Source organism: Tetrao urogallus (assembly GCF_951394365.1).
Source record: "Tetrao urogallus genome assembly, chromosome: 16".
Lineage (NCBI taxonomy): Eukaryota > Metazoa > Chordata > Aves > Galliformes > Phasianidae > Tetrao > Tetrao urogallus.
In genome coordinates this window covers 9,683,759-9,754,647 of record NC_136829.1, presented here as the reverse complement: position 1 = coordinate 9,754,647, position 70,889 = coordinate 9,683,759, and the positions used below count along the sequence as shown (strand labels likewise).

At 48.3% G+C, this 70,889-nt stretch overlaps 1 protein-coding gene across 1 annotated transcript; it reads left to right on the top strand.

Moving 5' to 3' along the window:
• Positions 1 to 35,200: 35,200 nt before the first annotated feature.
• MYT1 (myelin transcription factor 1) lies at positions 35,201 to 70,682 on the top strand (the record flags this gene model as incomplete). The annotated part of the gene is made up of 22 exons (XM_079543436.1): positions 35,201 to 35,296; positions 41,659 to 41,713; positions 43,501 to 43,531; positions 46,352 to 46,414; positions 46,958 to 47,205; positions 47,967 to 48,839; positions 49,433 to 49,567; positions 50,982 to 51,072; positions 51,896 to 52,009; positions 53,388 to 53,602; positions 56,127 to 56,332; positions 56,990 to 57,259; positions 57,666 to 57,820; positions 59,445 to 59,507; positions 59,732 to 59,800; positions 62,836 to 62,898; positions 63,479 to 63,562; positions 66,736 to 66,957; positions 67,727 to 67,818; positions 68,604 to 68,707; positions 68,788 to 68,931; positions 70,542 to 70,682. Exons 2-22 carry the CDS (start codon positions 41,659 to 41,661, stop codon positions 70,680 to 70,682), a joined length of 3,438 nt encoding a protein of 1,145 aa, XP_079399562.1. The 5' UTR covers positions 35,201 to 35,296.
• Between the last annotated feature and the right edge of the window lie 207 nt (positions 70,683 to 70,889).

Genomic DNA, 70,889 nt, shown 5'->3' with positions numbered 1-70,889 from the left:
CGCAGAGCCGCGCAGTCACCATCTGCGTGTGGCTTTTTGGGGAACGGGGCTGCTCGGAAAGGTGGGATCGCATCGACCCTCGATTCCTGAGCACCCTCACATTTAGTGCCGCAAACCTTGCCAGCTTTTTTTCTCCCTTCCCCACCAAACCTACAGCCAATTTTGGGGCTCCTTCATTCCCTCCCTCCCCCCCAAATCAGACCGGCGGGTCCGTTTGCTTTTGTCTCCCGTTAATTGCTCGCTACTTTTCCCTGCCTGCTCCTCCCCCTTTTAAGGATAAATTTTAAAGCCGGAGCGGGGTGGAGAATGGCTGGGCCCGCTGTTAGTTTTGACATTCGCCCGGTGACAGCTGGATCTTGCAAGGCTGGGGCCGTTCGCACACAAAGCCTATTAGCTGCGCCCACTCACTTAATGAGCCCTGAAGTCTGGAAGGAAAATTTCCTCCCCGAAGTGTGGCAGAGCCCTTTGTCATTGTAAACAGGCGCTGCTCGCCGGGCGCTGCCGTGCCTTTCTCCTTCCTGCCACCGCGGCTCTTCTATTTACTCAGCAAACAAAAGCGAGGCCGTGTCAGCATGCGGGGATGGAAATGCATCCAGCGCCTGGGGCTGCATGCATGCACGCACACGCGTGCCGCCAGCAGAAGCGGCCCCTCGGGCACTCAGGCTGCAAGGCCGGGCGTATCCATGGGAGCTGCGCCCTATAGGAACCGTATCCTATAGAAAGTGCTCCCTATAGGGACTGTGCTCTGTATCTCACTGGTGACAGGTGACAGGACGAGGGGAAATGGCCTCAAGTTGAGCCGGGGGAGGTTTATTTGGATATCAGGAAGAAGTTCTTTACAGAAGGGGTTGTTAAAGCACTGGAAAAGGCTCCCCAGGGAGGTGGTTGAGTCACCATCCCTGCATGTGTTTAAAAACTGTTTGGATGTGGTGCTCAGGGATTTAGAGGAGGGTGGTTAGGGTAGCATGGTTAGGTTGTGGTTGGACTTGATGACCTTTAACGTCCTTTCCAACCTGAGCGATTCTATGATTCTACAGAAAACATGCTCCTATAGGAACTGCACCCTGTAGGAGCTGTGCTTTATAGGAAATATGCCCTATAGGAACTACTTCATATAGGAACCATGCCCTATAGAAACTGTGCCCTGTAGGAACCATATGCCCTATAGTAACTGCTTGCTGTAGGATCTGCTGATGATAAAGGGCCTGGAGCATCTCCGCTATGAGGAAAGGCTGAGTAACCTGGGTCTGTTCAGCCTTGAGAAAAGAAGACTTATAGGTGATCTTATTAATGTTTATAAATATCTTAAGTGTGGGAGTCAAAGGGGCATGGCCAACTCCTTTTCAGCCTTCCGTAGGGATGAGACAAGGGGAAACACAGCAACAGCATCTCCTCCTGCCTCTGCCAGGCTTGCAGCCTGCCTGGGTTGCTCTGTAAGCCTCAACATGCCTCATTTACACTTGGAATCCCTTACAGAACAACACCAGAAGTGCCCACCAACCATTTCACAAACGTTGCAAGCTTTCAAGCACCCCTTCCTCATCCTCTTTGCTTGTTCTCCAGGGATTTGCTCTCTGCTTTATGTATTACGTATTTCAGTGCTTGCTTGCTGTCGGTAACCAAGGCTGTTTGGTAAAAACTGAGACATTTTCTAAATGTAAGTCAGGCAAAAAATTACCTTTTTTTTGTGTGTGCGCTTTGCAATTATCACAGCAAAGTGATTCCTTTCTTCCCTCCATAGTGTAATTTCTTCTTTTTTTTTAAACAGAGAAACTAAAGTGCTACTTCAAGAACACCGGGTTAATGCTGTTCTTGTTTCCCCTGTGAAGTTAAGCTGGCATCGTGACTGAAGTGTTTGTCTTCAGTTCATCCTATTGCTGGTGGGTACGTCCCACTTTGGGAAGACACAGGGAGCATTCACAAGCAAGAAGGTCACATGGTCCAAAATGGACTGGTTAGTAACAAACAGAAGGAAAAGACCTATCTTTCTCTTGTGTTTTCAACTTCCTTTTGCCAGTGCATCTAAAGAGCCTTTCCTTTCTTGCTTCATAAAAGTGATTGTCTCAGGAAATACGTGGTGGCTTTTGTCACCAACCTGAGCACCCCCTGCTTGCTCCTCTGGATCCTGCTGCTGACAGTACAGACCAAGGTGGGGAACAAGAGCCTTTCTCCATCACTGCGGCCTCTTCGTCTCAGTGTCCTTCTAATATCCATTAATCCACTGTTCTCATTTGTAGGCTCTGTTTTAATTCACCACTGTGCACACGCCTGACATTAAGTTGGCAAGCTCGTGCCTGTGTAAAAGCTGTATGTTCCAACCAGGCAAAGTGCTGCAGGAGTGCCTGTGAGGGCAGAGCGTGAGAGGGGATTTGCATGCTGCAGATGGAGCTAATCCCTTTTCTATGGCCAGGCTTGCAGGCAGCTGCCCCAGGAGCAGGCTGTGCATCCTCTCTCTTTTTAGGGGCTCTGGAACAGAGTGTGTGGTGGGTCAGGCTGGGGGCAACAACCTGGTGTGCGCAGCGCTCTGGCACTTTGCTGTCACACAGCCCCACCTGGGTAGGGTCACAGGTGACATCCACATGGGCTCAGAGCTGCTTCTGCAGCCCCTCTACCTTCGCTTGCCTCCAGTTCAGTCAGGGTTGCTGCTGGGGCACGTGGCCGGGCATAAGCAAACCATAAGCACCTCCCTGTGGTACCCAACCAGCTTCTGAAAATTGCAGTTGCTGCTGCTGGTGCTGTATGATGAGAGTGCTGTGAGAACCTGAGCACGTGTTTCTGCTCCTCTGCCCTGCAGAGCCCTCAAATAGCTGATGTAGACTGAGGGTTAGGTTTCATTGCAGCTCAGCTAATGCTGAGCAAGCTGCAGAAGTTGCTGTGTGTCCAAGCAGCTGACGGGAGATGTTTGGAGCCCCTGGATGAAGCTGTGGTTTTCAAAGCCAACTGCAGGACATAGATTCTCAGCACTTACCAAAATGAATTGGAGTGTTAAATAAAAGATCCAGTTGGCTTGGCCATGTGAACGAAATTCTGGTGAACATCCCTTTGCCATTAGATGCATTAATTTTATCATCTGGCCTGAATTTGGGAAACTCAACTGCCAAAGCATTTGGTTGTAAGTTTAATGATTCGTTTGCAGGGGCAAGGATGGGTTTCCCATGCTCCTGTGATTATTTTGTCAGCCCCGTGCAATGAAAAACTTCTAGGCAGTTGTGATGAGTGACTTGGAAGGTGATGAGGAGGTTTTAGGTCATTTCTAGCTCTAGTGTGTTTCTGCATTTACCTGCCCAGATGCTTATGGGTTCAAAGGAGCCAGGGGTCCAGTTTCTCTCCCATGGAGGAGGGAACATCTGGGTCACGTATTTCTGGTCCACAAATGCTTCCCTTAATAATTACAAAGTAATTAAATTCCTTTAGGAGATGTCCCACCAACTTTACAGCCATGGCCCATCTGCATGTCTGCTTTCTCCTGGTGGGCTCGTGGGGGCCATGCAGAAACGAAGGCTCCCACCAAGCCAGGGAGAAAATAGAGTTGGGTTGCATTTGAAATAAGGCTCATGCAAAAAACATTTGCATAATAGCATGTAAAAAAATGTGACACGGAACTAAATATAGTGCGGTGCTGTTTTGCCAACCTCTGGTTAATCAAAGTCAACTGCATTATAATGTAGCGTGTGTTGTCTCACTGCCTATCAAATTTCCATTCTTCCAAACCATTTCTGTGTTTGTGAAACGTGGCTCCGCAAACGTCAGACAACAAAATCCCAGTGGTGCAACCCCTTGAATCCCTTGCTTTGCTCCCGATTAAAAAAGAATAGTAGGAAAAAGTTTTAATTCTTCAAGTGTCACCATGCCTTTGGAGCAAACCGTGCTGAAAGGGCTGGGAAACACCCATTGCCAACACACTGGAGAAGGATGGATTTGTTTGCCTTGTCTGGAGCAGATATAGATGTAGAAATATTTACTTTCATCAAAAACCCAATTTCTGTAGAAAGAAAGGAAGTGTTCAAGTGCAGCTTGTCATCCTGCTCTATTTCATCAGAAATACTTTGAGTCTATAAGTGGAGTGTTAGAGTCTGAGCATCAGCTGGTCCTACAGGAAAACCAGAAAAGAAAGATACTCCAATATTTTCCTTGATTGTTTTTTTTCAGATATTTGTCCTCTAAATCTCAGATCTTCCCATTTTCTCCTCCTTGCTACTGAGAGACACGACCTCTGCCTGCCACGTTCTCCCCATGGCCCCAGCACAATATCACACGTATTTCTACATAATCTTGATGCCAAACACAGAGGTGACGCTGCCAGTGGGACACGGGACTCTCACCCCCACAAACCTCATTGTCCTCCATGAGCCCCAAACTCTTCTCAGTGCCCACAGTAGGGCTCTGTGATGTCAGGTCCAATACAAACACATTGGTGCATCGACCTCACGGGGCTGCAGGGCAGGAGCCCCCATGGGATGCACTCCTGCACGGCTCTGTTAATAGGTTAATGAGCCCATCGTCTGGCTGAGCTGGAGTGCCTGGCTTTCCAAGATAAAACTATCCAGCCACGTTGGGAGGTTGGGCCTCTTTATGACTGAACGCCATTCATCCTGAGTACACAAGAGCTCGCAAATTTAATAAGCAGAATCCATTTCAGCCCCGTGGCCTGCCATGGCAACAGGAGAGAGGGGCTCCAGCCTCCGCTGCTCAGGCATCATTATCTCCAGGGCCATCTGCTCCAGAGAAGCACAATCCCAAACTCATTTAAATAGAGCCAGCCTGAAATATGTGACGATTTTTCCCAGTCCCCCCCCCTCTTCCTGCACGGCTACACCTCCATGCACAAGCAGGAGATGTAATATTCAAAGGGTGAGGAGAGGGTATGGGAGATAAGATGATAGTGATAATGAACTGAGGGAAGGCAGCCGGGGAGGGAGGAACTTTCCTCCTTTGGCTGCTGTTCCCAAAGAAAGCAAAAGGTTGCAATAAATTATAAATGTATTTTTCAAATCATCTTCTTGGATGAAGTATTTGATAAACAATGATTCATCGCCCTCCCCAGAACACGGCCTCGCTGGAACAATTAAGTGGTGAAGAAGACTTGCCCAGCTCATTCATTTATTTCCCTGCTTTCTGAGTGATGATGCACGGTCCTCGTCATAAATGATACCATAAATTACCATGTCCCTAAATGTGCTTGCTCCCTGCACATGGGAACATCTTGGAAAGGAGATGGGAGGAGTTAGGAAGAGGATTGGGTTTGATCCCACGCACCTGGGATGGGAAGATGTGAGATATGTGGCCTCAAGTGCATCCCCAAAAGGGACAGGGGAGGATGTGGGTTTTGACAGAAGGATGTATACAAGAGCATGCAAAGCTGTACTGTTGTGCTTCTTCTGGACAAAGTCATTTTCAATGCATTTGTTTTATTTCAGACGTGTCCATGCTTGCAGGGAGCTGTTAGGAGCTGCCCAAGGCAGGGGCAATGGGGATGCTGATAAGTGGCTGGATGAGCCGTTGTCCTGCAGTGTAAATCCTGAGAACTCTTAGGCTGTAGGTGGGAAGAGATGGAGCTCCCAGGGAGTTGTTTCAGCAGCACCCAGGCTGTGAGGGCATTCCTGTGTTCGGCCCCTCCGCAGCTGATGGAGAGGACATTGCTGCAGGAATTTCTGAAGGATGCCCTTTTGCATTGCTTTCCTGTCTGGGTATTCTGACCTCTGCTTGCTGGGTCACAGGAGCAAATCCATCATGGGGTGAATGATGAGTTTTCTTTCCTGAAGTGGAGCCATTGCCTAAGCATGTACTAAGCATCCCTGTCCCTCCTGAGTATCTCTGTCGCTCCTGAGCATCCCTGACCCTTCTGAGAGTCAGAAATACTTCTGCAAAAAGCTTTTATGTCAGCATCCATGCAGTGTGTATCAACCACCCCGTGTGACCGTGAGCGTGTGTGCACAGGGGTGTCAAGGCTGCGGATGCAAATGGGTGAGATGGGATTGGATGAGATGGAATGGGATGGGATGAGATGCAATGGGAAGCCACGGCCCCTTTAGCTGCTGGGGCTGGCGTGCAGTGTGGTGTACGCAGTTGCCAGCTCCCCACTCATGCATATGCAGTGTTGGGGTCTCTTTTGCCTGCAGCTCGTACCTGCCAAGATCCCTGGCTCCAATCTGTGACATGGGGTGTGCACATACATCACAGGCAGCGAGGCTGCGGAGCGTTGACGAGATCAAATGAAAGTGTAGAAATGCGGCTGGGAGGCAAAATGAAATCATATATATTCATTACATTCATTTAGTGATGTTAAGCCTTCCGGTGCCCGTAACACTCTGGACGTGCTGTCACCATTCACCTAGAGAGAAAGCAGCCACCTCTGCAGACAGCGTGGAAGATGGCCAGAGCCTGGGCGCAGCTTAGGAGGGGATGTGGTGGATGCTGGCACTGAACACTCATCTCTGCTGTAGCCCCAGAATGGAGTTATACACCCTGGAAAGTGGGCAGGATTCCCTTGTTGATTGAATCCTGAGGTATGTCAGCGGCGATTGCTTGGATGAGGAATTCAGGGTTGCTGCTGGTGCATGCCTCTGGGCAAGGCAATTGCAAATACACAAGAAGTTCTGGTGACCAAGGCATGCAGTGTCCCCACCTGGAGGCTGAAGCTGTGCAGGTCACTTGCTTGCATGGATATCATACTGAAGTGTCCACTAGCCCAAGCTGTCAACTCTTTGATCAGGAATGCAAACTCAGCAAACCTCAGGTGATAATCGTAGAATCATTGAATCATTAAGGTTGGGAAAGACCTGTAAGGTCACCAAGTCCAACCATGGAACCATCAAATCATATGACATTAACTTACAGAAAAAGCCTCTGGAGCTCTGGAACGTTTTTTGGTTGATGAATTGTGAGATTTACCACACAATCTATAATAACGTGGGGTTGTTTTTTCTGTAGCTCCATTAGAGATGATAAAATGCCAAGTTTTATGAATAAGTTTCAGGGTATTTGTGGAAGTGCTTAAATATATTAAATCTGCAGAACAGCTGAACATTTCCTAAGGACTGCTTTGATGCAACTTTCTCAGCCTTTTATCTTTCTGTTATCACATGAAGAGCTGAACCTGAGGAGGCCTTGTATTTCATGATCCTGTTGGAGATTTGGCCTGTACACGGACTCAATAAAAACCTTCAGAAGACACAAGTTCAGCTCCTGTTTCCTCATCTGGAGGAAAAAATAAAGGATTTCCTCTGAAGAAATTTCAGCTTCTTTTATCTCCTTATGTCGATCCTTGTCAGAAATGCCTCCAAATGGAGATGCATATTAATGTCAGGTGCCCACTCCAGAGGAAAGGACAACCAGATGTCCTCGCCACGTGGACTGATGCTGCACACTAAATCTGATCCTCTATGAGTTCTCAGCCCACAGTATCAGGGACTCCTGTCCACCAGCTAGCTGTGACTCTTGCCTTAAGCACAAGCATTCAATTATTTAGCAAGGAAAATGGGCTCTTGTAACTAATAAAATATCTGATTCAGCCCCTTAATCCCATTCTAACATCTTTAAACCAGTGCCAACATAGGTGAGACTGCTGGGATAGGAAAGCTAAATATTGCTTTCTGCCTCGTGGCTTGCTTTCAAAAGTACATTTCATTCCATCTCTGTTGTTCAGAATTAATGTTGCAGAGAGCTTTTCTAGGAAAGCATGGCAGATGCCCAGCTCCAGCAGGAACGAGCCTACCACTGTGCGGATATGTTGGAACATGGCATCCATCCTGGGTGGAGATGGCTGGGCTTGTTTTTGAAATGCTTGGCTGTGAGCAACATGAGAAAACCAACTCATGGGTCAAAGCTCTCGCAGCAAACTGCGCTGCTGCCTTATTTTTCAGGTTTTAAAAGAGAAAGCCCAGCAGGTGGGAAGGAAGAGATTGAACAGGGCACTTTATCATTCTTCCAGAAGCAAATTCTTGGCCACAATCTTTCCAGCTCCTGGTGCGGTGGCCTAACGTAACTAGACAGCACAGACTGAAATCTTTCCTGCATAATTGTGTGCTTCACTGGCCTGACACCGGGAATGAATTTAGCTCACCCGAGGCTCAGCTGGAGATGGGGTGGCTTTCGAGCAGCTTACGCTCCGTCCCAGCGCATCACCCGGCATTGATTGATCGCCTTTTCTGCAGTCTCTGACAAGAGAGGTATGAAATTATCATTTAAGAAGCCCCTCGGAAATGCTTTAAGTCATTTTCTGGTCAGATTTACACCATATTGAGAGGAGTGGGGCAACAAGCATCTCCTCTCTTGTTCCCTTGTCAAATTCTGCAGCTGATGGAGCTGGCTGGGCTGAACGGAGGGCAGGGAGGGGAGTGCTGATGGGGAAGGCAAGGTCACACCTGGGACACTGGTGGGCACCAGGAATCCAGCTTGGTTCTGAGGCCCATCAGCTCACAGTTTTGATGAAGAGTCAAAAAGAAGCAGGGCGTTTGACATTTTCAGACAGGATATGATAATGTAGTGCTTGTGCTAGGGGAGAGTCGGTTGTAAAGTGCAGGGAAATTTGGGAGAGACTACAGTTATAAACTTATACATGGTGCCTATTTCACACACAGCTTCACTTCCTCGCAAATTTCCTATTTTAATTTTCTTTAGTGGGTTTCTGCAGGGATATTTTTGTGCCCACTTCTCCTCAAATGCTCCATGTGTAGCAGCTGCCGTGGCCACATTGCCAGCCCAGCTCTCATGGGATGTGCACAGGGCTCATGCCAGGACTCTGTTGGCCAACAAGGGGTTGTCATCACGGCGGGGCATCACCAGGTAACGTGCTGCTGAGTCCAAGGGACTCCAACACACAGCCTGGAGTCTTTAATCATAGAATCTTAGCATCATAGATTCACAGAATCATAGAATTGTGGAATCATACAGTCATAGAGTGGTTGGGTTGGAAGGGATTTTAAAGATCATCCAGTTCCAACCTCCTGCCGTGGACAGGGCTGTCACCCACCAGATCATGCTGCCCGGTGCCCCTTCCAACCTGGTGATCATTTACCACCCAACCAGCTGAACTCTCTCCAAATCACACAGAAAAACAAGCACTATGGTTTTTAACCTAGTGCTAATGGCAGCTCGCTTGTGCTAATCAAAAGGGAGCCATCAGTTTGGAAATGTCCCTAATTTAATTCAGGGACTTCAAAATAAATTCCTTCAGATGCAGGTGCCTTGAGAACAGCCGTTTTTAACTCATTTGAAGTAGTGAATTCCTCTCACTGGACTTAATTAGGGACAGGTATTAAAACAAATCGAGGGAGATCTTAGAAGAAAAGTGGATTTATTAGGAAAGAACTGTAGGGCTTTTTAATTAACACCAGAACAGGCGTCCTTAAACTGTTTCTCTCTTCTGAGCAGATTACCTCAGTGAAGGCTCAGAGGCCATGTGCAGCATGGAACAAGTTCTGCTCAGTGCTCCCTCAGATTGCAGCATCCTTCTGTTTTCCTACAATGTAGACTCATCCTGGTTGTTTCTGAGCGAATTGCTTTTTTGTTCGTGTTGCATATTCCCTAAACAGTCATATTAGTGGTGACAGCATGTCATCTTGATGGTGTTATGACAGTATGACGCCAAACTGGTATTAACATAACATTTCCTTCTGAATCTTGTCTGAAAACATATTGTTCTCCCTTGCCAGCACTTCTCTGTTTCTCTCACCCTTTACCATGGGTGCTGGTTTGTTGCCTTTTTTGTTTCATCTCCCTTGTTGGATGGGGTTGATAAGCAGCCTCTGCAGAAGCATTTTGCTGATTGTTGAGGGGATGAGACTGAGGCACAGAAGCACAAACCCATTCCCCCAACATCATCCAAAGCTTTGTGGAGAGGAAGCCCCACACTCACATTTCCTTGGCTGTCGTCCTCCTTTCCTCTTCTGATTTGCCTTGCTCAGATTTATGAAGTTCATATTTATGGAGCTTAGGTTGAAAGATGCACATTGCTACCCTTGGAGTTATTTGTGTTTCTCCCTGCATTTTCTTTTACAGCTTCAGTTTAAGGTGGATGCTGATATCCCCCAAATCACAGAACCATAGAATGATTAAGGTTGGAAAAGACCTCTAATTGCAACCATCAACCCATCACCACTGCATCCACTAAACCATGTCCCCCCAGATGGTGAAGCCAGTCCTGAATTCAGAAAGCTGTGAAGTGGGAAGAGCTGTAACTGGGGGTGAGAGGTTTCTGTGCAGGAGGGAGATGAGCACACACTCCAGCTTGTTTGACTGCACTGTCTGCCTGATGTCATGCAGAGATTGAGCAGGTTTGACATGCACGTCAGAATTGTTTGCTAAATAAGGGACTTTTTTTTTTTTTAATGAAAGTAAAATGGATCTGGTTTGCCTAGGAAGGGATTTTCAAGTTAAAAGTGAGCAACAGAAGCGAAGGAATCACACAGCAAGATGTGCACTCTTGGGAAAAGCCTTTCACCTCCCCAGTGGGACAAACACACTCCTGCCCAGGTTGGCTTAGGTGGTGCCTGGCTGCAGCATTTTCCTGCCAAATTCTTGCTCAGGTTTAAATTTTGCCTGTTTGTTTTCCCTTCTCTTCCTCCGCTCCTGACTTGACAAGCGCATCTTTTAGCAGAGTATTAATTACCATCGCAGTGCTGGGACTTGTAATTATCCCTCCCTGGTGCTTTACAGACTTCCCAGCACAGCTCGCAATGAGGGCAGGGTGAAATGACTCAGCTGGCAAAGGGCTCGTGGTGGTAGTCCAGGGCTGTGGTAATGTGCCAGGGAGTGTGGAGAGGGGGGAAGAGGAAGGAGGAGCCTGTCTCTTTGGAGTAGATGAGGACTTGGAGGATATGGCTTGTGGCCTTTAACCAAGGTGTTTTCTTCCCAGAGTTTATAAGGAAAATAGAAGTAACCTTGGGACATCGCCAGGAGATGGGGAAGTTCAGGAGGCCTCTGAGGATGATGATGATGTTTGCTAGTTTTAGGAAACTCCTCTGTATCATCTCTGTAGATGAGAAGAATCCCAACAGAGGCCCACAGAGGGAGATTCGAGGCTGTGGCTGCACTGTATGTTCCCTTGTGCTGTATGGGGCAACACAGTGGGTTTGCTGCTGTAAGGGGGTCACCAACGTTTCCTATCAGGGATTGACCAGCTGTGGTCGAAGCAGCTTTCCTTTACTTATCTCACAGTGATTTGCTGCCTTATTTGGTCCTGAGTTCCAGGGTCTGTAAAAGTGATTCATACTCATTTAAAGCACTGTGTCTCGCCAAGCATTTTAAATGCAATACTCTGCATTTAGCCCTGCAGCCTCACTACCAGCAGGCACCTCCTGGTGTTGTAGCAAAACCTTGCTCTGCTTCTATGCCAGAAATGCAATGTGACTGCGCAGACAGGGCTGCTTCTTTGGGACCCTCATCCCACCTGTGCTGCCCATCTGATGTCACCTGGAGATCCAGCAATTCCCAGGGCCAACCCAGGGCAGAGGAACCGCAGGATACAGAGCCAAAGTGCAGCACTGCCACCACTGCCAGAAACCCACAGCTTTTGGCCATGCTAGGAGAAAAGAAAAAAAAAAAAAAGCACAAAATACTCTGGTTAAAATGGTGAATTTTTCTCCAGCAAAGTGACAAACATTGCTAGTGAAAACTGCCTTTCATTAGAGCAAAGAGGGGCAAGGGAGATAAAAATGAAATAGGCCGTGCTTTTCTTCCATTTATGTCCTCTTTGCAAACCTTGATGTTTTTTTTTTTCGTTGTTTGCTTGCTTTATTTTTTCCCTTTAGATCCCTCCAGCAATGAGAAATCTTATTACAATTTATTGTGCATTTGACTAGGAATTTAGGGATCTCAAATCACAGCCCAGTCTGGCAAGAAATGCTGATAGGTGTAATAAGAGGCAGGGAATGCTCTGAGCAGATTTTACCTCTAAATAGAACAGCCAAGTGACAGAGGGAAAGTGGGTGAGGAGATTTTCCCATGGTCACCCTCAGAAATCAGTGGCAAAAGTGGGAATCGAATCCAGATCTCTGCCTCCTAAGCCGCTGGACAACTGTCCTCCTGGGGAGGACAAGGAGTAAATGTAGCAATGTGGCTGTGATACTGAATTCCCAAACTGGAAGCCAGCACCGTGCCCTTCCTGCTGCTCTGCCTTGTGCCTGGAGCTCTGACAAACTGCATGTGGAATTAGGCAGAGCTCATTTGCCCAGCACTAATGGGAGCAGTTCATAATATGCCCACCACGTTGGCCATCATCCCTGCCCTGAGAAACCTCATCCTCACATACAGCAATGCATCTCTGCCTCTGCAACAAGGGAACTCAAGCATCCTCTTTGCTACAGTGGAGCCACCCGGGTTTTTGGGACTCTGCACTAAGGAACAGGATGACAGCTGTCAGCTCTGCCAGCTGCTGTGTGCAACATTGGCCAAATCATTTGGCACTTTGAGGAGGGTAGAAGAAGACCCAGTTTGGTAGTTTCCAAATGTGAGTAACTCCAGCTCGCTCTGCTTGCAGCTGTACAACAGCCACAGCACCAAAGCAACATGCTGGGAGCACCAGCTTTGGGGGCAACCCTGGCTAACAGGCACTCTGCACTACACGATGCAGATACAGCCCCAAACCACCACGTGCCTCAGTTTCCCCATCTGTTCAATGAGGCTTATTGTCCCATTTGTTCTGTGTGGTTGGCGTTGCACTGCCATGCAGAACCTGACAGAAAGGAGCTCAGCAGTTGGGTGAGCATCGTTCCGGAGGTCAGGCAGTTCAATCCCAGTGGCTCTGCTTCTTTCAGGCACACACCTGCCCACCTCTGCACGCTGCAGCTGGGTTACAAACTGGCTCACCCACCCACCCACCATCTCATCCACAGGCAGATTGCTCAGGGCGCAGGAAATCTCCTGGAAAGAGTGAACCTTGTCAGCAAAAATGCAAATATTTGGAGACAAAGTGTTCATTACGGCAGAACTTGATTTCAGGGTCAACCCTTTTTGCAGCAAATTGTTAGCCAGCTAAAACGTTTATTGTCACCACACTCTGGCAGTTTTGACAGTAGCTATCAAGTTGAGCTTGACAATATCTGCATACCACAGCCATCAGTGAGGCGGTGGAGGCAGTGACTGCAGGCAGAAGGAAACAGTCACCAAACAACTGGAGCAGTCCCCGTCTTTGTGACACTTTGGGGTTTTGTGGACTAGGGGAACAGTGCCCAGTGATGGAGATATGCAGTGCAGGCTGTTGGTAATACGGGGATGGGGTGAATTGGCAATTTTTATTTTTATTTTTTTTCAGATGCAAAACTACATACACCGAGCAATTGAATCCCCCCCAGTCTGGCAGTGCATCAGCAGGAATCAGTCCACAAAAGGACAGAATTTCTTTTGGTCTTTTTCCATGGGAGACACATGGCTTCCCTGGACGCACAGCAGGGAAACATTCAGGCGTTGGTAGAGTTTCTGTGATTTCTCCCTATTCCCATTTGTACTCTTTATCTCCAGCGTTTAATTCTCCTCCTATTGAGGAGCACAACGCTGGCAAGCCCAGAGGCAAATGGCTGAGGTCCCATTGCTTGGTGCTGGCTCAGAGGCCAGGGGATGGAGGGAGCTGGGGCCAGACCTGCCTTGCTGGGAAGGGGAAGCAGAAAGGAGGCAGCAGATGGAGTTTGGGGGAATATAAGGATGAGGATGAAGTGTCTGGAAAAAAACAAACAACCAACAACTAAAACAACTAAAACAACACCAAAAGGGAGTCAAAAAGGCAGCTACAGTCACAAGACCTGTGTATAATATTGTAGGGTTCCTCTGCTAGACAGAAGAGAGCATCTTCCAGCTCAGGGATGAACTAACTAAACTAAAAGCTGCTGTGCTTTTCTGTCCTCTGAATCTTTGCCTTTTCCCCCAGCTAATGCATGGGGAAGGTGGGCTATTCTGGATTCACTGTGAATTGGTTTCATTTCCCTGCTTGCTGGAGCTGGGTAAGGGCTATTTCATCTCAACAGGCTTCTCCCAGCACACCTTAATTTGAGATCTCCTGCATGCAGGAAGCAATGGAGTTAAGTGATCTTGCTGAATCCCGACCGCTGCAGCTGCAGGAGAACAAGGAAGGAAAAGAAGAGAGGGGAGGAGGAAGAGGCACTTTGCAGTCTCCCATTAAAGCCCCAAGAGGCTGAAGATGAGAGAGTGAAAGTTTCAAATTGCCAGAATGTAATTCTGAAAGTCATTTTCCAAGCGCGGTGCTCTCCGCAATGTCACCTCTCATCTTCCAAGGGGGGATAGAAGAAACAAAAAAGCACAGAATATTCTGCACAAAGACAGAGCTGCTAATACAAAGACAGAAGAGGTGTCAGTCCCCAAACAGGCTTTCTGGCACCGCCTTCTTCTGGGAGATCTGTGCAGCTCGGGTGCACCTGTACTGGGGAACCATCAGCTCCTTTCCCAGGCCGTATCCAACCTGGGTGAGTGCTCTGGCTGAGCTGACGATGGCTTTTTCCAGCTCTTCTAAGAGCAAGAATATCAAAGAAGTCTGCATATTCAACAGTTACAGTTTACATTTGAATGGAACTCCTGACCTTCAATTCAATACAGTGATTATGTTAATGATTAATACTATTATTAATTTCTTAGCCTTCTCTAGCGAAAGACCGTGATGGATGTGCAGGAGAAAAGGTGCACTTAGATATTCACCCCCCTCTGCCCAACCCAACAAAGCCATCCCTCCCCGCTCCCCCTTCCAGCTCTTTGCCTTCAAAGAAATCTGAATTAAGGAGTTAGATGCATTCAACAAATTGTTCAGCCCAGGATTTCGTACCAAAGAGCGAATTAGCCTCTTGTTCTACATTCTTTGCTGACCTTTATTCCAGCTGCACCCCCTCTTATGTTTATAAAATAAAAAATTACCCAAATATACAGGCATGCCCCGCTGAGATAGATTGCATTCAACACTCCTTCAGCTAATATCAGCTTTGTCCAGGGCTCCTCATTACTGGTGCCACCTGTCTCTCCATGCGCAGGCTTTGCCTCTTTCCCTTCCCCAAATTACTCGAGCTGAGGCTTGGGTGGGCTTGCCCTCTCCCTGCAAATGCACTTATTTACCCACACATGTCAGAGTGCTGAGTTTTCTTCCTGATAATCAGGCTTTTTGCCAGGCAATCCCTCCCCTCTCCCACTTTCAGAAATGGCACTTTCTCCTCTTAGCACGCCAGGGCTGGCCCACAGAAGGAGCTGCCCATGTTTTTATTGAGGGTGATGAGCAGAGTGCAGCAGGCCACTCCACCTACAGAAGGCACTTTGCACTCTGAGGCAGCAGAGTAACAAAGTTCATTGCTGTCATCCATTGTGATCACAATCCTGGTTAATTTTCCTTTTATTATATTATTATTATTGGATAATTATATTTATGGGTGTTTGTTTTGTTTTTTGGTTTTTTGGTTTTTTTTTTTTTTTTTTTCCATCAGGGATGTCAGTAAATGTTCCTGGCTGGCCTGTAGCCAATTTTCTCCAGCTGGGATCAGTTCAGTCCAATGTTGCCATCTGTCCTTGGAGGCAGAGGGGTGTCCTTTTCCATTTCGGATCTCTCCCAGAAGCGATTCCATCCTCCCTCCCCCCCCCCCCCCCAGCTTTGACCAGAGCATCCAGAAAGCTGTGTGTAGCCATCATGGGACTCATGCACTCCCAAACAGACTCAGGCATACAAGAGGTTCAACTGCCTGGGACATGGCTGTGGTCATGGTCAATCTGCTACCTTCAGGGTGACCTGGAGGAGATTTCACTTTCCAAACACAGATGAGATCTCTTGGGATCTCTATGTCATAAACACAGAGAACTGGATGGGATCCTTTGGGAACGGCCTGAAGGGGTGCAGGCGATTACACCCCCTCGCTGAGTTACTACGCATATCATCACATCTCCTTCTCCTAATTAAAAGCACAAACAACGAACGGCTCCCCTTCCCCAGCTTCTCCCCCTTTACCCTTTGCACAGCCGGGAGGGGTGGGCGGGGATGGGGTGGAGGAGGTGGGGGGGAGGGATGGAGGGGTAGGGGGGACGAGGGGGGAGAGGCAGATCCATTGTACGGGGCCCCGCGGCGCCCGCCCCGCGGATTGGCCACCGAGTGCGCTGCAGTGATTTTGCGGCGAGGTCCCATTGGCCGCCGGCACGGATAAGTTTTTGCTCCGGACGGCAACTTTTCTCAGGGATGGAGTAAATTCGGACCCCGCCGCTTCCCTTTCTCGCTTTCCCGGCGAAGTCAGACATCGCTCCACGGCAACGATGAAGCTCTGCGGGACTTTCCTCGGTTCGTAACCGTCCGCCGGTGGATGCAGGGCGGGGGGAGGGTTGGGAGGAGTGAGCCTGGGGGGGGGGGGGGGGGGGGGGGGGGTTCTGGGTTTCTCCTGTTTCCCCTCCGAAACACTCGAACAGCCTCATTCTGCCCAAGCCACGCCTCGGCAAAGGGGTTCGGTGAGCTGGGAGGGTGGCGGCCTCAAAAACTACCCTGCTGCCCTTGTTCTAGGAGGGCTCTCTCCCCCCTCTCCCCCCCCCCCCCCCCCCCCCCCCCGATGGCACAGCGGAAAGCCTGTTTCAGAGCGCGGCTTTCCTGTCCTTGAGTTTAGCGGACGAAGCCTTGGGCTCCTTCCCCGTTCGTTTTGCGTCGGGCTCAACCCCGAAGGGCTGCGGGTGCGTGGGTTCGTGTGCGGCCCCGGGGCTTTGTCCCGCTACCGAGTATTTCGGCTAATTACAAAGGATGAGGAGGGAAGGGGTGGGAGGATGAGGGGAAAAAATCCTGTTGTCTGCCACTTCTGTTCAGATGTTTGGTTGTTGTTGTTGTTGCCTTTCCGTTTTGTTTGTTTGCTTTACGCTCTGCAGTGAAGGGGTGAGGGTGGGGTGTTACCAAATATGAAGTTGGTTGGTTGTGTTTCAGCGCCCGCATTAACCGAAGCACAAAGGGAAAGTTCTGGGATAACGCAGGTGCTCTCCACAAACGGCGGTGATTGCTCCGATTGTTGCTCGTTAGGGAAGTAAAAGGCTCTAGATGAGGGTCAAACAAAGGCATCGCCTCTTTGGGAAGGAGCCGACCAAACTGGGGAGAAGGGGCGCTCCCGAGAGCGAGCAAAGGGTTATTAGAAGTTTTTTTTCTTTTTTTTTTTGTGCCTGTGCATGTTGTTCCATCTGCCAGGGGCCTGTAGTGGGCAGGTTTCTTCGCAACCCTTCAGCTGTTCCATATACAATATTAATGCTGGCCATTTCTATTCGGCATACAACAGCACTAATTGTAGTCTGAGGCATTAAGGCAGCCAGCCCATCTGCATAGAAGCTTTCAGAAAGAAACAAGGAAAAAATCTTCCACCCCCAGCTGGTAACCGGAGAAGTTGGTGCCAATTACAAATGCATGAAGTTTGAGATCTAAATTACTTTGAAACAGTTTCAACGAAGCGAGCAAAATGCAGTGCAGTGTTTTTATGTGCGCACTTACACAGGCAGTTGCATTTTTATTTTAAATAATCTGAAAGTTGAAATGCTCGATCTGAATACACGAGCATGGGAGAACAATAATAATAATTAAAAAAATGCTGTGGGGACAGCAGCGAGGGGAATCCACTTAAAAAGGAGAGGAAAAAAAAAAAAAAAAGAAAGCAAAAAACCCTTTTGGCGTTCATTTCTGCAGGCTACGTGCAGTCGGTTTCTCAGCGCGCTCGTCTCAAACAACGCTCTGGAGGCGAAAATATTTGAATATTTCATTTTATACCTTCCTGCCGCACGGCTCCCTTCAGGGATGCGGCGGCCGAGGAAAGCACAGTAATTATCTGCTGCCTTCCGACGGCTGCGAAGTGACTCCGAAGGGCCGGGAGAGGCGCTGGGTCGGGGCGGCTCCAAAGGCCGGGACGGGCGGGGCGGGGGCGCCGGAGCTGTCCGTAGCCGTGGTGCTGATCCGACGCCAGGTGCGGCTCGGCCCGATTGCAGCCCCACCGGACACCTCGCCTTCCCTCCGGTGAAAGGATGCTGGCAGGCTTGATTCCGAGGTGTTGGGTGATTTTTGAGGATCTTGGGAGCTGAGTGGTTTTTTTTTTGTTTGGTGGTGGTGGCTGATTGCGCTGCTTGGGTAGGTTTTGAGAGGAGGGGAAGGTGAAGTCTGGCAAGTTTGGCTCCTCTTTTGTTTCCAAACACCCTCTAGTAATCCAGAACTTAGTAAAATGGTACCAAATCTGATAGCTTGATCTACCTTAGGACTCTCGTGTATATCCTGTCAATAAACGCAACACTAGCAGTAATAAAGTGTCTATGTATTAATACACAGGTATGTTTGCATGTATGTTCATTTGTATGCGTGTGTGGTGTGTACAGATTTATGTGGAAACACATGGAAGAAAACTCACCCCTCCCCCTTCACCTACCAACTGATTTATTATGCTTTTGTTTCTCAAGTTTTAGAATTGCATCTCTAAATGAAATAGTAGTGGAGAGCACCAGACAGCACTGTGGGGAGAGGAGCTGAGCCCTCCCGTCCCTCCCTTTGATTCTATCATGGGTGCAGAACAATGGAGATGCAGTGTAGCACCAGGCCTGCTGCCTGCAGATAAGAGTTTAATAGAATTTCTGAATGCCAAAGGTTTAGGATGTAAAATATCTCTGTCTTCGTGGTGTGTCCAAAGTAGATAGAAAACAGCTTTTTAGGAGTACTCTCTGCCGAATACCTCCTTTATATTTATGGTTTTAGGAGCAAACCAGGCTTGCAAGTCATGGAAATGGGCATCATAAGAATTTCCAAAGCATCCTCTACAGTTTAAAATCACCAATATTTTTGTCACCCTCTTCTCAACAAAACTCCCCAAATGGGGAATTCAGTCAGTCTCCTCACCCCACTCTGTGGGTGGGACGGTGCTGCGTCTGGTGATCCTTTAAGTCCTCAGTGCCAGGTAGGGATCTGGTAGAGTCTGTAAGGTGTGGGGCCAGGAGATGCAGCTCTGCCCAGTGTCGTGGCTCAGGCTGCCTGCAGGGAGGGCAGGACCGGCCCCCAGCAGCACGCTGCTCACCCCCCCGCCAGGCTCTGCCTCTGCTCTGTCTCATCCCTCTGTAGGCTCCTGGGGTTTCCGTCCATTTGTGAGCTCCCTCATGTTTTCGAAAATCTTCATTAAGTTGACAGTCAAGTCTTAATCATCTCGGTGGTGCTGGGGATGGATTGGGGGGGTGGGGATGGGGGGGGGAACGGGGAAAAAGCGCTGGGCAGGAAGGCGAGCCTCCTACTTCCCACACCTCAGGCGGGTGCAGCGTGCCTCTGTTTCTCCCTCTATTTCTGAAAAGTTGTGATCACAGCACTAATGCTCCCTGTAGCGTGCTGATGCCTTTCGGCTTGAGGTGGCGGTGGGGTGGGGGGAGGGAAGGGGGATGTCTGGTGCTGCTGGCATCCAGGTCCCCACCAAACAGAGGTGTTTGTGAAGGAAAATGGCTCGTGGAAAAATGCATACTTTTTTCACTTGGAAACAATTCCTGAACTGTTCTAGTCACCGTTTGCTTTTGAGAGTTTTTTTTTTTGTGTGTGTGTGTGTGTGTGTGTGCGCCATTCCTCTTCCTGTCACAAAGTCCAGAGCGTAACTCCGCTCGAGATGTGATCTGTCCTTCCTGGGGCGAGGTGATGTCTGCTGGGAGTACGTTGTATCATTTATGTATTTATTTAAGAGGAGAAGGAAAAAAAAATATATTTATATACCTTTTAAGCGCTTGCTTTTGAATATGTATATCAGCTAATAAGCAATACTTCCAGGTTCATAGAGGCGATAAATTTCCCAGTCTGTTCTTTATGGTGATAGGTCATCTTCCTAACCACCAATAAATATTGTAAAGTACTTTCGCTGGAGCTGTGCTAACCCAGGGCATCTGTCACTCGCTGCTTGCTGCTATTAGGAATTATTGGGCCGTACCATGCGTCAGGATGCGCGGGGGGGCAGGGGGGGGGGGGAATGGCACGGCGCTTGTCGCGCTCGCCGTCCTTTTGTGTTGCTGCCATCAAAGGAGCCCCGAGCCTCGTGCATATTAATTATGAATCAGTTCAGGCAAAATCACTCACCTTCTGCTGGGTCTCGGGGAGGGGAGCGTGAGTGGAGAGGGGCTGGTGAGGCGAGGGGAGCCCCAACTCTCCGTGCGCTCAAGTCAGCAGCTCCATCTCTCTCTCTCTTTTTGATGCTATACTGTAAATTTATTTCACCTCAGAGAGTAAACAGATATATTGCAACCCCAAGGGTTCATGGGTAGCGTATTTACAAAGGGAAGGCGCAGCAAGCCCCCTCTGTGCCATTTCCATTAATGAGAGCGGTCATTAAGTAAATGAGACATTGCCTTTAGCAGGCTTAAGAGTTCACACACTAAGGAGTATCAGATATTTAATTGAAACCAACAACCCGTCTTACACGCGTGTTACTGGTGTAGGGAAGTGGGCTGCCCTCCAAGAACTCTCCCCCCACAACCTCCCCCATGCAAATTTCATGATTGGTTTCCGTGATGTCATTTTGCAAAGGGGCAGACAATAGCTGTGGGGAAAGGTAAGTCAATATTATGTTCTTTCGCTGACAAAGGCAGATAATGCTGGCTTTTTTTCTTTTCTTTTCCTCTTCTTTTTTTTTCTTTCTTTTTTTTTTTTTCTTTTTTTTTTTTTTTTTTTTCCTCCCTTGGAATGAAGGAGAGAGGAAAGGCTTTTGGAGCACACAGTTGATGTAAACAGACGCAGGCGTTTAGAGCACGAAGGCTGGGTTGTTGTTTTGAAAACTGCACTGGAGAACCGAGGGGATTTTATGATGATCATCATGCTCCTAGGTCCATCTTTGCTCGTTCGCTCTCTCGCCGGCTGCGAGATGCTAGTGGACATGTTCTGCTTCTGACTGAAAAGAGGTTGAATAAGACGAGGAAGGAGGATATATATATATATATATAAAAAACAAACAAACAAAAAAAAAAGGGCATAACATCGCCTTCAGCCGGGAAACTTTCTGAATATTTCTGGAAGAGGATAAGAGGATGCTTGCCGGGTTTACAGACCGACAGCTCGGCGGATGTTTATCCGGAGGGCAGCGCGCTCGGTGTTAGCAGAAGACGCTCCGGGCGCCGGGACGGGGCTCGCTCAGCCGCCGCGCTCCGCGGAGCTCTCTGAGGTGCTGATCGCGGCTCCGCGTTGCCCCGGGGGGCTCCCCGACCTCCTGCCGGCCTCCTTCAACCCCGCTCCGGGGAGGCAGCGCGCTGCTCGCCGCCGGTACCGAGGGGTGCGTGAGTGTATGTGTGTATATGTGTGTGTATGTGTGTGTGCCGTGGGGGTTGCGCTTGCACGCTCGAGGCTCCTGCCCTGCGCTCGCTCTTGCCGCGAGCAGACTTTCTTTTTCTTATTACATCCCCTCCTTTTCCTCTCCCCCGATATTGACTACTTGAGACTTCTCTATTTATAGCAGCGAGGAACAAGGGAAGTGTGCCATGTTTGTGGATTTCTCGCTGTATGTTGACCACGGCAGAAATCTGCGGGTTCTTATTTTTAGCTGTCTTGGAAGAGGCTTTGCTTGGCTAATCTCTTTATCAATTTCAGCAAAGTTGTGGGGTTGGTTTTTCTTTGTTTGTTCGTTCCTTTTTTTAGTTGTTTCGAGGGTAATTCGCTTGGAGGGAGAAGGGAAAGGGTTGGTGCCTGAGGAAGCGCTGCCGCTGCAATCAACCCCGGCGAGTTTGGTTGAGTTCAGGACGCAGTTTGCCAGCGGGCAAAGCCGACCCTCCCCGGGGAGGCGTCCCCCAGCGGTGCTCAGTACCCCCCGGAGGCGACTTCCCCATGCAAAAGGAGCAGCTTGTAGGGATCAACTCCCCCCCCCCCCCCCCCTCCCCGGGGCAGGAGGCCTGGAGCACGCAGATCCCCCCAGAGTCGGGTTGCTGGGACAGGTTGGGTTGGTTGCCTGCCCTTTGCTCCCCAGACCTTGGGGAACTGCGACCTGCCCAGCAGTGCGGGGCAGCTATAAGTGGCCCCCATTGCTCTGCTCTCCTGCAGCTATTGTTGAGCCCCCTCGCTCCGAGCAGCCGCTAAAAACAAGTGCAAAAAGCCCAGGCTAAATCCAATTGCTCCAACATTACTTTTAGTTATTTCTTTTTTTCTTCTCTTTCTCGTTGGCTCATCTGCTGTTATTATCAGCCTTTTCCATATGGCCACTTTAATTAATGGCAGACAAAAGGGGGTTGCGGGGGGGGAGGGGGGGAGGAATCCAGGAATTAGAGTTTATAGTTGGTTTGTCTCTGATGCTGTCATAGAAACCAGAAGCAAAGATGCCGCCTTTCCACTTCTTTGTATGATCCTGTTTATTGTTCCCGAGCGGCGCAGATTGGAGCAGGCGCGTGTTGCAAGGCACAGAGCAGCGCCTGCTGCGGCCCGAGGGCTCCCACCGCACAACTTGTTCCCTTCAGCTCCCCGCTCTCTCAAAGCTGTTTGCCCTCTCCCTGTCCTTCCCCGCCTTCTTCTGCTGCGAAAAGGCCGAGGAGAACTCATTATTAATTATGATTAAAGCGGTTTAGCGATCTGTGGGATCCTCACCGCACAGTGCTGAAAAAGAGTAGGAAAACTCCCCCGAAGTTGGGTTTATTCCTTTCCTGACGGTATGTGGGAGTTGTTCTTCGTGTCTTGGCAGAGGTGGGGGTCCGGATGCTGTGGGTCCGGCTCCGGTCGGGGGCACCGTGCTCCTGGATGGGGTAGGGGGAGGCGGCCGCTTGTGCGGGGGTCCCGTCGGGGCGTGCTGCGTGTGTGCTCGGTACCGGCTCAGCCCCGAGAGTCCTCCCCGCTGCTACCGGTGCACGGCAGCCCTAAGAGGGAGGAGAGAGGGTATATCGCAGTGTGGGAAAGGCAGAAGTGCTGCATCCTTAAATGTGAGCTCCTGCAAGGTCCTCGCAGCCTGGCTCTGCCCCTAGTCCTGTTTCGGGGGGGAAAGATCAGGCAGTGCTCAGTGTCAGTGCGAAGTGTGGCGTTGGGATTAGGGGTGCCCGCTACTCTTTGGCTCCTTATCTCTGTGCTGGAGACGGGGACACCTCTCCCTTGTCCCTATGGCTGAATGGCGTGGGAGGGGGCTGCGGAGCCGCGCACGCTTTGCCACCCTCATCCCCAAAGCGTCCCACGGAGCCAGGGCCACCTCCACCGACTTTTGTTTCCTGTGATGGTTAATCGCCCCGGGCTGGGGAAGGAGGGGAGGGGAGGGGAGGGGGGCACAACGAGCCCAGGTGCCTTCCAGCCCGGAGGGGGGGCCGGGGAAGTCATTAGGATGGCATTAATGCAGCTGAGTCGGGACTTCTGCAACGAGCCCAAGTGGCGAATTGCGGACATGGGCTCCGCTTCTGGGGTTCGGGAACAGCGCGAAGGGGGGTTTGAGGAGGGAGGGGGGGGGGGGGGGAGGCGGTGCCGAGAGCGGGCCGGCCCCGGTTCCTGGTAGTCAGATGATGAGGGCAGGGCTGAATGCAAGACGTAGATCGGCGTCAGAGCAGCTGCCATTTTAGCAGACATTGCTAAAGTTCCTCCCCCTTCCCCCGCTCCGTAATTTAGCTTAGGGGTGCTGCCTCCAAAGTTGGCTTCTTGCTGGGGATGAGGCGTGCTCCTCTTCTGTCTTTCTTTCTTTCTTTTTTTTTCTCTGTGTGTTAGAATAGCACACCCTAAGTCAGCAACGCACCCTAAACAAGCTTTAGGGCTCAGGAACGTAAACACGTTTCTTCTCCTAACTCCCACATCTTCTCCATTGAGATTAGAAAGGGGGAAGGGGGGAGAAGGGGGCAGGTGTGTTGATGCTCCTGAGCCCAAAAGCCCGTAACTGTGATGCAGAGAGGTCCTTATCTCCCTTTCTAGCAGATACTCTCCTCTTGCACCCTGAAGGTGCTAGTTTAGTGAGAGGTGCTTGCATCTGCCCTGCTTGGGAGTTTGGGGAGGGACCCTCTGCCCCCTCCCCACCCCCCCAAGAGCAGAGCGATGAAGGGGAAGCGGCAGCTTTACAGTAAGGGCCTGAACATGTGGGGGAAATTGCTGTGCTGGGGCCGGGCTTCCCAGAAGCTGTGGGAAGGGGAGGGAGAGGGGGAACATCACTTAGCCTCTGGGAAGGCAGATGCCAGAGTTTGATGGCAAAGTGGAAAGCAAGAGCTGGTCTTCCCCTTTGCTTTGTGTGTGTGTGTGTGTGTGTGTGTGTGTGTGTGCGTGCGCGTGCACGTGGTTGTAGGTGAAGAGCAGGGACTTATTTTTAGAGCCGTAAACTGTATGGCTTAACTGCTAGAGCTCTTTCCTTAATGACAAGGGACATCTCTTGTCACTTTGTAGCTGTTGCCTTTTCCTCCTCATACCTGAGAGCTGAGTGTGGAAGATCCCTGCTGCACAGTTATAGGAATACCCCAGTACCCCACTGTGTGCTGCTCTCCTTCCCATCTTGAGTTAGTTGCTGTGCTGATACTACCCGTAGCTGCTCACATGGGAATACAGACACCCAGGAGAGTGGCAAGGCAGCCCCAGAGCCCAGATTTACCTATTTTTTGAGGAAGCAGCCCTACAGCTGTGCTTTGAAAGAGCCTGGCAGGGATTTGCTCCCACTCATCCTCTCAGTTCCTGGGTATTTCTGGAGTTCTGATAGGGTGGAAGTTGCCGTCAGGAAGCTTCACTCTTCCTCATTTTCTTCCTTTCTCCCACATTTTGCTGGTTTCTGGGCACTGGTCTCCCCAGTACGTGCTGCACAGTCCCCTGGTGCATGCTGGTTGGCATTGCAGACAGCTGTGTTGTGTGAAACCTCCTATCCTAAATCATTCTGTATGGCTCCTGAGGCTGTTTACTGTTGCAAAATAGAAACCTGATCCAGCAGCAAGTGCTTAGGAGTCGGTGCTGTGAAGGCATGGTGACAAGTAAGAGCAGTGAAAAGCTTTGGGGTAGATGAGATGCCTCAGTACACCTGGCTGCTGGCGAAATGAGTTCATATGAAGGTCTAGATGGGTCACGAGTAATGCAAGAGAGCAGGGCTGTCCTTCAGAAATGGGGGGGAAATCTATTCCTCCACCCCCCCACCTTACTCTTCTCTACTATTTTTGCTAAGGAGAAAGGAGCTGCTCCCAGTGGTGGTTTGGCCCTTTGGGACAGGGCTGGGACACTGAGACAAAATCAAGGGTGCCCTGCATGCAGAGCTGCTGTGCTTTCCCCACGTGTGCTGTAGGATCTCTGAGCATCTCAGAGCTGCTCCAACACAAGGCGTTGTGCTGAGGGAGGCTGTCCTGCCCTGCAAAGTGGGCGCTGTGAGGAGGGCACCTTGGAGCAAATTGGGCAACTCTTTGGGAACTTGAAACACTTTGTGGGATTTTTTTGAGGGTAAAACGAGGCTGGAGTTTGAAGGAAAAAGTCTGTGTGCACAACACAGCTGTAATGTGGAGGCTGGTGGTCCAGCCAGAGGATTGCTGTGGTTTTGCAGTGGAGATGATGGGGCAGAGAAGGGTTCTGAGCCAGGAAGGTCTGGACTGACAGCCAGGCTGTTACCAGCAGCTCTGAGCACAGAACAGCGCAGTGACACACTCAGCAGTATCTGCTTTTCATTTTGGCTTCTTTTTTTTTTTTTTTTTTTTTTTTTAATACAATTTTCACCTGATTTAAAATACTTTTGATCCGTCTTTCATTGAACTTTTTCTTCAGAGAGAATAGATTAATAAACACTTTCAAATGGGGAAAAAAAAAAAAAACCCACCCACCAACGCATAGTTTGGAGAGATCCCTCTTTTATCTCCATCGCAGAGCTCTAACACCAGCCTGGGTATGGGCTGTCTGTCCCTCTGTTCCTTTTGTCTTGCTTTTTTTTGTCCATCTTAACAACAATAAACTGCTTCTGTTGTGATCTGGCCTTTACTGGTCACTCTCTATTCTTTTTCTTATTCCTTCTTTTTCTTTTTTTTTAATTTCTTATTTTGAAGTCAGCACATGAAAAATGCGATGTTATTTTAATCAGACCAAATGAAAGAGCAAATCAGAGCGAGAACTTTAATCTGCCCCAAGCAAAACTGCCTTGTACATCTGTCATGTTGGGATTAGCGGAACTCTTTAAAGAAGCTGAAGACTTTTTAAACGAAGTATTAAACATTTGTGACCTGATTTCCATTCTTACAATATTCTCATTAATAAGAGTGCAGGCTGGAAGACATCTGTTAGGTCCTGTTTGTTTTAAGAATATTAAAGAATAATAAGAATATTGGGGGGAGGTGGAGGAAATCTAAATGCAGTGTTGTGAGCCAAATGTCTAAGCTGAAGCTTTCTGAAGTGGTGCTGTGCCCGACTTGGGGTGGGGGAAAAGCAAGGCTTGGTGAAGGCTTTCAGCTCGGGTGTGCTGGTGTGGTTGATGGAGGAGGTCAGCTTGGACGTGCTGTGTGGTTTGATGGTTGATGGAAAAGGGACAGCTCTGCTGTCCTGAGGTAAAATCCAGTTAGGAATGGCAAACAGAGCTGCAGCCTTACGGGTCATGTTTGTACAGCACTTGTGTGCAGCACTGGGGGCATCCAATGTTGCCTTGGGCCAGCAGGAAGCCTGAGTAGGAAGAAAGGAGTGAGAACGTCCTCCTTGGGTTTGCTGCTTGTTTTGCTTGATGCTAATGCAGTTAAAGTAAATGGCCCAGCTTGGACCCCTAAGGAGGGGGAAAAATGCCAGACATGTGTTCAGTAAACGACTTGCTGAAAGAGCCCTTCACCATTAGCACAGGGATGCAGCGTAAGAGAAGGTTGCTGTCGACTGCAATCTTTGCATCTTGTTTATGCTTGCTGGGTAAAATATTAACTAAAGCATCTGAACATAAAGTTCTGGTGTGAAAGAATATCAGCAGGGGAGAGCCATATGGTGCCAGCATGTGAACAAAATACCAAACGTTGGAGATTCCTTTTTGCAGAAGACTGAAAACTCTCGTTCCCATACATAATACATGAGTTCACGCCTTTGATTACTCTAAACATTAGTGCAAGTGGTACAGGAGTCTCTTTGGAGCTAACACAACTTAGGGCATGCAGTTCCCTTCCCTCTCTTCCTTCACATAAAAGAAATCGATGTTGAGCTGTTAAGATACAAATATCCAATATGCTGTAAGACAATACGTTTCCGAAACTGCTGTATAAGCTGCCTTTGCTCTAATTAAATATAAACTGCAGCAGAGATTCGGGTTTCTTCTCTTTCGTTCCTTTGCTTGAAACCATTTGGCAGAACACGTGGCTTTGAGTGGGACAGCATCTGCAAGTCGGGATGGTTTTGAGGTGTTCCCTCCTTGAGGTCACACTCTGACCTTTCTGCTCAACACGGAGAGCAAAACGGAGCGCTGCCATCATCTCTCTGAGCCTCAGCCTCACCAGTGCTGTTAGCTGATTGTGCTCTGAGAGCAGAGGGGTGAGGTGTATTGAACAGGAATGAATTCATACCCCGCATTAGGAGGATCCCCTGGTGACTGTTATTATAAGGTATGAGAGATGTCTCTGGGGGAGCTTTCATGCACGTAGTGTTTAAAAACAAAGTGTTGCCAGCAAACTCTGTAGGTGATGCTCTGAATACTTCTGAATTTCTTTTTTTTCCCTTTTTTTTTCTTTTCCTTAAGCAAACCCTCAAAACTGACGATTTGGTGCTGAGCAACTCTGCTTTGTGCTTGTCCCTGGGATCCCTGAACGTAGCTGGTTAAGTTTTGTGACGAGCACCAAATCACCTGCACACAGAGTGCCGAGGTACCTCCCCAGCAGGAGGAATTCAAATACGAATCCAGGCCTGGCATGCTGGAGTGTGGTTCCAAAGGAGTGCTCAGGGCTGATGTTTCTTTAGGGCCAGGGCTTTTGTGAACAGATGTCTGAAAATACAGCTTCAGGAAAGCTGTGCCAAGGGGTTTGCTTTATGCAGTTCCTCTCGGTGCGCTGTTACCTGTCTGTGTTTTGCATGCTGTGGGAAACACATGAATGCACCGAGAACTTGCAAAAGAGCAGCAGAAATGCTGGGGTTTGGAAGAAATTGAAATGTGCTTAGCTGAGCTAAGTAGTGGTGAAGATGGTGTGGGCTGTGTGGTCAAGGCATTGTGATGGGAGGAAATGAAAGCCTGGCGCCTGCTGGCTGTGTCAGGTGGAATCATGGAATCGTGAGGCTGGAAAAGACCTTTAAGATCCCCAAATCCAACCCCAGCCCACCCCACTGACCACATCCTGTTAATTGCATTGCCTGATAAATACAAAAAAATATTTGTGAGTGAACTCAAAGCCTTGTGTGGGAGATGTTCTTGGGCAAAGTTAGCCCGACTCCAGCTAAGAGGATGGAAAGTTTCTACCTGTGCCATGGCTGTGAGCTCCAGCTTCTACTGCTGATGCACAACTTTCTCCTCCAAAGCTTAAAGCTTTGCACTAAGCAAGCTTCCATCAAATGGAGTTAAATGTTTCTTTGTTGCCCTCAATATTTTTTATGTAATTAGTCAGCGAGCAAATAGCTGCGTTTGCCCAGAGAAATGCTCTCTCCAAGAACATGAGTGACAGGAGAGGATTAATGGCCTTTGGAGGGAGATGCTCTGGTTTAAAGAAGAAATAAAGGTGCCTGGGAGCCATGCTGTTGCTTTGAACAACAAAAGGACAGTCAAAACAGTTAACTTTGCCTGCAGCATCTCAGCAAAGCAGACTTGTCATCTCCTCTTGTGCGTGCCCAGGAAACTTCTGGCTTCCTCCAGTGGCACCATCAGGTGCTGCCTCTGGGCTGTGAGGGGGAGGGCTGGGGGAGGTGGGAACTCGCCAAGGGCTGGGCTGACCTCTGGCTGTGGCTGGGGTCGGGCAGTGGCTCTGCATGTCCCTCCCAGGGTGGTTTTCCTGGGGCAGTTGTGAGTGGGCTCAGCTGAGATGCTTGGAAAGCACCCACTGCTGCCCGGTCCCATCCCAAGGTGTGCCATTCTCCCTGCTTTACGTGCACTGCCAAGCACTGAAGCGCTGACTCCTATCGGAAGGACAGCGAGGTATCGCTCTGCCTCTATTTAATTTCAATTACACGGGGTCTGTAGAAGCGCTAAGAGCGGTGCCAGCAGGGCTATAAACTTTACATATTTGATGATTTTGCTTAATCTCAAGTAAGTGATCATCCTGGCAGGCCGTGGCGTTCCAGCAGCAGAGGCTCTCAGGTTGATAAGATGCCGCTGGTGCGAGGTGGGCAGTGTGGGGATGGCTGTGGGCTGAGCTTTCTGGGGGGGCTGTGAGCAGGGCTGCTGCTCCTCCAGGGAGCTGTGAGTACAATGAGCTCACCTCCACTCCTGCCTTATTGCTGCTGTCTTGTTGGGCTCCGTGTGACACACGCTTACGTGTCAAGTTTTCACTTCTGATATGACAGCAGAGAGGAAAGGCTTAATATCATAAAGACAAGCTGGCAGCTGGGAAGTAGCCCACTTAGTCATCGAACTGTGCGTCAGAGGCACTGCCAGCATCTTCCTTGGCTCCTCGAGGCGGCTTTTCCCTCTGGTACCTGACCTGGTGCTGAAATGCCTATGCAGCAAACACAGCCCTGTGCTGGGGGCAGGAGGCTCCCCCAGACACCTCTGTGCTGTCAGTAATGAGCCACGTTTGGACAGAAGCAGAGTTTTGTTCTGTTCATTTTGGTTTTGTTTAGAAATGTTGAGGTTGAAGGGTAAAGTTAGAAGGGCAGATTAAGTCCGCCTGGTGACAAGCTTGCTGGGGTGTCTGGAAGCTTGGAACTCAATGTACTAGAAAGTCTTTGGCACCTCAGTCTGGCAGAGAGATGGTGAAGAAGAGATTGGTTCAGAGCTCACTAGTTCCTTCAACGCTTTCCCTAATATGAGATATATATTTGCTACTCCAAAAAAGGCATGATGATGTGACCTGTCACAGGAAGTCTGTCACTAGCTTTTCTTCACTTGATACTTCCATATGTGGATAACCCCTTTCGTTACCTTTACTTCAAGCATTTGGCTTCCCCTAACATGCTGCCAGTATCCCCTCCAGCAGATATGATGCTCAGGCTCGCCTGTCCACTTCTCTTGATATCCCAACTGATGATGGAGTGGCTTGAACCTGAGGTATTGAACACCCAAATTGGCTCTGCACCCAACTCAATCTGTTTGCCATGCACCTATGCTGACTGGCTTTCACCCTTGGGAGGTGGATGAGAGGCTCTCAGAGCTCAGCTTGGAGCTGCTTCCTTCCCCCTTGGCCGAAGACACGGTGATCCAAAACCATCTCTACAAATCCATCTGCCATGAATTCTCCTGCTGGTGTTTCGACACATTGGCTCCAAGGAGGCTTTTGATTTGGTATGAAAAGTAATTATTACCGGGGTGCAGTTTAGCAGTTGTTTTTTGCAGCACTGGTGAGGTTAAAAGAAATAATAATAATAATATGAGAGAGACTCAGCTAGAGTAACTGCTTGCAACATGCTATTTGCATTTTTAAGGAAATACTTCTTTGAGACAGCTTGGGTGAAAGGTCGGCATTTGCATATAAATGGAAAAGAAAGTGTGTGATGCTGGAAGTTACATCTATATTATTTTCTCAGCAGTGAGCGGCTGTTTGGGCGATTAACGGACGCGGTTTGCATTTGGCTTTTATTGAATAGGGAAAGTACTGGGAAAGCCAAATGAGAACAAAATAACGAGGAAAATGTGCAAGAAGAAAGCAGCATCCTGTGCTATGCTTCTCTGAGGTGCTCTCTGCATGCTTGATGTGTTACACGCCTGTTTGCACACACGTTGGGCACGAGTGCGTGAGTGTGCCTGTGCAGGGCTCCCTCTGCACGAAAGGAGGAGAGGAAGATGCTAGAAGGAGCAATCCTGTTGTGGGTGAGCATGGCAGAGGAGGGGATGCCAGCACCCACTGCGAGGAAGGAACAAGTCAAGGAATGAGCCAAGGAGTCTGGGGAAGGTGGGATGCTGAAGAACATTTGCTCTTTTTATTCTTTTTGAGCAACACGTTTAAGGAGAATAGCAGTGTTAGTGGGGGTGTGCAGCATTTCTTCCTCTTTTGAAGAGTATGCAAGGGATACAAGGATTGAAGGTGAAAAGCACCATCTATGTCTTTGGCAGCGCTGTACGTTGTACTTCTGCCTGTTGAGAGAAAAACAAAGTGGGGGGGGGGGGGGGGGGGGGAAAGATGAACAAAAAGCTTTATGAACTGACCATGCACACTGGAGCATGAATATTGCTCTTAATGAGGAGAGATTTAGTCTTGTTTGCTTTCTTTGCACTGTAGATGTGGTTTAATAGCACAGCAAGCTAAGTCAGTGCTGAGTGGGATGGCAACCTCAGGTGCTCAGTGAGGGGTTGGGTCCCTGCATAGCGTGCAGTGAGGCATTGCCCAGCCCTGTGTGGCTGAGACATGGTGACAAGGGATGGTGAGTGTTGTGCTGTGAGAGTGAGAGGCGTTGGGCCAATGTGGTGATGGAGCTGGGGATGGAAGCAGCAGGAGTCTGTAAAATGTCCAATGCTCCACACGTTCACGAGTAATGAACTCTTTGGGTTGGTCCAGGAGAGCTCCCCAGGTGACAGTGCCCAAGCTCAACATCCGTTTGGCAATTGCCAAGCTCCCTTCCCAGCCTGCTAAGGAAAAGCATCTTGAGGTCAACCAGCAAACAAGAGATCAGTCTGCAATCTGCCTGGCCCTGCTTCACCTCCCATCCATACGTTCTTCTAATTGATTATTAAATCATATTTGCTGATAAGCGTGAGATGTAGTATCTATTATACAGCTGTTAAACCTCAATTAATATGTTTTAATGATCAGTCATTTACTATGCAGTATACAATTAACACCCGGTACTAAGTCTTAAATTAAAAGCATGTTTAGGAGGCTAAATTTGAAGCACTGAACATAGCTGTGCTACAGTAACAGTGACAATTGCATTGGGTGGATGGTATTTCCGCGCTGCCGCAGGGCATTCAAGACTTCTTAGAAATATTGGGAAGGGCAATTAAGAACTCAAGGGTTTTCATGAGAAAAATGCAGCCTGCACCAGGCTGCTTGGTGCTGCTGAGAGCTCCTTGCCTGTATGTCGATGTGTGCAATGGCAGCAAAAGCAGAAGCATGCATTCAGCTGCCTCCACAGAGGGACACGGGTGTTATTTCACCCCATGCCATCGCTGTTCCTTGCTACAGCTGCAGAGGAACCTGCAGAGACTTTCAAGTGCCCTGTGATTAAATAGAAAACTCCCTTATTTCTTTGTAAACCTGGTGAGAGAGCCAATATTTCTCAGCATCTGGCTGAGACCACGCATTCCCTTCAGCAGCAGCACGTGTAAACTGCAACTTCAGTACAGCTCTGTGTGCAGAGCGCGGTGGGTAGGAGTGATGCACTGCAAACAGTGCAGGGTGTTGGGGATGGTAGAGGCACCCACTGGTGACTTTCGCAGCTCAGAGATGATGAAAAATTTGGATTTGAGGCTTGGTTTTTGGTGTGTTTTTTTTTTTTTTTTTTTTTTTTTTAATTTATATTTTCAGTTCATGTGAAAGAAGGGATTCAAAAGGGGCTGCTGCTGTGTTGGCCCTGAGCTGTGAGCCCACATGAGCTGGCAGGGTGCTGAGCACCCCAATGAAAGATGCAGTGTGCTGCTGCCTTGTCAACTTAGGGTTCACTTCTCTCATGAAAAATGTGCTTGAATGAAGATAAAGGAAAAATCCTACTCTCTTCATTTCTCTTTTCTTGCACTTGGGGGAGCAAACGAAGACTGATATGTTTTTCTTCTGGCCTTTCAGTTTAAATATGCAGCGATGCAGATACGAGGCAGTGAAGCCCTTTCCCCATCTGTTCCCCAGTACCCAGTCTCTCATCCCATTGCTCTGCTGCAGCAGCCGTGTCCTTGGCACAGCCCTGGGGGCAGGTGTGCTGCCCACAATGCTGGGGATGGGGCCACCCTGCAGCCTCCTCCCGCACCTCATCTTCTGTTCCTCTTCTGCACTCCAGAGTTTCATATGGGTTTATTTTTGAGGGGCCTTTCTGCTGTTCTTCATGGGGCTTTGTTGTTTTTGTGGCACATCAACACTTGCTCTCCTCGGGAAGTTAAATACACTCAACTCTGATCAATGCTGAACTGCACGTGTTCTCCCTTCAAGGTATCCAACTCTCATTTGGAGTTGATGGCCTTGACCCAAAGGTTTTGCAGATTTTGCCCAAGTCATGATGCTTTGGTTCACAACTGACCTTCCCCCGTGGCTGTCTCTGAAGGAGAGGAGGGGACGAACAGGCTCGAGGATTGAGAAAGAACCTGTTTCAGAGGAGGATGTGGTGATGCCTTGGGCTGAACTGTTGTAAACATTTGTGGGAAAATGACCTTTTTAATGAGGGAACAAGTAAGACAGCCAGTCCTGGACAGAGGATGGAGAGAGCAGGGAAAGGCTGGGTGTGAACATCAGGCAGGGATCTGTCAGACAGCAGAGCATCTAGGGCTGTTTCTCAAGGGGAACTGGATGCAAGTGCTCCTTGCTGGGAACATTGGCTGTCCCAACTCCCAGGAGGGGACTGCAGAATGTGTGTATCCCTCAGGGATCTGCTTGCCACGGGCAAAATAGAGTTCTGAAGGTGATGTCCTGTATCTCCCTCTGGGTGGTCCAGGCAGGGGTTAACAGAAGCATCCTTCGTGTAAGTGAGCTGTGTTTCTGCTGAATCCACGTCCGGAGGCGAGGGGAAAGGGCACAGTGCGTGCAAGCTGATCTCCTCTGGAGACCAGATGCATGTAAGCAGCACAGAGCAGGGGAAATCTGATTCGTGTGTGATGGAGCTGCCGCAGCCACCTGAGCCGGGCTGGAATGAGGAACAGGAGTGAGGCTGGAGATGCTGAGCAGGCTGGGAGCCAGCGTGCCATCAGTCTGGCTCATTCTTAGCCTACAACTTATGGAAATGTCTCCCTTCAGATAAGCAGACAGGCTGTAATGTTCCATGTATGTGTTATAGAAACCTTTCTTTTTCTTACTGAAATATACTTCTTTTTTTTTCTTTTTTTTTTTTTCCTCTTCTGTTCTCCTTCCCTCTGTCCTTTCCTTGCTTCTTTCCCATGACTTCCTTCATTTGTCATCTTCTGCCTGGCCATCTGTGCCTCCCTGCTTCCTTTCCTCAGAGCTTCTCCAAAGCAGAACAATTCTTTCAGCAGCTCTTGCATTTTGCTTCCAAGCCCTGTGCCCTCTGTGGAGGCCCAGTGCTTCAGACAGGGTTTGGAGCAGGGTTTCCAACACCAGTGTTTCTCAGTAAAAGGTGACTTTTACTGTCATCTCTCTCGGGCGCTACCTTGGGCTGGATGTCACTGTGGGATTGAGTTATCCCAGTCTTCTAGCATGTTCATCCTAAAAAGCACTGTGGGATATGGTGGTTCCTCAGTGTCCTGTAGATAAAAAACAGACCCACATGGGGTTGGGTGTTTTCCTCAGTGTTTGTTGTGTGTTCTCCTACAAACTTCTTGGTGGAAGGGCAGCTCTGAAGATGTGGATGCCCCATCCCTGGTTGTGCTCAAGGGCAGGTTGGAAGGGATCCTGGGCAGCCTGATTTTTGTGGTTAGCAACCCTGTCTGTGGCAGAGCGTTGGAGCTGGATGATCTTTAAGGTCCCTTCCAACCCAAACCATTCTGTGACTCTATGAAGCTGCTCAGGGGGTGTCTTACACACACAATAACTTATCCGTGATACTGATCCGTTGCTGGAGACTTTTTTCAGATTTCTTTCACTGCATGTTGGCCTTCTCCCTGCTTTTGCTTTGGGATCACCCAAATAATAGAAACACTGGGGAAGCATGGGAGCCTGTTAAGGCAGCAGACACAGAGCCCTAAGCTGCCCTGGACTCTTCTGCAGTCTGCAATGTGTGACTACTGTTGGGGGTGCACTCTTCTCCTTTACTTCGCTGGCAGAAAATGAATGGAGCGGGGTTTGGAGAGCAGGCAGCACATCATTCACTGCTCAATGCTACAGGGAGCTGCAATTACAGATTGAAGGGAAAGGCTGGGGGTGGTGGCACCCAAAGTGACCCTTGTTTCCCCAGGTGAGCTGTGATGTTGGGGACTCGCAGTCCTGGGGCAAATGCTTTCCATCTTGTTACTGCAAGCAGGAGGGGAAGCCTTGCATTTGTGGGCCATCTGTGTGCTGCAGGACTGGCACCTACCCTTTGGATGTGTTTGAGGAAGGGAAGGTGCCAAGAGTCTGCTTGTAAAGTATGTGCTTCCCATTGTGTTTCCCTGTTGTGCCTCGGGGAGCTGTAACTTGGGTACCCCCATTTTTGCATCTTCATGACCCCATATTCTTCTTCCTCTCCCCAGAAAATGAGTTTCGGGGTGAGCTGCTGAACCAGAGGTGGACCTGTGGGGAGAAGATCAGCAGCTGCGAGGGAGCCACCAGCCTGCACGGCACGTGCATCAAGGTGAGCCCCAAGCCCCATGCACATCCTATTTTGGGACAGTGGCAGCAGGATGAGGGCCAAATGCTGCTCCAATCCTCCTGGACCAGCTGGGCTGGGGGAGGAATGCAGCTTCACTCCCAGGAAGGGAAGGATCTGGAAGTCCTTGTTTGAGTTGAATCTCCTGCATGGGGTGTGCAGACAGAGAGGCTTCCAGCTGTCAAGATTTGGCGTCGAGGACAGATATTTGCATTTTCTCTTCCTCCCTGGTCTCATCCTTCAAGGACAGCTCAGAGCAGGATATTGAGGTTGGTCTCAGGGCTACAAAAATGAGCTCTTTCTGCAGTTTGGTTGGAAGAAGCCTCGCGCAGGCCAGGTGAAGCCACAGGGACAAGTGGGGCATTCATCCCACCGCCCACTGCCAGCTGCAGCTGTGGCTGATGAAAGAGGTCCAGGCAGCACTGTCAAACCTAGCACAGAACTGCTGCCAGCAGATGAGGAAGCTTTAATTAAGCACAGAACGGGGCTGCTCATTACGCAAATGGTGCTTCCTGCCCCATTTAGTTCCTGGGTAGCAAGGCGCAGCATTCAGGACAGACAGACCCATGTGGGTGGTGGAGGATGCCCTCCTTGGGCGACTGATGTTTGGGGGTGTAGGAAGAAGAGGGGTAAAAAAAAAAAAAAAAACAAGCCATGGGGAAAACCCCAAAGCAGCAGAAATCAGCAGAAAGTGCACACATCCTTCATGGCTAACAAGCTGTCAGCTGCGTGCAGGTGTCGCCAGGAACGCTTGCACCTTCTTAGAAAGCAGCGTAAGCAGTTGTTGCTATATTTGAAACCGCCTCAATTAAGGCTTTTCTACTGAACCTGCCAAATAAGCACTTAGATGGGATTTAATAAGATTGTTGTATGTTAATAAAGTGATGATTACAAAAGGTAATGTGCCCAGTACCTGGTGCTCATCTAGCGCACTGCCTTTGCCAAGCACGTTGCTAATGTTAACCATTTCTTGCAGCCCTGTGCTCTGCTCAGCCGTACTTCAACACGGTGTAAATGGGAGTGGGCATCAGAAATGGGAGCATCTGGGAATGCTGGGGACCAGGCGCCTGCAGGTGTTGGTCTTGGCACAAGTTGGGTTTTGTAGGACCACCAGATAAATAGATATTTATTTGTAGCTCTCCATGCCAGCTATGGCTCATAACCTACAGGATGCACAGGACAAGGACAGCGGGATACAGGGTGCATTTACTTATTTCTGCTTCTCAAGAATTCCGGGCACAGGATAGCGTTTCTCTTGCCAGGTCTGAAATAGGATCTCTAAGGGTGTCAGGGAGGGGTGCTCCATGCACGTACCCAACTGCACCTGGCATGCTTGCACTCATCCTGGCCCCAGTGGCTGGCAGGGAAATGAATCTTTTCCTCTCAAATCCAGTTTTCCTGAACCCTGGCGGGCTCCCTGGTGCAGTTAAGGCTGGTGGTGCTAGGACAGGGGCTGCCAGAGTCCTCTTTGGAGATGTGCTCACCATCTCGCTTTAGCAACTGCCTCTTGGGGATAATTTCATGAAAATGGCAACTTCTCCCGATGTCTGGAAACAATGGGATTGAGGACTTGTGATTTTTTTCTTTTCTTTTTCCTCCCCTATCCCTCCTCTTTTGGCATAAGAGCAGTTTGCACGTACTGAGCCACTTAGGTCCCTCCGCACGTGAAATGGCGTTTGGATTGCCTGTCGTAGCACTTTCAAACAGTCAAGAGGAAAGTGTATGTCGACTTAAACTGCTGCATATGAAATCAGCCTGAATGCCAGCGCCGTGCAGCTGGGGCTGTGTCAAATGTGATGCTCGGAAGCATCTCTTCTGCTCCGCTTCACTCGTGCAAAGGATGCTGCTGCTACAGCGACAGAGCATTAGCACTCTGTAAATGTTTAATTTGCAGAGTTCTTTTGGTGTCGTGTCTTTTTTGTATGTGTATGGGATCAGACCCTTTTTGCAACTGAAAAATGATAGCACAACTTCAGGAGGATGTTTGCAATGCGGCTGCATTTTTGAGGGAGGTGGAAGCTGTGTTTTCTCTTTCACTTGAAAATGTCAAGGCAACATCCTCTCCTGGCTGAGAGCAATGAGCAGGGTGTCCTTTCTCAGGCAGACAGCATTTTGTTCAGCTGAGAATGAGGATTACGGTAGGTGGGACGAAAGGAGGATTTAAATCAAGCAGCAGAGGGAAAAACTCTGCCTCGGACTTATAAAATAGCAGCTGGGAGCTCCTGGGCTGGTGTGGAAGCTTTCAGCAACATTCAGCTCCCTGTGAAAGCAGAGGGAGGCTTTTGAGACAGCAATGTTCCTTCTTCTGTCCCTTTTTATTTTTATTTTTTTATTTTTTTTTTTAAGATTAGAAGCTGGAGAAAGTGCAGCAGGATGGTCTCTGCATTTCCTGCAGTGAGTGCTGATGCTGTGGCCCTTTATAGGGAGTGAGGGGACATTTGGTCACCCAGGTCCAAGCGTCTCCATCCATGCGCAGCTTCCAGTAGCCATTTCTGAAAACTTAAAAGGCAAAGGGAAGAGAAATCAGGACAAGCCACTCAAATCCATCTTTACTGTTGGGTGGGTGCTGAGGGGTAGTTTTGGTGCCCCAGATTTTCCCCCATAGTCCTCTGTGCAGTCATCCAGCCAGACCTTGGTGTCACATCCTTTACTCTTGGGGTTTGTTCAGGCTCATGATCCAATCCTTGGCAGGGAAGAGAGTTCAAATCAGCAAACTGATCTTCCCTGTTGAGAGCCAGAAGGAGCTTGACTGCTGGAACAAGGCTGGACATGGTGGAAGTTTCCTATGAACCGTCCTTCTCCCTTCCCTTAGCTCACCCTGGCTTTGAACCCAGCTGTAAAATAGGGCTGTGAGAGCTGGACTGTTCTCCTGCAGAAAAATGTCAGTACTGCCTGTTCCCTTGAACTAGAGAAGGGGCTCTTTGGAGCTGGAAGAGAGGGAAGGCCAAGTAGAAAACCACTTTTTGACCTTCGTGTAGGAGAAACATCATATCTTCTGTCATTTTCCTCCTCCTGCTCTACCTGCTGCTAAGAACATCTAGCTTTGGTGGTTTTTCTTAAAACTTAAAATAGAAGCTCCCTCCGTCTGTCCCTCAGACACAGCTTCTTGCAAATGGCATTTTGCGATATCCGCAAACAAGCACCGATGCTGCTTTCAGAACAAAATAAATATTCCTGCTGAATCCTCACCTCCCTTTGTCCGGCTGAGGGCTTTTTCAGCGTGTTTATTTTCTCTGAGCTCCGTGCTGCTCTTGAATACATATAAAGTATTACTGCTGACCTTGGGGAATTTCAGCATGGCCCTTAATGGGGTATTTGCATAGAGCTGCCAGAGCGCAGTGCACCTGGGTGGCCGAGCTCAGGAGGCTCCAGAGGTTTTATGCTACTGCTGTGGTCTTCCTTCTGAAAATAAATGTGTATTAAGATAAGGGAGGATGAAAATATCAACTCTGTAGATAGTCTGTAAAAAATTATATGTCAGCTCTGTTGTGCTGCTCCTGCACTGTATTGCTGTGATCCTGGGAGCAGAGCAGGACTGCAACTGTGTGAGGAGGATCTTAAAATTCACACAGCGCTTGGGTTAAACTGGCTTTTGAGTTTCTCTCTCTGAGCCCTATTGATAGGCGGCATCAGGATGCCATCAGTGTTGCCTGTGTTATGCCAAGGAGGATCCTCTGTGCAGGGCACAGTGAGAAACAGTTCCTGCACCAAAGGACCTTTGGAGAGAATAGGGCAGGAGGAAAGGCACCAGGGATGGAGGGGTGCCCTCAGTGGCATGGCTGAGCCACAGTATGGGCATCCCGATCCCATGTAGGATCTGTTGTCTGCTTGGTCCAAAGGAAGAGGGGTGGGAGACCTGCTGGAGGCTTCTAAAGCGAGAAGGAGCTGTACAGACCTGCCTCGTCCTAGCTGAACTCATGTACTCAGGGGCCAGCATCTGGTAGCAATCATTTCTTTCCAGATTTCCTTTCTAATTGCTTGTTGTCCATTAAGAGATAAAAAATAACGAAATCCAGAGAGTTTCTCGACCTGGCTGTTAGGCAAGCAAGAGGGAGAACAAATGTGGCTGCCCCAGTGACCTCCAAGTCTGCAAACACGCTGTGTGAGCTGAAGTTTCACCCTGCAGTGCTCTGTCCACAGGGCTTCTCAATGAGAACACCACAGGGCAGTGGCTTCCTGCAACCTCCTGCACCTGATCCTGAGAACCTGAGCTTCAATGCTTTCCCTTTGGTCCCTTCCTCTGGGCTGTTTTCATGATGTGTGAACCGGCTCGGTTGCCCTCAGCCTGCCCTGTACTGACTCTAAATAATTTATCATCGGGAAACCCATATTGCCAAGGCACCAGCTGAAGGCATGCCAATCCCTGGGAATGCTATCAAAAAAGGAAATACAACCACCAAAAAAACATTTCTCTCTGAAATTCGTTTTGGGATAGCACGAGCTCCCAGCAGTCACGTGTAGCATTGTCTGTGCGTGGCATTAGCGAGATGCTGAGTATTGGGCGGCTCTGAAAGGCTCATAAATGTAATGAAGTCCCTTTGACACCTGCTCCTCTCTTCACTTTAAGCATGAGCTTCTGGTCTTTAGGGAGTTGGGGCTTTAAAAATAGAAATTATGGTAATTGGCTGCTGTGTTATTGGGAAGATTGTAATAAACGTGGAGCATTACACCGTGGTGCCAGGAGCTGAATGCTGACAGGATGCATAAATTGCTTCAGGTTTTGATTTATTTATTTTTTCTTTTTTTAGGATTTTTTTTTTTTTTTCTCTCTCCAGTCTTCCTATCCTGTAAATCACATAAATTGCTGTGTTGGTGCATGTTGCTGGAGGGCTATGGCAGAGGGGTTCTTACAACGAGGGGCTTCCAGCCATGCTGCCCCATTGGCTGGGACTTCTGTCACCTCCCCCTGCTTGCCCAGCAACCAGCTAGGAAGAGTTTTGAGGTGCATGTGGGAGAGGGGCAGGACATGCTCTCCTCATGTGTCCTTTCCTTTCATGCCTCTCCTTCATGTGAGTTTGCTTTCAAACTTTCTCATTTGGAGCTGGCATAGGGGCTGGCTGGATCCAGCTTGGACTTGTAGAGGATGCTCCAAAGGGCACGTGCTGAAGAGCATTTGTTATTGTTAGGTCAAATCCCCTGTGGAAGCAGTCCTCTTCCCTCTTTCTCTCTCTCTTTCCCAGGAGAAAATGTCCCAGAGAGTCATGTTCTGCATTAAAGCCAAAATCACCTCCTTCCCAACCTGTTAGGTTTCCGTTCACTGCCCTTCATACTGCCATTCTGCCTACCCTGTTGACTCAGATGTTGTGAATGTGAGACCTTCATAGTAGAACATAGAATCATAGAATGGCTGGGTTGGAAGGGACCTTAAAGATCACCCAGTTCCAAACTCCCAGCAGTGGGCTGGTTGCTACCTAGCAGATAAGGCTGCTTAGGGCCCTATCCCTGCTGGATGGCTGCACAATGAGATTTGGGCAACCTTCATCCAAGCAGCCACAATCCCCCTGGGCAGGATAGGAGTGATGCATTAAATCAGCTCCCTAATCCCTTTGGCAACTTCACAAGTGAAATGCATCCCATTTCTGCTATCCTGGCCGCATCGTGTCCCCTTGCCTGGACACCCTCTGCCTTTGCTACCAGTTCTGGTTATGACTAATTTCAGCTCTCCCACCCACACCATGGGATGGGGGACTGTGCTGCAGCCCAGCGCTGGCTGCATTTCAGCCTTCCTCGTGGCACGCTGTGATGTTTAATTAATAGGAAGTGCTTTGAAGTCCGCAATGTTACTTATTCATGCCCGTGTTCCCTGCAGACCCTCCTGTTTGATGTCCACGTTATGCAGAGGTTATTTCAATGCACCCTCTGTGCCATATCTGAGCACAGAGGAGAGGTTGCTCTTTAGTGCGTTACATGAAGGGTCTCCCTACCCGTGCACAGGATCAGCTCCACCAAAAATACAGAGCATTCTGAATGCTGAAATTTGCTGGCTGCTCACAGAGGTTTTGGGTCACTTGTTTTGGTGTGAATCCTGAGAAATCTGTTCTGATCTCAGCAAGAGGCTCTTGGACCCCATGGCTGTCTTTGATGGGGCTGTTCCAACTGTGTGCTCTCTACCAGCGGAGAGTCCTTCCTGTGTCCTAGGATGTGGAAATTAGCATCAAGTTGCTAATATTGGGAGTTCAATCCGTTCCTTCCACCTTTAAAATGAATAACTTCGGCTTCAACACCACAAGCAAAGCAAGAAAGGGCTGTTTCAGCTATTTACACAGAGCTACAACTACACGGGATAATTGCTTCCGGCGATAATTTTCATGTTATCTTTACACGATTACCTTCTATTTCCATTCCAGATGAGTTTAGAAAACGATGATAAGAGAGCACGCACGCGATCGAAGTCCGTCAGAGGTGAGCAGCTGGCTGTCCCCAAGCTCCCTGCACTTTGCTTGTCCACAAAGGGCTTTGCTTTGCCAGGTCCATGCTGGGTGGGGTCTCTTTAAATTACCACCTATGCCTCCTCTCTGCCTCTGATGAGCTTTGTCTATGAGCCTTGAAAAACTCTCAGCCACAAACGTTGTATGGCTCCTCGTATAATTTAACCCTCCTTCCCTTTTCCCATCATCTCCTGCACCTAAGGGGGAAAAAAAAAGAGCCAAAGAAAAAAAAGGCAAAAAGCAAAAACCCCTTTGCGTGCGTTGCTTTATGGGATGGCAATTGCTGTAGCTTCAGATCAGCTCCCAGGGCTTTCATCATGCACACTCTGCCAGCAGCTTTGAAGTTGCACATCTGAGCGTGCCTGGCAGAAGTAGTGCATGCTGCAGAAGCAAACAGGGCTGTCTGCCGGCAGGGACGTGAGGACAGAGAACTTGTTAATGCAAAGCTTGATTGCTTGTTATTTTCCAGCGTTAAAATATGTGCAGCTCTCTCATCCTGTGCTTTCTCTCGGGGAGGAGGTGAGGTGCTGTGATGCAGAGCGTGGCGCATTGCCTGGGTGGCCCCACGGCCTCACAGCACCCTTGCAGCTTTTATTCCTTTTTATGACTGCTCAGCACCCTTGCAGCTTTTATTCCTTTTTATGGATGTGGATTTGATTAATTGCAAAGGTGGTCAGATGGGAAGAATGAATGGGGCTGCAGCTTCACCCCTGTGGCTGTGCCAGACCATCCCACTTTATCTTGGTCCATATTTCTCCCTGCATCCTTCAGCATCTTTTAAAAGTTAAAGCAAAACCCACTTGTGCTGAATCAGGCTGGATTATGTGGGTCTCATTGTTTTGTTGCACCTCCATAAAAGCTCTCGCTCAGTTTGCTAATGAGAGTGGCCTGATTCTATTTATTTTCTCACAACCTGCTATCACCACACTCCAATCTGGGTTTCTAGATGTGAAAAGGTAATTTACTGTATGCACCGTGGGACTTGCCCATGCCTCCAGTTTGTTGAAGCTTGTGAGTCATCCCACTGGGAGCTGGATCCCAGGAAACCCAATTAGCTCAAACAAATTGAGCAAGTGTGTGATAGTTTTTTTAGCCTGGGCAAATTTAGCTCATGTTGTGTTGTTTTTTTTTTTCCTCCTGATTGTTTGGATTCTTAGCTGGATGGGAGGTTTACAGCAACAATGTGATGTTGTATGTTGTTGCTGTAAGCAGTGGGATGTCCTCCTATTGACAACGAGGGATAATCCCCAACACCCCTACCAGATATCGTCTGCCCTAAAAGCCATGTCTGTGTGATAAGGGAGAAAAATGTGCCTGATGATGTGACAGAAGTAAAAGTGGTCACCGCAGCAAATCAGCAGTGCAAAAAGTAATTAAGGAACATATTCTATAGGCAAACAAGCTATGAGAAAACAGTCCTTGCTTGCAGGTACTTGAGTCCTGTGCATGTAAACCAGTATAGCACAACTGACTTAAAGTTGTCATTTAAAGAGAGAGGTAACCCCTGATGCTGCAAACACATGTTCATGTGCTCAAAAGCAGTCATGAGCATTTCCAAGGCAAGTTCATGATTTCCAGCAGGCTGGCATGCAAGAAACAATGGCAGAGATTTGTCCTTTCTTTCCCAAATGGGAGGCCTACAGAGGCAGTAGATCTAGGAGAGCATCGCCTGCCAAGGGAGGTGCCCTGCAGGAACTCGGGTACCGTGAGGGTTTCTGACTGTGTCTTTGTTTCCCTTGCTGTCTCCTACTCTACACCCAGTGCCCACGGAGCTCATCAGCCAGGAGGTGAGGTAAGAACCCTGCTCCTCCTCCTCGGTGCTGGTGGGAGGGATGCAGAACCCTGTGCTGGGCTTCCACTGCTGCTGACCAGGCTGGGACTTGGTGTGGGGAGCCAACCTGTGGGGCTGATGGATGGAGGTCTCACTGCATGGCTCATATGGGTGGGCACGTTGCTGCAGCCCAAATCTTTGGGGCATCACTTGGTCAACATGTGCTGGAGGAACCACAGGGGCTGAAGGGGTCAAAAGGGTTGTTAGAGTTAGGGTAGTATGGTTAGGTTGTGGTTGGACTCCATGATCTTTAAGGTCTTTTCCAACCTGAGTGATTCTATGATTCTAAACACAAGCTCTGGGTGTGTTGCATTAGTCTGAAGAACCTCCATCTACCCCAGCAAGGCCTGATGTCCACGCTGAATGTTACAGGATCACTAGGGACAGAGCAGAATCTTTTAGTGTATTTTGCCCCCAAACAACTCTATGCACCATCACTTCTCAGGCCAGATGCTCGTCCTTTGGCCCCGTGTGCCTTTTTGAGCCACTGAGGTCCCATTGTCACTCATTTAGCAGCGCTGTGTGCATACAGCACCAGCCAAAAGAGCTGGAGCCTTTGTGGCCCTACAGAGCTTCTCATTATAAATAACAGCCTCCCCCGCCCCTCTGCTGCCTTTAAACCTTGCATAGGGGCTATGTGAGAGGTAGGAGTCTTTAACCTGAGCAGGCACTAATAGCAGGGGCTGCCTTGCCTAGCAGCTCCGTCAGAAAGCCGTGCATGTCAAAGAGTAATTGGACCTTAACCAACCCAATTTCAGAGCATTTCTGCTCCTCCACTCCCCGATGACTCTGGAGAGCTGCGGAGTGAGCGGCGGGCACACCACTTCTCCAACTTTTATTGCTGAACACTTGAGTGGAGGTGGTAATTGGAGCAGGTGACATATATAAGGGGCAGGACAGAGTGCTCCACAAAGCCATCTCTGCAGCTGTCACCTAATTGCCTGATTAACTGGACGATTAATCGACTAATTGGAAGCAGGGCATGGTCTGCATAACAATAAGCGGCCCCTTTGTCAAACACATGAAGGCTTCAGGAGGGGGAGAGCAGGTCGGGCAGTGGCTGCGGCAGGGAAGGAGAGTGGCTTCAATAGACACCAAAACCCCTTTCTGGTTTTGGGATTCCTGCCAAGCTGCACGAAACCCCACAGGGGACAGAGGTGTGGGGATGGGGAAGCTCTGGCCCAGAGCATCACCTCTGTAATGCAGCTTTTTAAGGGATTAAATGAGCACACTGGAGACATCCCAAATTGCCACCTGCTACGGAAAACCCCGCTCTGAGCCGCCCGACTTGTTCTTTTTTATTATTTACTACAGGCTTCATTTCACCACATTAAAAATGAGGTGGGGGAAATCAGCTTTAATTGATTCAGGAAAGCTTCTAAGAGCCTGTAACATCTTCATCAGAGCCGTCCTTGTTTCCTGCTGAATGAAGCCTTTTTCGGGCACATCGCTGGTGCCATAAACACTGCTCTGTCCTCTGCCTGTGCTCACTTCAACGTGTGTCTGGGGCACAGAGCAGCCTCAGTTGGGCCTGAGGGTAATTAAAATGAAATAGACTTGGAGATCATCAGCAGAAAGGGAAGCTGCCAGTTGTGCATGTCCCGGTTTTGGGGTGAATTATCTTCAAATGCGACTATTTGGGCTGTTCATGGTGTTGTGTAAGGCCAACCCATTAACAACCCAACCTGCTGGTGCATGGAACACTACTGCTTCATCAGTGAGCTCCCATCCACCTGATACCAAGCTTTTGGGTATGGCTGGGCTTTGCTGAGAGCAGAGATTCTGCATCCCCAAAGCCTGACCTCGCTCTATTTAGTGTCACCCCATGTCTTTTACTCCTAGCCTAACAGGCTGGCTGGATCCCTCTGGGCTTGCAGTGCCTTCTCCCCTTGTGCTGTCACAAGAGATTTCATTAGTGCTTCCAGCTTCCTGAGCCAAGGGTGATACGGTGCTAAATGAGGTTATTAATCCTACACGTCTCCAGAATCCCTCAGACATCAGGCAAGTCACTTGGGCATCCTATAATCAATGCCGTAATCTGGTTTTGCCAGAAAATATTTGCTTTAATGCTTCTTATCTGAGGCCCTTCTTGCTTCTGGAGCTGGGATTAATTACCTCTGCAGGGCAAGCATGTGGCCCCGTGCTGGGGGATGCTAGCCCAGAGAGCCAGGGAAGAGCCAGAGTCTTTAACAAGTCCTATTCTGCTGAGCAGCAGGAACAAGTGCAGTGGTTTGGGAGATCTGGGCACCTCCATCCCATCCGTTCCCCTAGAAGTGAGGCTGTGGGTGCTCTGGGGCAATGCCTCCTGGTGGCAGTATGGCTAAAAGCTGAGCATCCTTCACCTATTCCAGCCTGTACTTCTCGACAGGACCCCGATGTCTTTATGCCAAAGTGAGAGCACCACGTTTGGTGTAAAAGGCTGCGGGGTGCAGGTGGGGAAGCAGAGAGCAGTAGTTGTCTGCTTTTTAAAGGCTTGCTCTTACACATGCAAATCCTTAATTAAACATACTCATAAAACTATAATGAACCATTCACCTAATTAAATGGGGTGAGTCATTTCATTAATTTTTAGCAAACTGCAAAGCTGCTCTCCTGCCCTCTTCACTTGGATTTCAAAGGGACAAGTTGCAGCATTTGAGGGAAATTACCTCCCCTTTTGTGGCTATTTTGTTTCTCGTGCACAGAACCTGTTTAACTGACCGTAGTTAATACACTTCTGATCGAAAGTGAATTCTCCCAGCCCTACTGCTGTTCTTGATGGTTTCTTGCTTCCTTCTCAAGCTGTCCAACCCCAGGCTGTAACGGCTCAGGACACATCCGTGGAAAGTATGCGAGACACAGAAGGTAAGGCTGGGTCGGAGGAAATGGGGGTGGAAAAATGCCAGCAAGCAACCCAAAGACACATGTATCCTGGTCTGGATGGTGCTTGATGTTGGTTCATCAGTCCGGGTGGGTGTTGGGGCATCTCCTTCACCAGGCTATCAGCAGCCTTCAGGCAGACCCCAAATCAAGGCAGCAGCACCTGGAGCAGGGGCTGGTTCTGTGTCCTCTGCCGGGTTTTGTGGCGACACTGGTGGCTGTTACCAGCAGTGGTGCTGTGCTGTTGGTCCTCCTGCTCTCTGGACAACAGCTGTCCACAGGCCAGGCTGGTGGCATGAGTCTGGCAAGTTTGCACTGCCTTCTGCAAAGCCAGTATCAAGTGTTGCACGAAGTCAATGTTTGATAGCAGATTTTCTGGCTACAAAAGATTAAAAATACTAAAAAAAATATGTTTTTTAATATTCTGGTATTTACTCTGCTTGCCTTTGCCTATCTGGTTGAGATGCCCTAAACATGCCTTTCTCACTGGGGCAATGCCCCCTCTCTGCTTCTTAATCCCACCGGCAGTCTGCAAAGCTGCCCTCTAGCAAAGAAGAGGAAACTTCAAGATGCGGAGGCCGAACACCTGGTGTCGAAGCGCAAATCCCACCCGCTGAAGCTGGCCTTGGATGAAGGCTACAACGTCGACAGTGACGGCAGCGAGGAGGCTGAGGTGAAGGAGGAGTCTGGCTCTGAGGAGTCGGAGGGAACGCTGGAGGAGGATGAGGCGGAGGCGGTGGAGCAGGAGGAGACCCACAGCCCCGAGCGGGCAGAAGGTGCTTTGTCATTATTGATTGCAGAGCTGTGTTCTGTAGATGAATAAAGGGCAGTGAGTGTTAATAACCAAGAGTTATAGCTTCTCTGAATCATGTACGATGATGGGTCCCGCAGTTATTATGTTTGGTGGAAGCACAGCAGCAGAGCTCTGGTTAAGCTGTGGTGGCTTACACACAGATTGTCTTGGAGTCTTCGAAGTGAGAGCTCTTCCATCAGGAATGCTCCCTGGGGAATGACTCCTGGAAAGCACGAAAGAGCTCTCTGCATGATGAGGATGGCAGCCTACAGTCCTCCTTTGGTGCCAATGGGCTCCCTGGAGCAGGAGCTGTACATCCATCTGCTCTCCAGAGGCAGGAGCAACAAGCAAACAAGCCAGACGTCCGCCAGGGTCCTGGCATGGCATCACCGTACCATGCAGATCCCCTGTTTGGGGAGCACTGAGAATGCGGGGCAGGCAGCTGATGATGGTTGGGTTCTGGGAAACAGCTCGTATCTGAGCACCACAAAAGCTCTCATGAGGAAATCTGCTTTTTATCTGCCATTCCCCAATTCAATAAATTAGAATGCACCAGGTGTATAACAGCAAGGCTCTAGTTTCAATTAAGCTTAAAAAAAGACAAAGAGATGTTTATAAATGTATATCATTACTTCCCTTTTTTTTTTTTTTTTTCCTTTTGCTTTTCTTCCTTTCCTTCTTTTCTTCCCTCCCTTTTCCCCTCCCTTCCTTTTTCCTTCTGTCTTCTTCCTTCAACCTTCTCAGAGAGAAGCCCAGCAAAATCAGCCCATTACGGACAGAAACCAGCAACAAGTACGTCTGGGCCCAGCAAGGCCAACTATAGCAACTACCAAGAAATAATCGCCAACTCTCTCCTAAACCTAGGCCAAATAGCAGAGGAAACCCTCGCCATCGAAGGGCAGCTGCCTGAAGCTGAGCTGCAGGTGTCCAAGCCGCCATCCAATGTTGTGCACCTGGTCCATGAAGATGCAGGAGAGGAGATCGTGGAGGAGGAGTGTGACAAGGAGATTATCATCCAGACTGAGGATGCAGAGGAAGTCATCGAGGTCACTAGTGAACGCAGCAGCGAGTTGTGTCCAGAGCACCAGGATGACGTGAGCTGTGAAGAGTCCTGCAAGCTGCAGAAGGCCATGCAAGCTGAAGCAGAGGAAGAGGATGAGGAGGATGAAGATGAGGATGAAGATGAAGATGAAGAAGAGGAAGAAGAAGAAGAGGAGGAGGAGGAGGAAGAGGAGGACGAAGAGGAGGAAGAAATGACTCCCGAAGTGATCTGTGAAGAAGCTCCTCACACTTCTCAGGACACGCAGAAAAGTCACTGTGAAGGGCAGTTCAGCCCTAAACCCGAGTACTCTGTCATCGTGGAGGTCCGGTCGGATGATGACAAAGATGATGATGCCCACTCCCAGAAGTCAGCGGTGACTGACGAGTCAGAAATGTATGACATGATGACGAGGGGGAACCTGGGGCTTCTGGAACAAGCCATTGCGCTGAAGGCTGAGCAGGTGAAAATTGTGAGGGAGCCCAGCCGGCTGCCAGGAGAGCACGTAAAGCACTTCCAGGTCGATGAGAAGCAGAGCAAACCATTGGACAGCATCCGAAAGAGCTACTATGGCAAAGGTGGGGTATGGGGATGAGTCTCCGTAACTGTTCTTCTTCCTATTGTCAAGGACAGACCTGCTCAGCTTCAGGATAAGTAGGCTGCTCACAACACATGCAGGGAATTTAGCCACAAATTCTCTATGCCCGGAGAAATTAGGACACAGATAGAGGGCAACAGTGAGACATGCAAAATGACGGGGGGCTCCAAGTCTCAGCAGGGGAATCACGTGGTTAAATTGCCTACTGGCCTTGAAAATCTTAGTCTGAACCATAGGGTTGGTATAAAACCCAGATGGAGCAAGGGCAGGAGTCCAGCCACAGCCAGCGAGGGGTTGGCATGTGCTTGATGTGCAGCTGAGCACAGGCTAGTTGGGTGAGTGACTCCATATCCCAGCTCAGTAGATGCTCAAATTGCTTTTCCTGTTTGTCTCCAGTGTTACAGTTGCACTTTCAAATAAAGCCTCCAAACCCAAAGGTACCTCCTTCATCGACTGGAAGAGCGGTGGGAAGCATCCAGGACCATTTTTCAAATAAACGTTCCCAACCTTCCCACTTTTTCCCTTCCAAAACTGCTAACTTGCTTACCACCATGCTTTCTCTAAAACCCTTAGATCCCTCAAGACCTGAGAAGCGAGAAATCAAATGTCCAACGCCTGGCTGTGATGGGACCGGCCATGTCACGGGGCTCTACCCTCACCACCGCAGCCTCTCTGGCTGTCCGCACAAAGACAGGATCCCCCCTGAGAGTAAGTACATGGTTGGGTGTCCAGTGGGATAACAGTTTGCTGGAATTAGACTGGAACCTTATTTCTAAGGGGAGAATTTCACATCTGATGGGTAGAGCCAACTGTAAGGCAGTAGGCGCTCCAAGTAGCCCGAAATGGTGTAAATGTTTTGGCTGCGACTGAAGCAGAAGTCTGAATTAATTTTTGGGGTGTAACTGAGTCTCTGGCATGGTGTAGTGTTTTTTCAAATCGTTTTGGTATGCTTTTCCCCATCAAAGTGGTAATAATCTTAACGGGAAATGCTATGGTGATTACAGGAAAGTCAGACCCTTCTTAAAGATTTTAGCACCATCCTGTGGAGAATGAGGTCCCTTCTCTGAAAATCAAAGGTGCTCTAAAATCGACTGTTGCCCATCTCCAGAGGTGTGCTGAACAGTTCCCATCTTTACACTGAATTTCTTGTGCTTTCCTCTATTTGGGTTATCGCACTGGGGAGAAGGAGAAAGCACTCTTTCCTGGCATCCAAGCATGGTGGTGTTGCCATATGGCAAAGGAGAATGTGGAGGACAGCTGAGTTTCCTCTGCTCTCATTGCTCTAAAACTCACAAAGCACTGTACTGAGATTCTTCTGCAGGAAGTATTTATCATCAACATAACAGATTTTTATGTACAGATACGTAGGGAGAGTTTATTTCAACCTCTCTACCAGCGTCCTAAATAGTTTTCCTTGTGCATAGGCATAAAAATAAATGTTTTATGTTTATGATAATGGTATAATAGGCCAAAATAATAGAAAAAGAAAAAAAAAAAGAAGTGCCCTTCTTTATCAGTAATTTCAAATGTTGCAGACCTGCCATAAACTGAGAGCTGCAGGAAACAAGGAGGAAGCACAGCTATCTTCACACAGGCTTGTATGCAAGAAAAAATATTAATAAATAAATAACACAAGATGCGTGCTTCAGAAAGGCTTGCAAATCAAATTATTTTCTTTACTTTTAAGGTCAGCACTGCAGAAAGCAATAATCCTGAAGATTAAAACGTTCAAAAATCAAACAGGGGCTAGTCCTCAGGATAAAAGCGGAGATACAGCTTCAATCACTTTAAAACTACCTGAAACTGGGAGACTTAGCTCCAAAAACAGCAGCAGGCAGTGGGGGCTGGCTGGGGGAACTGCACTGCAATCAGCAAACAGGGAGGCAGCCCCGGCTGTGTGCCCAGATGCTAATCTAGTGCTGACCTGAGCAATGCTGCCTTGTAAATCTACTTTTCTCCACGCAGACAGATTCTAGTTGCAGGGTTTCACGTTTCCTGATTTCTAGGAAGCCAAGACTTGATGAGTTGGGTTGGTTTTTGTGTTTTTTTTTTTTTTTTTCTTCTCTCTGATTTTTATCATTTTTTGCCTCCCACTCCTTGGCTTCCCTTGCTTGCTCCGAAGTCTTGGCGATGCACGAGAACGTGTTGAAATGCCCCACGCCAGGCTGCACAGGACAGGGTCACGTCAACAGCAACCGCAACACGCACAGGAGGTACCATCTTCCATTGCTGCACAGCCCCAGGGTCACCAGGTTTATTCCTACATTACAGCTCTCACTTTTGGAGGTGCTGTAAATGGAGTGATTGAAGAAGGGATGATCCTAATGGACGAGATGGCCGTAACAGTCTTGTCCAACCTTAATGGTTCTGTGATAAGGCAAAGAATAATACAGGACAGCAGGATAGAGCAGTGATTTCAGGTTGGGTGTCAGGAAAAAAATTGTCCTTAGAAAAAATAGCCATGCATTGACATAGGCTGCCCAGGGAAGTGGTGGAGTTGCCATCCTTGGGGCTGTTCAAAACGAGAGTAGATGTTGCATTGAGTGACATGGTTTAGTGGTATGGTGGTAATGAGTTGATGGTTGGGCTAGATGGCCTTAGTGGCCTTTCCAACCTTAATGATTCTATGATTGGGCAGTGGGGCAAAGCAATGTTGTGGGTGCAGGTAGAGGAGATGTGAAGCAGAGCGTGCCCACGCCCAGTGATGTTTGTGCTTGGTGGTGTGGCAGTTTGAAGGCTTTCTGGGGATTTCCACAATATTTAGGCAGTACAGGTGATGTGGGAGTTTAGATGCTGCTGCTGTGGGACTTCAGCTCAGATGGGGTCAGGAGGGGATAGGTTGGGCACTTGATGTTTGGCTGCTTTGCTGCTGGCCAAGACTGATGGTAAATTAGGATAATACTAACACGGAAAACCTTAAAGGCAAATGTTTTTCTCATGGGTTCAGTGTAGCTCTGAGACTCTGGAGCAAGTGAAGATTTCCACGTACGCTCCTCACACTCTACTTTTTTTTTCACTTTTTCTTTTAACTCACAGTTTATCTGGGTGCCCCATTGCTGCTGCTGAAAAATTAGCCAAATCACATGAAAAGCAACAAACCCAGTCTGGTGATCCTTCAAAGCCCAGCTCCAACTCTGACCGGATCCTCAGGTATGTGGGGTGGGAAGCAGAACTGCAGCAGCAGCCTGCTTGCTCCTGCTGTATCCTGATACTGCTGAGTCCTGTTATTATGATCATAGGTCTCGCCAAGGTGGGGAGATATTTAATTGATGATCCCAGGGAGGGCACTGAGGACAATGAATTGCTTCTGTAGCATCAATTAATGCTGAGGCTACAGGCCAAAGGGTTTTAGCAGTGCAGCAGAAGGCATTTGTGCCGATAGCACCGCAATGCAAACTGCAGGAGAATTATGGCTATTATATTAGCATTATAAGTAGGGTGGGCTCAAGGAGGGGGAGGAGGAGATTTAGGCTACATATAAATCACTCAGTCGTCGTTTTGTGCAAGTCCATCCGCTTTCCTTCCTTAGCCTATGCTCATTGCCAAAGCGCTCACATCTATTTTGTTATTTCGCCCATCTTTCTCTTCCTGGGAGAAAGGGCTGTCTTGCAGTAAGGATGTCCCTGATAGATTCCTGCTTTCGTAGCCGATGTGATTCATGAGGCTACAGATGGATTGTAATATGGTTAGTTATTTTGCAATGAGAGGAGGAGGAGAGGAACGGCAGCACTTCCACCGAGCCACCGAGGTGTGATTAATTTATTTATTTGCTCCCCAGGACTGCTGAACACCCCGGTGCACAGAGCTTGGTGCTTTGCAAAGGAAGGCCATTTAGGGTGATTACTTATTTATTTGCAGCAGAGCCCGCGATGGGCACAGCGTGCTCTGAGCGCATTGCGAGGATGCTCCATGCTCCAAGGAGCTCCCGCTCCGGGGACTCACTGGTGGAAAGAGGTCACGGGAAGGAGAATAACAATGGGCCATTTATATACAATTTATATGCAAGACAAATTGATTCATGATAGGCAACCCAGCAGAAGCAGGGCTTGAAGAGGGACTCTGCAGGCAAGGAGAGGTTTGCTCGGTGTGGCCATGCATTGAGCTCACCGCTGCTGCAGATCTGCAGCACAAACTGAATCCCTGCACCTGTGTGCTGTCCTTTGTCATGGCACCCATAGGAGAGTGGCACCTGAGTGTGATGCCACTGGAAAAGGACTGCCACGCTGCAGCAACCTGCAAGAATATTTTGCACGAGATGGACACCTTAGCTTTTGGTGTAAAAAGAAGTTTAAAAGGGTGGGCAGGAAAAAAAAAAAAAACATGAAAAAAATGAAAAAGGAATCCAAGAGTCCCAAAGCAGGTGCAGACTTGCTGAGGGAGAACAAAAGTCATCGTCAACTCTTCTCTAACAGCCCTTGGGGACAAGGTGCAGCTGCATGTTCCCATCACATCAGTTCCCTCCCAGCAGCCCCTGCTGTGGGCTCCCAAGAAAAAGAAAAATCATTGGTGCTCGTTGTTTTGTCCTCAGGCCTATGTGCTTTGTGAAGCAGCTGGAGATCCCTCAGTACGGAAGTTACCGGCCCAACATGGTCCCAGCCACCCCCCGGGCCAACCTGGCCAAGGAGCTGGAGAAGTACTCCAAGGTCACCTTCGATTATGCAAGTTTTGATGCTCAGGTTTTTGGCAAACGCATGCTTGCCCCAAAGATTCAGACTAGCGAAACCTCACCTAAAGCCTTTAAATGTAAGTTGGGCACAGGGAAGGGCTGGGTTTTGTGTTCTCTTTCTTTCTTGGCATGCCACGTGCCATGGGCTGACGAGTGAATCACTTTGGGGAGGAAGGGCTGAGCCTGAACGGGAGGAGAAATGGGTCCCCCATGACATATCCCTTTGATGGGGAGAGGGGCACATGGAGAGCTTGGCCTTGGGGAGAGCTTGGGGGTTGGATTTGGTGGTGTCTTCAGGTCCCTTCCAACCCCTGCAATTCTGAGATTCAGCTTTGGGAAGAATCATGTTGAGCAGTGGGAACATTAATCTGAGCCACGTCTGTAGGTGGGATAAGTTACACAGTTGTCTTCAGTCTGTCCCCACTGCTTTGCAGTTCATATCTATTGATCTGTCTTTTCTCATCTCGCTAAATGGATTATAGTTTTCCTCTCTTCCATCTTCTGTATGACCCATTCCACCCATTTGTCTTCCTGGCCGTGTTCTGCTCCCCGATCGATCACCTGCTCCTCACTGAGCTCACAGTGCTGCTCACAGTGCTGGGCAATGGGAGGGCAGGTGAAAATGCAATGATCAGATGAACCCTCTGAGCCTGGGGTTCCTAGGAGAAGGAGAGCAGCACCAGGAGCCAGACTGCCCCAGCCTGGTTCTGTCAGACCTGTGTTTAATTTCCCCCTCCTTCTGACTCCAAATGTGCTCCTGAAGGCATCTTCCCGGGGAAGAAAAAAAAATAAAGATTTAGGAGCTCCGTTTGCAGAAGTCAGCAGCCTCCAGAGGGCTTTCTGTCTGGCTAATCCCACTTCCACAATCCTGTTTAATCCTGATGCAGCTGCTCTCTAAAAAGTGCTCGTACTTGAAAGCATCCCGGTTGTTGCACTACAATGGAAGCTGCCTTTATTACAGTACTAAATCTGTAAAGGATCAGACAATGAAATTGGATGGAGGCCAGAGAGCACAACTGCCACTGTCATCCTGGGTTAGGTCTGATGGAAAAGTAATTTGTTTCCCAGAGCAAGTGATTCTCTTGCTGAATAGATTGTGTTATTTGCAATATTAGCGAAGAATTTTCAGGGTAATTGTACTGACAAAAATAATTCCAGCAGACCCACTAGGATAATCCTTCCTATTTTTTCTCATCACTTATTTTACTAATTTGCTGATTGCGAGTCTATTAGCGGTAGAAATACTTACGAAATGGAAAAGCATCACTGAGCCTACGGTGTGAAATTGAAATTGGCATCTCCCAATCCTGGATACTGTGGGGTCGGGCTGGCAAACACCCGCGCCCCACCGTAAAGACACGGATTAAACAGGACTGAAAAACAAGCAGCCCTACACAAGAATAACCATTCGGGCAAGTTTCCAATGAGTTAATCAAAGCGACAAGATGAATATGATTGCCAATCATAGCGGGGGAGTCTGTTCCTTTCGCTGAGAACTTATTTTAAAGAGATCATCATCCAGAGGGATTTATACTCCCCTGCATGTGTGTGCATAACTCCCATTAGTGTCAATACGCATTATGTACGCACACAATGAGGAAGGGAGCGGTCCTTGGCAGATCAGCATTTTATCATGCCTTATATTCTGGGTTTGTGGTGACAATCGTGAAGTTGCTTTGCTCTGCCAAGCTCGTCCTGCAGCTTCGTCCCTGCTGGGATGAGCCATACAAGTCTCGTTGAAGGGGCTGCGTGTTTTCCCCTCAAAACATGCCCAGTGAAATTAATTAAGAATTTTAAAATGCTGCTGATTGAGTCAGAATATGGCCCTGTGATGGGTCAAAAGCAGACAATCCCATTTGCACCCACTGAAGCTGCTGACTTCTGCAAACTCCGGCTGGCTCACAGCCCCTCCAAATGGGCTCAGTTTCAAGATGAGGGCAAGTTTTAGCATGGATTAAACCTTAGGCAAATTTTAGTGTGGTTTAGCCATCGAGTATGAATAGAGCACAGCACCTCCTGGATCGCACTGCTGCGTGCTGTGATATACAGCTCTGGTGTGGTGTAGTGACCATGTGCAAAGGAGCAATAAATCCTGTTATTCAGACATATTTAAATGACAAATCAGCTGTCGGGAAATTCGTATTTCACTGCTGTCATCATCAGAAGCTCATATTTCATGGCCACGGTTTTGCTATGAATGTAATTTTTTATCCTAAAGTGTTCAAATGTGCTACAAGAAATCTGCTGCAAGTCATCTCTGTGGATAAGTTATGAACAGACGGAGAGCCAGGAAGCTTCTCTGAGCTTTCTCCTTTGACACCTTCCACTGAGGGGTAGCTTTAATGAAGAAAAGTGCTGAGTTCTGTGGGACTTGATGGCAGATCTACTTAATGAATTGACTTTTCCCACCGAGAACCTTCACACAAGATCCTGGCCACAGCCAGCACCTCCCTAGCAATTAAATAGCCCATGGATTGGTAATAAACGCAGTTTGCCACTGGAACTGCTGACATCTTCGCTTCATCAATCTGACTTAACACCTTGCTTTGCCTGTGCCAGACCTACATTAGCTTTCTGTTGTTCCTTCTCTTTTTATTCCAGCCAAACCTTTTCCAAAGGCCTCTTCCCCCAGCCACAGCCCCTCCAGCAGTTACGTGAAGAGCACTTCATCTTCCTCCACAGGCTTTGACTACTCCCACGACGCTGAGGCTGCTCACATGGCTGCCACTGCCATCCTCAACCTCTCCACACGCTGTTGGGAAATGCCAGAGAATCTCAGCACCAAGCAGCAAGAGGCACCCAGCAAGGTGAGCGGGGTTGGGACTGGAAGCTTTAGATGGGAGAAATACCTTTTTTTTTTTCCTTTTTCTTCTTTTCCAACCCCCCCTTTCATTTTGACCTTTAAATAGAGAGGAAAGGAGGACATTATCACATATTGCCCTTTCCCTTCCAATGTGCTTTGGGTGATGAGCTATTTGGAGGAGGTAATTGTGGCTCTTAGAATCACAAGGATTGTATGATGTATTAGGATGTTCAGGAGATGCATTGTGGTTCAAATTATCCATTTAAGATGGGTTTCAGTTGCTCACTGCTCAGTGTCTGATGTCATTTTAGATTTCCCAGTTGCATCAGGGGAGCATGGGTTTTCCTGAGGTCCTGTGTCCCATGCCCAGCCTTGGGCAGATTTCTTTGCCATGGGACATCTTACATGGCTCTAGATGCCTGTGTTCAGGCAACTGAGACAAAATGCTTCGTTGCTTTTAGGAGAGGGGTGTGTGTGCATGGCACATTTCTGAAAATCTTTATGAAAGAGCATCCCTTCCCATTCAGTTCCTTCTAAGTGACTGCAGAAAAGACAGGCAATGAATAACTTGCTCCCTAGCTCCCCCGTGACAAATGGGGGCAAGACCCCCTTAGGGAATTTCTGGCAGCTGCTAACGTTGGGCACATTTCCAACTTTTCAGTCCATGGACATTGAGGTGGATGAAAATGGGACTCTGGATTTGAGTATGAACAAGAACCGCAAGCGGGAAAGCGCATTTCCCAGCAGCAGCAGCTGCAGCAGTAGTCCCAGTGTGAAGTCCCCAGATGTGTCCCAGCGCCAAAACAGCACCAGTACCACGAGCAGCACCATGACCTCCCCCCAGTCCAGCCAGACCTCCCGCCAGGATGAATGGGATGGACCCATTGACTACACTAAACCAAACCGTCAGCGGGAAGAAGAGCCAGAAGAGGTGAGAGGTGGCTCTGGATGTTTAAGTTCCAAATCTCAGTGGAGGGATAAATTTCATATTTGCTTGGACTGTTGTCCTGTTTTTCCCAGCACCCCTACTTTGTCATTTAGTCTCTTGGCTGGGGTGCAGATGGAGGCAGGTCCTGCTGGGGATAAGTCTGAGTCCATCTGCAAGACCGCGGCAAAGCCAAGTGTAAGCCCTGTACAGATACGCTTTGAACATTTCTCCTACAAAAAGGGGAAATCGCTGTCTGTTTGATCTCCAGATGATGACCAAGGTGCTTGCAGCCCTCAGGAGTGCTGGCAGTGCCACCTTAACTCTGAGCTGGGGTGAACCTGGGGTCCTTTCCCACTGCAGCTCACAGCAACGGGCACCACTGCAACCACTTCTGGCTGTTCTCTTGCAGTCAGAGCCTGCAGCCCACTCTTTTGCCTCCTCGGAAGCTGATGAGCAAGAAGTGTCAGAGGAAAACTTTGAAGAACGAAAATATCCAGGGGAAGTTACCTTAACTAACTTCAAGCTTAAATTCCTCTCCAAGGACATCAAGAAAGAGCTGCTCACGTAAGCCCTGCCTTCTTGTCTCTTTTTCCTATGTTATAAAAACACATCCTCAGTGACAGCCAGGCTGGTAGCAGACAAAATTTGTCAACAGATACACTGTAAGAATTAGAAGCATATCCGCCTTTCTTGCTGTGATTGTTCTGATTTCATCTTAGGGTTTCAAATAAAAGCTTAAAGGGAAATCCTACTTTCATACAACTTCTGATCCTTGAGATGAAATCCACTCCTTATGGTCCTGAGACTCTGCAGTGCTGCAGGGCAGTTCCTATGGAGTTCTGTGCTCTCAGGATTCACAGCTACAGCTGTGCAAACTGCTTTGCAGGGCCCGTTCTCCATGGTATTTTCCTCTAGGAGCGTTTCTGGCACAGTGGAGGAGCCTTTCCAAGGTCCCAACCTCTTGCTTTGTGTGATTTCTAGCTTCACAGCACCGAGTGATGCTGTGAAGCTAAAAGCATCCAAAGGAGCTCAGCACCTTCCCACTGTCCTTCCAGGTGCCTCGTTGGGAAGGCAGGGCTTGTTGGGTTATTAATGTAGAGCAGTGAGTCACATCACTGTGATACTGCAGGGCCACAAAATGTGAACTCTGGCTACAGCAGGATTGCTGTCATGCTGCATTATACATTGGAGAGGTCTTATCTGAACTACTGTGTGTGTATTCATGGCTTTGGATGGGGAGAAAATAGACCCAGGTCTTTATTAGATGACGCGATGCTCTGCATCCCTGCTGATCCCCCACAGTCATGGTCCGTGTTTAGAGCTGCAGTGTGGATTTGTCCCTGCTCTCATGGCTGCTGGGATCAGTCTGGAGGCTGTGGAGCCGAGTTCTCCCCTCCCAGTGGATCTGCCGTGCCTGGGCCTCTTTCCTGCAGCCTGACCTTCCTATATGCTAAACAGGGTAGAGCTGGTGAGCCTCATTTTGCTGACCTTATACAATGCTGCTCGTTACTTGGCTATGCGAGCAGGAGGCTGATGGAAGAGTGTGGCCAGGCAAGGAAGAGATCCACAGGGGCAAAGCAGTTGTTTCCCTAAATTAGCAAAGCACAAACCAGCTGTCCTATGCAAAACTCTCAAGGCTTTTTGGAAACTCAGCAATGATGTGAATAGCAATTCTTGAGGTAGAACCTTGAAGACCTGCAGTGCTTTAGTTGCATTATGAAGGGCAAGAGATTTCTTCCCTGGAATAAATAAATGGTATCATGGCCAACCCTGAGCTGTCTCTCCTCATTTAGTACCATTGCTCCTCTCTGATCCGAGAGCTGTAATGAATGATCTGTAGTTAAGCCAGGAGCTACCTGTGTCTGACTGAAGCTCAGTGTCTTATGCCGTCCCTGGTGGGCTGTGAATGTGCCATCTCTCAGCCCTCCCGTTGGCAAAGAGTGGGTACCAGCAGCACTGAGAGCCCAAGTGTTTCAAACACTTTCTTCACATTTACCACATTTTTTTTCTGTTAAAACTGTGAAGAATCGTGAACTTCTGGGAGCAAAAAAGGGAAAGAGCTGGTGTATTTGCCTGTGAACAGGATCAAAGGCAAGGACATTCCAATGCAGATACCAAGGAGGGCTCGCATTCTGGGGTGAATTAATCCCTTTCCAGCACTTACATCTGTGTTGTTGTTGTTGCCCAGTTGCCCTACCCCAGGCTGTGATGGCAGTGGACACATCACGGGAAACTATGCCTCTCACCGCAGGTGGGTTCACCTTTTTTCCGCAGTTCAAACTCTAAATACAACTTTAGTTTTTAGTACATTGTTTGACCATGTGGACAATTTGGTTCTGTTTCCTCCCCACGTTCTGTTACCCTTCTCCATCCCCACGCCCCTGCCCTTTTTCTTTTTCTTTTTTTCTTTTCTTTTCTTTTTTTTTTTTTCTTTTTTTTTTGGCTTATCCAGATATTCCATCTCTTCTCTTTCAGCCTTTCTGGTTGTCCTCTTGCTGACAAGAGCCTCAGAAACCTCATGGCTGCCCACTCTGCTGACCTCAAGTATGTTTGCGCTCAACTTGGAACTCCTTTTTTTGCTTTCCTCCCCTCTCCCTTATTTTTTTTTTTCTTCTCTATATACCTTCCCTGTTCTCCCTTTGTGCTCTGCTTTTGCTATTTTATCCCCTCCTTTCTCCTTTCAAAACTGATCAGAGTCTGCCTGTGAGGAGCTCTGGTGGAGCCCAGCTGTCATATTGGGTAGATGGTGGCACGTGGGAAGGGGTATTTTGGGGAGAAGGTATCACAGGGCAACTCAGAAATAACCCAGACCCCAGACAGGCCCTGTTGGATAAAAATAAGCTAATTTATTTTTCATTTGGTGTCTTTTGCCCAGCTCTCGTTCCCTAAATTTGTGCCATCATCCTTCCTATTATCATTTTTGTATGACTCTCAAATAATCCGAAGCCAGGGTAAAGGCACATGCTTTAGTACTGGGTACAGACACAGGTGGGAAAATACTGCCAGGTCGTAGCAAAAAGAACCCTTTCAAAGAACATGGTGTGCTAGTTTTGTGCTATGCTGTAAGGGCTGTTGGGTTTCCATTCACTGTCATGGGAGTACGATTGGCGGGGCAGTGGGACAAGCACACGGTGCTTGATGAGGCAGGATCCAGAGCAGATGTAAATGGGAAGAGCTGTGCACACGTCTGTTAATGGGTAGCAAATGGCTCATGAACACCTGAATGTCTTCGTTGCCAGTTCTGCTCTGGAAGGGAGCAATCCAGGCTTGGTGTTGACTTTCAGATGTGTTTCTCCTAATCCTGTTTTCAACTTTATTTCCAATGCTCCTCGTTTTCAAGAGCTCCCCTGCTACCCAGGGGAATTTCCCACCTGCTCCCTTAGTTTGTCTTCCCTTAAGGAAGCTTTAATAGGAATTGTATTAAAAATCAATGGGGGAACCCGAGTCTTCTCCACCCAACCCACATCTCTGGGGGAAAAATGAGTGTTTTTTCAGCATCCCTGCCACACACGCAGCCTGTCTTTGTAGGCTAATTTTCCTCTTAGCTTCCTGCTTTTCTGAATCCAAATTTAGGATTATTTCAATGGTGAGATATTCATAACCATAATTGAGAAGAACTCTACTGAGAGCAAAAGCTCACGAGGGGCATAGACAAAATAAGTCCTGTGTCCTGTATTCAGTGGGTGACACTAAAATTAAATGATGTCCAGAATGATGCATTCCCCTGTGCCCTTGGGCATGTGATAGTAGTGTTTTGCTACCAAAATACTGCATAAATCAGGCAACTCCTGGCCAAAACAAAGCTTTTCAGTGTTATTTTCCAATATTGTTCTCTTTCTTTATCCTGGTGAGGACGGAGGCACAGAGAAAGAGAAAGGGAATGGGATTTGGAGATATTGCAGATATCACACTCAGAGCTTTTCCACAATTTCAGATAAGGCCGCGTTCAGCATTTTTATTGTAAGTTGTATTCCAGGGGTTAATATCCCTGATTAAAAAAAACAAAACAAAACAAAACAACAACAACAAAACCCCCAAAAAAGCTCCAGGCTGAAACAGGCAATAAGAGGTCTCTATTGGAATGATTTGTCTCCAGATAATTAAAAATAAAAATCAAATCACTTTTTTTTTTTTTTTCCCCCCCACCTTTTTAAAAAGTCCTGGAAGGCAAAAAGAGTTTGGTGTTGGTGTTTTCATCATTTCATCCCACCCCGAAGCTAGAACAGCAAAGAATGATTTTGATTCTTTCTCTACTTGTATATAACAGGGAAATGCTCTCCTCTCTGATTATCAGATGAGTTAGGGGACTTTTACCCTCACCCTGCTGCTTCTGCACAAGTCCTGAGTCTGAGCAGTCTCTCATAGCCCCTCGTGTTGTTGCCTGGATCAAGCATTGAGCACGTTACCTTTCTCACATGCACTGGCCTTGCAGGCAGCTCTGCTGCCACCCCACTGCCCATCAGATCTCTGATGCCCAGAGGCACCGAACATCTTCCAACCAGTGCTGCCAAGCCAGGCAGAAGCAGCCTTATAATTGAGGATCAAGAAAGTGAGGGCACAAAACATCCCCTGAGAACAAGGGGCCTTTGCAAGCTCGAGGCAGCAGCTCAGCCTCCCCTGCCCCTCCAGCTCCATGTGCTTGACTCGAGCAGCGCTGGCTAATTGGCACCCTGGCACTGTGGCCCCAGCGAGAGCTCCTTGCTTCTCTTGCTGGTCCCCATGACAACTTTTATGCCTCACCTACAGTGTTTGGAGCGGGTCTTTGTGCTTGTGGCACTTCACAGCCCCTCACCTTCCTCGCTTCCGTGGCTGTAATGATGCAGTGCTCAGCTCACACTATTATCTTTGCTCCTGCTCTGCGGTGTGCGAGCTTTTGTGCTGGGCTGTGTGATCACAGAAGCGTTCTTCTAGGCTTGGCCTTCATTCATGTTGCTGAGCACTGGATGCTTACTTCCAAACCCGTGATTGTGGATGCAGTGGATGGGAAGGGACCTGAGGTCCCCTTCAGAGTCCCCATCCCTAACCCACAGTGTCACAGTGAGGTTATGGTTGCCTTTTTTTCCTTTTTCCTTTGTTGCTTTCCAGCACTGATGAGTTTGGGGCTCTGAGTTCCCTTCTGGGGTGCCTTCAGTGAACTTTGCCTTCCCACATCACCCAAACCCAAAGTGACCCTGGGGAAGACACCTATGTGGCCAGGCTATCCATGGTTGAAGGATATTTCGGGGGTATTTTGCCTATGCTCATATCCAGCCCAGTGGCACAGGATGGCATTGGTCATCTCCCTTCATCTTTCTCGAGAAGATAGGCATTGCCCTGGAGGCCTTTTCTTGCCTCCTTTATTATCATTGCTCTTCAAGGCGGGGACACATCCAGGATTCGCATCCCTCCCCACATCCTCATTCCTCCCCACTCTTCACCTCTGATGCCCAAACCCATCAGCACAGGGACAGCAGTGCTGTGGCCATTGCAGCACAGCTGCTGTTCCTGTGGAGGGAGAAGGGGCAGGGAGGAACCATGCTTTGGTGCAGCCCCACTCTGTGGGTGACCCCCAGCTCACGGCAGCCTCCTTTCTTCCACAGGTGCCCTACTCCTGGCTGTGACGGCTCTGGTCACATAACAGGAAATTATGCATCACACAGAAGGTAAGATCTTCTCTTAAATTATTTTCTCTTTCTTCATTTCTTTTTTTTTTTTTTTTTCCCCTTTTTTAATTTCTTTCTGTCTTTTTCTTTTTCCTCCCCCTGCAGTGGGCAGAGTTGTAAAGTTCTGAATAAAACATTAATGTTACTGACAACTGAAGCCTATTTTCATCTCTTTAATCTGACTTTTTTCCTTTTTTTGATGTTTCCAGCCTCTGATTAGAAGCTCCCTTCAATAGAATAAAAGACAAAGGGTCAGATTTTAGCTGATGCAATGTTCCTGTTAATAACGCTACCTATTTATGACTTCTATTATCACTTTATAGCATTAATAGCGGAGATCTGAGCCTTCTGTTTCAACAATTCCATTAAACATTGCAGGCTGTTAGCAGATATCTTCTTATCTAGGCACCGTTAATTACTGTCCATCTCCTCAAATACACATATTTTTTTCTCCTGACTTCTCCTCGTGATGTGAAGCTGCAAAACGAGAGAGATCAAAACCGCGTGCGAAATTCGGGGGAAGCTGATGAGGTGGGGGCCCTGCCAGTCAGACAGCCCTTTCTTCTCTTTTCAAACACAGTCTGTCAGGCTGCCCTCGTGCCAAGAAAAGTGGGATCAAGATAACCCCGACCAAGGATGATAAAGAGGACCCGGAGCTGATGAAGTAAGTGCGGACAAAGAGAAAATCAGCGGTGTTGCAAATGAGGGTAAAAAACCCACAGTTGGGTGAAATGCTGGAGGCTTTCAGGGTGGCAGTGGGCACACGAGGGGTGCTGGCATGGGTAGGGTCAGGGCTTGGTTGCCCCACATAAAACATGTTTCGTACAGCCTTGGCTACTGCTGAATATTCCGAGCTGGAGAAAGGAGCTTTGAGAAGCGGATGATATTTGAGCCATCTGCTCTGTTCTCGCTCCTCTGTCTCCAGGAAGGAAAGCTTCCGAGCTAAATGAACTGTGTGATAATTAGCAGGAGTTAGCGGAGTTTATTAAAAATTAAGCGACCTACTTGAGAATCTGCATGAAAAAAAAAAAACCAAGCCTTTTGGACTCGCATAGTCCTGAATTGCTGGTGGTGTTGCGATGCCATTTTGTGACACAGTAAAGGAAAGAAAAAGCAGTGAGTGCAGCTGTGCAACCATTGGCTGTTGGGCTTTATTTTTTCAACTGATGGTTGAAGGTGCACCAAGCAGCTCCTCCTGCTTTGCAAGTGATCACTTCTCAGTGCAAAGGAGCTTGCAAAGGAGCTCTTACACGATTTGCTTGCTACAGCGCAGCTGATGCTTGCACAAGAATGCTTCCCACAAAACCGATGTTCTTCCCAGTGCCTGGGGCTGTGCTCGATGCTTGAAAGCTAACAACAGGAATGAATGTGCTGGAGCATCATTAGGGATGGGATTTTTGGATCTCAGAACAACCCGAATGGCCTCACTGTGGTTCTGCTCCTCTGCTTGCAGAGGGATTCACGAGGACTGAACGTCCTGATGTGCTGCAGAACAAGCAGCAGCCCATGGTCCTCTGCTAGTCCCAGAATGAGCAGCAGCTCCTCAGAGATGTGCAGAACAACTCAGATTCCTTTGCTGCCCATCAGTTGATAGCAGGCTGGTGCTTTGTCTCCAGCAGCAAGGTGTGCACTGTGCACATCCATGCAAGGATGCATTGAGGAGCTTTGCCTCCAAATCCATTCCTCTGCTCCGAGTGGCACTTGAAGCCCATCTGAGTTTTGCACATTGCCACCAAGGAGAATGTCATTCAATCCCCACTGTTTTGCTGCTCATCCTTCCAGTAATTTACTATAGATGTGGTAGAACAGAGCACCTCAACCTTCAGCCCAGCCCTGGCACCAAGTGGAGGCATCCGCACTTCCCTAATTGATCAAGTGCTGCTGCTGCTTCTGTTAAATAATAATAATAAAAATAAATTTTTTTTAAAATGTCCGAGCCAGCTGTTTTGCACAATAAGGCTCTGGTTTATTTTTTAACAATGAAAGTGTAATGAAAGTTAAATTAACAGTGTAAAATATGGAACGGTCGGGCCATAATGGCTACATGCTAAATGCTGGGGTTTGTTTCCCTCTCTCTCTCTTATTTTTTCCTCTCCTTTTCCTCCTGAGGATTCAGTAATTTGCTCGTGATCATATAAAAGCAATGATGTTATGAATTTACTGAGGATCCTGCTGGCAGGGATATTATAAGTGAATTGTGCTGCATTTGCAGCTGATTAAAATCGAGATCAGCATTTTTCAAATTATCTTGGGAAAATAATGGGTGTGCGGCTCCCCCTTCTGCTGTCAGCTCCTTTTTGCACGAAATATAAACAGTGAAAGGAATCACTGCTGTGGTGAAACAGAGCTTGTGATTTCCAGGAGCGCTCAATGGATATTTTGCTGGGGTAACTCGAAGTCTCTAATTGCTTTCAAGCTGAGGACAAGGGGTTATTTTTTCCATTTCTTACCTTTTTATAGGGTAACCTCCCTCGAGTAATAAACTTTTAAGTGTATTTATAATTGACTAGCATCTTTAAACAAGTGCAAGACACAGCAGAAACCGTAATAGACAGTCAAGACTCTGCTGAATGGCCGAATTCACTCCGCGTGCCATTAAGTGGGGAGTTAGCAAGTGAGCTGTGCCAATTAACACTGCTCGTGTCAGCGCTGCCCCAACACCTCCAGCACCATTTTCCTGGCTTCAGTTGGCACTGGGTGCATGGGACGGGCAGCAATTCCTGCTGCTGCCTGACCAGGAGCACATGGTTTGCTGCCAATGTGTTTGGTGTGAGGGGATCATCCTTGGGGTGCTGCCGGGATCCCCAAAACCACAGTTATTTACCATCTGTCTTATGGTGTGGAGACATCATAGCAGCTGCTTTTTGGGTGTTTTTCTGTGAGTGTGGCAGTGGTGTGATGCCCGCTGGTTGTCTTTGGTTCTTTTTAGGGGAATGGCATAGCTCTTAATTTCCCATCTGCTTCCCATATCCATTGCTGCAAAAACAGCACTTCTATTCCCTGAGGGCCTTTTTCCATTACATATTTGTTGGAAGTAACTAAATATCTCTATCCCTGCCTGCTGGTTTTTGACTTGAAAGCACCTCTCCTTGTGCGCCATGCAGCTCTTACCCCACAGCACCAGTGGGTGTGGGGTGGCACTGAGCAGCTCAGCCCAGAGTGCTGAGCCCCAGCTGTGACAGAGCTCATCGCCATTGTTTCACTGCCATTCCTAATCTCTAGCCACAAGAATAACATAGAGACTAATGAGTCCCACAGACTCTTAAAACTTGTGTGAAGAGACGTCCCAGCTGATGCAAAGTGGTGTGACCTCCATCGGTGAAACATCCACCAAACAAAGTCATAGAACCATTAAGGATGGAAGATATCTAAGATTCCCAAGGCCAACGTCAGCCCACCCCACCATGCCCACTGACCACGTCCCTCAGTGCCACATCTCCACAATTCTTGAATGCCTCTGGGGACAGTGACCCCAACACCTCCCTGGGCAGTTTGTGCCAAAGTTTGTGCCATCACTGTTCTTCCAGAGAAAAAACATTTCCAAATACACAATCTGAGCCTCCTCTGGTTCGACATGAAGCCATCACCTCTCACCTCTCATCCTGTTGCTGTTACCTGGTCACAGAGGCTGACCCCCACCTCACTGCAACCTGCATTCAGGGAGCTGTAGAGAGCAATGCAATCTCCCCTGAGCATCCTTTTTTCCAGACTGAAGTCTGGGTGGCATCCCCAAGTATGAACACTTGCTTTCCTGCTTTCCTCTTTCCTGCTCATCCCTAATATCCCTCCATCCCTTTTCACACCTCTCCTATAATTTCTTGTATTCCTTGTGCTCAGGTGTCCGGTTCCTGGCTGCGTTGGTCTTGGGCACATCAGTGGTAAATATGCTTCCCACCGCAGTGCATCGGGCTGCCCCCTGGCTGCCCGAAGGCAGAAGGAAGGATCCCTCAATGGCTCCACGTTTTCCTGGAAATCGCTGAAAAACGAAGGCCCAACCTGCCCTACCCCAGGCTGTGATGGATCCGGCCATGCCAATGGGAGCTTCCTCACTCATAGGAGGTAAATAATTACAGGATCATTAAGGGTTGGGAAAGACCTTCAAGATCACCAAGCCCAACCATTGACCCATCACCAACATACCTTCTATGTCCCTTAGTGCCACTTCTTCACTGTGCTTGAGCACCTCCAGGGGATGGTGACCCCACCACCTCCCTGGGCAGCCTGTGCCAACTCATCACTGCTCTTTCAGAGAAGTTTTTCCTAATATTCAACCTTGGGATCACCCTAAGTGTGGCAGTTTTGGAGTAAATGTACTCTGAGCATCATTCCACTCTCAATGAAAGCTGGGTAACTGGTGCTTTTAATGCTGCCCTCAGTCAGGTTCCTCTAAGGGCTGTGTTTTCTGCATGGGATGAAAACACTTAGATGTTTTAACTTTGCAGTAGTGAAATGTGAATTGGACAAAATCATGAAAAGCAGTAATGCAGTGTCCTTCCATTAGCACACCGGAGCAGTTCTTCAACAGCCAAAATGGGAGTTTGATGCCCAATCCATCCAGACTCATTTCACCTTCCTCGCCTGTCATGCCCTCTCTTTTAGAAAATAACACTTTTTCTTTTTTAATCTTTGCTCAGAGAAAATTGCTCTTGCTTTATAAATGAGGACCTTTGTGGCATTATTCATAAAGCAATTTCCTCTGCACCATAAAAAGCTTTTAGAAGAACTATCTCACAGCATGAACTCCACCAAATGGTACACGCTCTTGTTGGGAACATAAGCACCTATAAATACAGAGAGTTTATGAAACCCATTTTTACTTGTTTTTCAGTTTGTCAGGGTGCCCAAGAGCTACTTTTGCTGGGAAGAAAGGAAAACTCTCAGGGGATGAAATTCTCAACACAAAGTTCAAGACCAGTGATGGTAAGGATTTTCACTCATTTTATTTGGCACTTGTGTTGGGGTATTGAGCCCACTGGCATCTCTTCATAGACTGAAATCTTTGGATCTACTAGCAAATTCTGTGTTACAACCACCCATTTTTTTTGATTGCCTGGGTACTGAAATAGTGAAATAGCGCTGAAATTTGAGTATTGGTTTTATTATTTTTTTTTTCCGCTCAAATATTCTCTGGCATTTTCACAAATCCCTTTCAGACATTCAGTTATTTTCATCTATTCAAGACTTCTAATCCCAAAGATATTTCTGGATCTGGAGCTGTGTTAGCGATGGCACTTTGCATTTCTAGTGCTATCACTGAGAGATTTTGGTATTAGATAAGGTTCATGCATTTTACCTGAATACTTACATAGTTTGGAAGATATAAATACCTGTGCTTTTCTAGAAACGTTCCCTTATTTTATGAGCACTGTAACTTCTAATGGAGATACGCTTTTATTTTTTTAATGATGTCTTCCCTACTTGAGAGCAAACAGAGCAAACTTGAGTTATTAGGGTGGCCAAATTTGCAGGGCACATGAATGCTCTGGGCTCCAACTGCAGGACTCTTGTTCACTTTTGCATTTACAAATTGACCTACAAAGTATAACTATAGTTAAATTTTTAAAACAACAACAACAACAAAACATTAAAAAGAGAGCAAGATGTGCATTCTGTTTTGAGGATGTGAAAGCAAAGGTGAGGACTTGGTGAGCTGCCATGCTTAGCCAAAAGCAGAGGCTGACCGCCTGTCACTTTCCCTCCCACAGTTCTAGAGAACGATGAGGAGATCAAGCAGCTGAACAAGGAGATCAGCGAGCTGAACGAGTCCAACTCGGAGATGGAAGCAGCCATGGTGAAGCTCCAGTCGCAGGTTTGTGCCTTTGAGCACGTGCCCAAGCCCCCAGCAGAGTGCTGACGGGTTTGTAACCCCACGTGTTCTTTGTTCTGCAGATCTCCAGCATGGAGAAGAACCTGAAGAACATTGAGGAGGAAAACAAGATCATAGAGGAGCAAAACGAAGCCCTGTTCCTGGAGCTCTCAGGGTTGAGCCAGGCTCTAATCCAAAGTCTTGCCAATATCCGCCTTCCGCACATGGTAAGAAACTTGGGCAATGCTCAGCCCCACTTGGTGCCATCAGGGGAGCCATGCAAGATCTGGCTTATGATAAGGCTCACATACAATTAAAGAGCAGCAGAATTTCTCTATACACACCTACCTGTGCTTTGTAAAATCCGTGCTTTTGCCTTATCTCGAAGCTTGCATTGTTATCTCCCTTTTGTTGTCGTTTTCTGCTGATCTCCCTTTGTATCTATGATTCTGTCTCATTACATCTGGGAGTATTATCACAAAATAGGAAACTTTATCAAGGGCACCCAGAGCCTTTTAGGCTAAGACAGCACAAGCAGAGATCAGGAGGGACTGGATTTCAACGTCAGAAAGATCTTACAGCTCCCATTATTATGCAGGTAGTTTCGATTCAGTTTTGAATAGCTGGCAGCCAAAGAATAGCATTCTTAAAGAGAGTGTATTTTGTTTAATTTAACAAGGTCTAACAGCCCACAGCATGTTACCATAGAGTTACTGCAAAATGAAAAGGCTGCATTAAAATAGTAAAACCACAAAAGGGTATTAATTACCTTCCCTCTATTCCCAGGAATGTAATTACTGTTGTCAAAAACAGGTGTGTGCAGGGGGGCTGCGTGCTGGTTTGGAAGCTGTCCTCTTACAAGTAATAGCGGCCATCACGATGATCAAGAGGAACAAGCTTTTGATTTCTTTTTTTTCTGCTGTCATTTTTTTTTTTGGGAATCCTTTTCATAGAGGTTGGTATTTAAATTCAGGCTGCTTGGAGATGTGCCATGCTCCAGCAGAGCAGTTTTGGACACTATTCACCCAGCTGCTTGACTGGCACAAAACGGCTCACTGAGTGCTTTTTTTTTTTTTTGTAAAGTATTTGATGCATAAAGGTCAAATAAATTGTTCAGCAAATATTTTTTCAAGGTTTCAGGCAGGCATTAAATAAGGCCCATGAGACATGTATGCTCATTTTATCCTGGTCTTTTTCTTCTTCCTCGTTTCCTTTTTCCCTGCTAACTCTGAGACAGATGTTTGCTAGATTTCAATGATGCCCCTCTAAAGCAGAGTGCAGACATTGAGCCTGAGGTGCTGGCTCTTGCCCTACCCTCGCCTTTCATTTCCCCCATGATGCTCCAGCACTCCCTGCCACCTCTTGTCCTCCAGCTTTTCATTTCCACGCCTCAGTCCACCCTCCAGTCAAACTGCCTGCACACACTTAACCTGATGCTGTCGATAGTTCCGCGTGGCCAATGCATAAAATCAAGCAGCCAGTGAAGATTCTGCTGGATGAAGGTTGCATGGTGAGATTCTTTATGTGCAACACCATGCACAAAGAACCTCTGATGTTGAGACCTTCGGCTGTTGGCACAGTTAGTTGGAAAGAAACACCTCAGAGAGCGGTGAGGCACTGGCACAGGCTGCACAGAAAAGCTGTGGATGCCCCATCCCTGGAGGCGTTCAAGGCCAGGTTGGATGGAGAGCTGGGCAGCCTGATCTGGTGGAAGGCAACCTGCCCACGGCAGGGTGTTGGAAGTAGATGATCTTTAAGGTCCCTTCCAACCAAAGCCATCCTATGATTCTCTCCCTGCTCTACTACTAACTCTTCTGTTTGGCTTTTCTGACTGCAGGAGCCCATTAGTGAGCAGAACTTCGATGCGTACGTGAACACACTGACTGACATGTACACCAACCAGGAGTGCTACCAGAACCCAGAGAACAAGGACCTGCTGGAGAGCATCAAGCAAGCCGTCAAGGGCATCCAAGTTTAGTGCCCTGCGATGGGGATGGGTGGGCGAGCTGACTGTAAGGTGGAACTTTCCCTCCAAGTATTCAGGTTTACAAGTTATAAAACTTGTTTAATGAATGAAAAACAAAAAGCAAAACAAAACAAAACAAAAAAACCAACAAACACACAAGGACCAAAATGTAACCAAGAGGCCATTTCTGAGACGTGGAACTGATCGAACTCAGAGTTC